General features: G+C 40.6%; 1 protein-coding gene and 1 non-coding gene across 3 annotated transcripts; both read left to right on the top strand.

Annotated features, from left to right (window-relative positions):
* The first annotated feature begins 14,267 nt into the window (after positions 1-14,267).
* Positions 14,268-14,374, top strand: LOC141414290 (U6 spliceosomal RNA). Its single transcript, XR_012439351.1, has one exon. It is a non-coding gene; the product is annotated as a U6 spliceosomal RNA (small nuclear RNA).
* A 10,873-nt stretch (positions 14,375-25,247) lies between these two features.
* On the top strand, positions 25,248-51,199 carry Cops3 (COP9 signalosome subunit 3). Of its 2 annotated transcripts, XM_020182622.2 has the most exons (12): positions 25,248-25,409; positions 28,988-29,117; positions 31,620-31,732; positions 31,819-31,868; positions 32,686-32,778; positions 34,064-34,243; positions 37,932-38,072; positions 39,512-39,685; positions 43,941-44,027; positions 48,617-48,730; positions 50,491-50,571; positions 50,891-51,199. In XM_020182622.2, the coding sequence occupies exons 1-12, from the start codon at positions 25,355-25,357 to the stop codon at positions 50,942-50,944; spliced, it is 1,272 nt and encodes a 423-aa protein (XP_020038211.1). In that variant the 5' UTR covers positions 25,248-25,354; the 3' UTR covers positions 50,945-51,199. The 2 variants fall into 2 exon arrangements, with proteins under 2 accessions (XP_020038211.1, XP_020038212.1); XM_020182623.2 differs by lacking the exons at positions 25,248-25,409; positions 28,988-29,117; positions 31,620-31,732 and having other exon boundaries at positions 31,841-31,868; positions 32,618-32,778.
* Positions 51,200-54,212: the final 3,013 nt, after the last annotated feature.

The following is a 54,212-nucleotide window of genomic DNA, read 5'->3' as shown; positions in this document are numbered from 1 at the left end:
GCTCAAATGGTAGTGTCTGCCTAGTGGCAGTGAAGCCCTGAGTTCAAACCCCAATCCCACCAAAAATAAAATAAAATAAACACCTAGAAAAAAAAAAAAACACCTAGAAAAAATGCTGTACCAAACATCAGTAGAATACTGTTCTTCTCAAGCACAGGTAGAACATTCTCCAGGATGGACCATGTGCTAGTCATAAAGCAAGCCTCAACAGATTTAAGAGATCTGTTCTCCAATCACAATTAATAAATCAGAAATCAATGATAGAAGGAAATTTGAGAAGCTCAGTTATACACTACTGAATAATGATGGCTCAAAAAGCAATCAAGGGCTCAAGTAGTAGAGCACTTGCCTATTATGTGCAAGGCCCTGGTTCTATCTCTAGTACTGGAGGGGAAAAAGCAAGAGAAAATTAGATATGGTTGAAAGAAATATAAATGAAAAACATATCACCCACAATTTACAAGATGCAGCCAAACCATAGCTTAAAGGGAAATTTTTAGCTATAAATGCTAACATTAAATAAAGACTTCAAATCAATAACCTAATCTTTCACCTTAAGAATCTAGAAACAGGGGAGGAGAAGGTGGGAGGTGGCCCAAATAATGTATTCACAAATGTAAAAACAATAGAATAATTTTAAAAAAATAAATCTAGAAACAAAAGCAAACCGATACCAAAGCAAGCAGAAGGGAAGAATAATAAAGATTATAGTAGATATACAGGAACTATAGACTAGAAAACAATGAAACCAAAAGTTAGCTCTTCAAAAAGATCAACAAAACTGATAAACCTTTAGTTAGATATATGAAGAAAAAAGACAGGCTCAAACTACTTAATCAACAATGAAAGGGATCATAACTATCCACCCTTCAGAAACAAGAAAGATTAGGAGAGAAAATTATAAATAATTATACACCCAAAATTGTATACCTTAGATGAAATGCAGATATTACTGGAAAGGCACTAGCTACCAAAACGCAAGACCCAAAAAGAAAGAAAATAACATCTAAATATACATGTAATTAGTAGGGAAAGTGAATCAATACTTTAAAAAACTTTCCTAAAAGAAATGTCCAAGTCAGGCACCGGTGGCTCACACCTATAATCCTAGCTACTTGGGAGGAAGAGATAGGAGGATCTCAGTTAGAAGACAGCCCTGAGCAAACAGTTCATGAAACCCTATCTCAAAAAATACCCAGCACAAAAACAGGGCTGGCAGAGTGGCTCAAGTGGTGGAGTACCTGCCTAGCAAGTGTGAAGCTCTGAGTTCCAACCCCAGTACCACCAAAAAAAAAAAAAAAAAAAAAAAAAGAATTGTCCAACACCAAATGGCTTCACTAGTGAATTCTAACCAAATATTTAATGAAGAAATAATACCAGTGCTTCACAAGATTTCCCCCTCCTCCCCAAAAAATCAAAGAGAATATTTCTTAATTTATTCTGAGGCCAATTTACTCTGATACTAAACCAAACACATCATAAGAAGAAGACATCAAGACAGATGCCAGTGGCTCACACCTATAATCCTAGCTACTTGGGAGACTGAGATCAGAAAAATCACAGTTCAAGGTCATTCTGGACAAATAGTTTCTATAACTACTATAGTTACCTATAATTTTAGCAGGTAATTATATTGCCAAGTCCTTTGTTTGTCTGTTTATTTTTCTTCCTCTCTCATTCTCATTTTCCCCTTTCCCATTTACAATATTAATTAGATGTTTTCTCATTAACCCCTCATTCTGCTTTCTCATTAACCACTTATATTAACCTTAGCCACTACTCCTTCCTACCTTATAATACCATACATCTTGTATTATTCATAAGCATTATCCCTCTTTTCTCCTTCCCATTACTGCCCTTATATTAACTAAGGTCTTCCTAGATCATGAAGAATCATCTTTGCTCTTATATTCCTCTAAAGAGACTGAGCAGTAGCAGTAATGGGTCTTCATTAGGGATTGCTGTGGTGTGGTATACCAACTGTGATAGCTTCTGCAACAAAGCTTCCTCTCCCAAAGTGGAGTAGGGAAGCTGCACCTAGAGTCTTGAGCACTGTGGTCATATGTTTGACTACTAAGCCACAACCCCCCAATCTAGTGACAAGAAAATACATCACAAACCAGTCAGTACCCAGTCTTACCTAAACATTGCAAAACACCAAACTGAAAGAACACAGGAAATTGAAGCCTCCAACCAAATACTTGGCCTCAGATGTATAAATCCCAACATAAAAACACAAGTAACATGAAAAAACAAGGCAACATGTCACCTTCAAAAGCCAACAACTCTACGACAAAAGACTTGAACGACAGTGAAGAGAATGAGATTTCAAACAATGAACTAAAAAAAATAAAAACAATAATATGAATGATCAATGAGGGCTAGGGATGTAGTTCAGTGGTTTAATGTTTGCCTAACATGCATGACGCCATGGTTCAATCTTCAGTACCACAAGAAGAAAAAAAAATTTAAAGAGGAAATATGTAAGAACCTGAATGAATTAAAAGAGTATCCAAACAAATGACTGAATGTAATAAGGAGGATAATGTAGTATATGAAAGAAGAATTCAATAAAGATATTGAAATCATGAAAACAATCAAATTGAAATGAAAAAAAATCAAATGGAAATTAAAAGCTCAATAACCCAGATAAAAATTGACAGAACAAGATGAAAATTGAGTATCAGGGATTGAAGATAAAGTAGAGGGATTAGGTAAGTAAGTCAAAGACACTGAAAAAATACTATGAAAGTATGAATGATACACCATCAAAAGACCAAACTATCTATCATGGGTATGGAAGGAGAAGAAGTACAAACTAAAGGCATAGATAACTTATTCAACAAAATAATTGAGAAAACTTACCCAGTTTTGAGAAACAGAGGGTCACCTAGGTACCCTCTGAACACCAAATAGGCAAGATCTGAAAAGAAACACCCCCTATACACATTGTAATTAAAACATTAAATGTACATAACAAAGAAAGAATATTGAAAGCTGCAGGAAAAAAATGAAAAGTTACATATAAAGGCAAATCCATCATAATAATTGTAGATTTCTCAATAGAAATTCTACAAGCAAGGAGGTTATGGAATGACATATTCCAAATTCTGAAAGAAAATAAATCAACCTAGATTTATGTATCCAGCAAAGCTATCCTCCATAATTGAAAGAGAAATAAAAATCTCCCAGAATAAAAAAAAACTAGAGGAATTTATGAACATTAAACCAGCACAGCAGAAAATGCTTAAAGGAATCCTACACAGAGATGAGGAAGATAAATACAACCAAGAAAACATTGGAAAGAATACACCCTGCTAGAAGAGTAGATTAGCATATGAGGAATCCGAAAAAAGTGAACAACAAAATGAGGAAGTACCATATACCTTTCAATATGAACATTGAATATTAATGGTCTCAATTCTCCAATCAAAAGACATAGAATGGCAAGTTGGGTTAAAAAGCAAGACCTATTGAGGCAAACCAAAGGGAACAAAAAGCAAGACCTGACCACCTGTTGCCCACAAGAAAAGTATCTCACAGATAAAGACAAACATTGGCTTAAGGTGAAAGGGTAGAAAAGAATCTTCCAAATATATGGTCCCCCAAAGCAGGCAGGAGTAGCTACACTCATGTCTCATTAAGCAGACTTTGGAACAAAATTAGTATGAAAAGACAAAGAAGATCACTTCATATTAATAAAAGGAACAATCCATCAAGTGGAAATAGTAATTGTTAACATAAATGCACCAAATATTGATTGGTGCACCCAACTTCATTACACAAATACTACTGGACTTAAAAGCACAGATAGACCCCAATACAATAATAGTGGGAGATGTCAATATCCCTTTCTCACCAATAGATAGGTTATTTAGACAAATATACACAAAAAGTCAACAAAGAAATGTCAGGATTAAACAATAGTATAGATCAAATGGACTTTACAGACATGTATAGATTATTTCATTCAGTAGCTGCACAATAAACATTCTTCTCAGCAGCCAAGGAAATTTCTCCAAAATAGATCATATTCTAGGACATAAAGCAAGTCTTAACAAATTTAAGAAAATTGAAGTAATCTCCAGTATTCTATCAGACCACAATGGTCTCAACAGCAAAAGAAAGTACAGAAACTATTCAAACACATGGAGACTGAACATGTTGAATGACTAGTGGGTCACTGAAGAAATGGGGGGTGGTGTTAAAAAGTACTAGAACCTAATGAAAATGAAACCTTTGAGACACAGAAAAGGCAGCAGTGTTGAGAGGAAAGCTTATAGCTATAGTCACCTATATCAATAAAACAGATATCAAATAAATAACTTAATGATGTATCTTCAGCTCTTAAGAAAACAAGAACAAGTCAAATCCAAAACAAGTAGGTGGAAAGAAATAATAAAGATTTGGGTGGAAAATAATGAATTGGAGATCAAAACAATATAAAGAATCAATGAAATAAAAAGTTGGATTTTTAAAAAGATAAATAAGATTGGTAAATTCCTTAGCCAGACTAACCAAAAGAAGGAAGGAGAAGACCCAACTCAATAAAATTAGAGATGAAAAAGAGGATAGTACAACAGCTACCAATAAAATCCAGAAGAGCCTCAGAGAATACTTCAAAAGTTTATATTCTAAGCTGGGTGCCGGTGGCTCATACCTGTAATCTTAGCTACTCAGGAGGCAGAGATCAGGAAGGTCATGATTTGAAGTCAGCCTGGGCAAATAGTTCAGCAGACCCTATCTTGCAAAAACCCATCACAAAAGAGGGCTGGTGGAGTTGCTCAAGGTATAAGCCCTGAGTTCAAACCCCAGTAATGCAAAAAACATATATTCTAATAAATTTGAAAATCTAGAAGAGATGGATAAATTTTTAGATGCATTTGACTTACCAAAATTGAACCAAGAGGATATAAACTACTTGAGCAGATCTGTAACAAGGAATTAGATTGAAGACATAATAAAGAGTCTCCCAACAGGAAAAGCCCAGGACAAAATGGATTCTCTGCTAAATTTTATCAGATCTTTAAAGAAGAACTAACATCAATGCTCCCCAAACTATTCCATAAAATAAGGAAAGGAACATTACCAAACTCATTCTATGAAGCCAGTTTACCCTGATACCAAAATTCAATAAGAACACAACAAAAAAGAAAACTATAGGCCAGTTTCCTTGATGAACATAGATGCAAATTTTTTAAATAAAATACTTGCAAACCTAATTCAGCAACACACTAAAAAGATAATGATCATACACCATTATTGAGTTGGTTTCATTACAGGGATGCATGGACAGTTCAACATACACAAATCAACAAATATAATATAGTATAGAAACAGAATCAAGGACAAAAAACACATGATCATCTCAATAGATGCAGAAAAAGCATTTGACAAAGTTCAACATCCTCTCATGATAAGAGCTCTGAAGAAGCTAAGAAGAGAAGAAACATACTTCAACATAATAAAGGCTATATATGACAAACCTACAATGAACACCATACTAAATGGGGAAAAACTGAAACTATTTCCTCTAAAGTCAAGAATGAGACAAAATACAGTACTGGAATTCCTAGCCAGAGCAATAAGGTAAGAGAAAGAAATAAAAAGGATTCAGATAGGGAAGGAAGAAGTCAAGTTTTCCCTAGTTGAAGATGGTACGATCTTACATTTAAAAAGCTCTAAAGATTTCACACACACAAAAAAAAAACAAAAACAAAAACAAAAGAACTCCATCTGATAATCTGGCAAAGGAGCAGGATGTAGAATTAACATAAAAAAAACAGTAGCTTTTCTACATGTCAACAAGGAACAGGCTAAGAAAGAAAACAATTCCATTCACAGTAGCCTTAAAAAACAATCAAGCAAACACACCTGGGGCTAGCAGAGTAGCTTAAGTTGGAGAGTGCCTGCCTAGCAAGTATGAGGCCCTGAGTTCAAACCCCAGTACCTACAAAAAAATTTAAAAAAAGAGAGAGAGCTAGATCTTAATGTAAGACCTGAAACTTTGAAACTACTACAGAGAAACATTTGAAGATAGGTATAGGCAATTATTTTCTAAATAGGATTCCAGAGCTGGTGGAATGGCTTACGTGTTAAAAGTGCCTGTCTAGCAAGCATGAGCCCTGAGTTCAAACTCCCATGCCACCAAAAATAAATAAATAATTAAAAATCACCCACACAATAACAGCAAGAATTGACAAACATAATTGCATCAAACTAAAAAGTTTCTTAGGGCACATCAACAACAAAAGCTTCTTCACATCAAAAAGTTTGTCAGCTATTCATCAGATAGAGAATATACAGAAGAATACACAAAGAGATCAAAATATTAAACATCAAAAGAGCAAATAATCCAATTAATAAATGAGCAAATGAATTAGACAGCTTTCAGAAGAAGCACAAGTGACTAGTAAACACGTAAAGGAAATACTAATCAAAACTACACTGAGGTTCTGTCTCACCCTAGTCATGAAAGGAATAGGAGGTCTCAGCGGGCCCCAACCCCCTTGTTGGAGAAACCAGTACCAAACACCCCGTGTAGATAAGATAAGCAATGCGGCAGGGCACGGTCAGGGCATATAGAATGTGAGGAATGTGAGCAGGAGGTACGTGCAAGATGTGAGGTACATGCAAGATGTGCTCTGCCTGCTTGCCCAATGTTGATAACGAAAATATGCACGCCACCGCAGTCTATATAAGATTTCCCCTAAAGAGGCTCAGGGTCGTGTTTTCCTAACCGGTCCTGCGTGTCCGTGTGGGAGCTCGACCCTGGCTAGCCAGCCCAATAAACTCTGCTTGTTGATTGCATTCACGCCTGGCTCTCTGTCTCTCGGGGGAATAGGATTCCGGGTCCTAACATTTGGAGGTCCCACCGAGATTTCATTTTCTCGAGAGACAGAACCTGCCTGCGAGAAAGCAGGGGTGATTCCAAGTCCTAGGCGTTGGGAGGGGATCCCAGACCCTCATTTGGAGGAACTTGAGTGTTCCATTTGGGCCGCGGCGGGGATTCGGCCAATCCCCAGGGAGATTCATTCTGGGAATCTCGCAAGGAGGACCACAGGGTCCTATTGGGAGAGGCTTTCCTCTCATTTGGGCTCGAGCATTTTAGGAACCCTGGCGCCAGGTGAAGAACTAATTGAGCTAGTCGACCGACCACCCGTCAAGTGGACGCCTTTGGGCCTGATATCCCAGTTGGACGGTGAGGAGGTTGAATGGGGTGCGCACCAGTGTGAGAGAAGGACCGGTCCGAGCGAGTGCTGGAGAGTGTTGTGTGTGTGTGGAATTATTGTTGCCTTTACCCTTTTTGTTCTATCTCTCTTGGTGTTTGAGTCTCCTTCCACAATGGGACAGGGACAAACAACCCCAAAGTCTCTGATCCTTTCGCACTTTTCAGAAGTTAAAGAAAGGGCCTTAAATGCGGGTCTGGTCATCAAGAAAGGTAAGTTCGACACCTTTTGTTCTGCAGAGTGGCCCACCTTTGGAGTCGGGTGGCCCATTCAAGGTTCCCTCTCCCTAGACCTGATCACTAAGGTTAAAGCAGTCATTTTTCAGCCAGACAATCGAGGCCATCCAGACCAAGTCCCTTACATTTTGGTTTGGGAGGATCTGGTGAGGAACCCTCCCCCTTGGTTAACAGTTTTTCTGACCCACCCCTCTAGTTCGGCCCCTGGGGCTAAAACTCCAGTCACGCCCGCCTTGGTCATAAAGGAGGAGGAAAAACTTCCTCTTCCCACCTTGACCGGTCCTCAAATTAGGGCATCTCCTTCACCATCTCCGGTCTTACCAGAGAGTTCCCCCCTTTACCCATCCCTCGCAGGGGCAGAGGAAGATCGGCTGCCTCCATACGTGACTCCCCCTGGCCAAGCCAGTGCCCCGGAGGAGGAAATTTCCTCATCCTCCTCAACAGGACTGGCAGCAGGAGGAGGAATGGGTCGAAGACTTTGCCCCCGAGGGATCCGGGAAAGGGAGGGGGAAGACAGGCCCCCCTCATCAACACAGGGGGAGGGCAACAGTTTCAGTACTGGCCCTTCTCCTCCAGTGATCTATATAACTGGAGGACGCAGAACCCGCCCTTTTCTGAAGACCCCAAGTGTCTCATAGATCTCTTGGAGTCCATCATGCATACACACCGTCCCACTTGGGATGACTGTCATCAGCTGCTCAATACTCTTTTTACGATGGAGGAACGAGAGCGCATCCTCAACGAAGCGAGGAAGAACGTCTTGGGGGATAATGGGAGACCCACAACTCTCCAACCGGCCATAGACGAGGCTTTTCCCCTACGCCGCCCTGATTGGGATTTCGGGACCACAGAAGGTAGGGAGCGTCTTCGGATCTACCGCCAGACTCTTATGGCTGGTCTCCGAGCGGCCGCTAGAAGGCCCACCAATTTTGCAAAAGTGAAAGCAGTCGTTCAAAGGGAAAACGAAAGCCCGGCCGGTTTCTTAGAGCGCCTCTATGAGGCATACCGTCAGTACACCCCTATTGACCCTGAGGCGGACCTCCACCGGTCTGCTGTGGTACTCTCATTCATTAATCAGGCAGCTCCAGACATTAGGAAAAAACTCAATAAACGGAAAAACTTAGGGGAGATGACTATAAGGAAAATGCTACAGGTAGCGGAAAAGGTCTTTACCCCTAGGGAAACTCCAAAAGAAAGGGAGGAAAGACAGAGAAAGGAAGACAGGGAGGCCCAGGAGAAATTGAGAAAGGAGGACCGGGAGTTCCAGGCTAAGGAAAACCGAAAGCAACAGAGAGAAATGGCTCGTATTTTCCTAGCAGGTGTCCGGGACCAACCCAGGGGAGGGGGCCACGCCAGGACCCCGGATAAGGAACACTGTTTTTACTGTAAGGAAACGGGGCATTGGAAGAGAGAATGTCCTAAGTTAAAGGGAAGAAGAGGGTTTGGAAGGAGACCGGGGGAAAACAGGGAAAGGGAACGAGCAGTAGAGCAGGCCAGAGTCCTCCTAGCCGGAGAAGAGGACTAAAGGAGATGGGGCTCGGACCCCCTCCCCGAGTCCTGGGTAACAATACATGTGGAGGGGAAGCCGATGGGGTTCATGGTGGATACCGGCGCCCAATATTCAGTTTTAAACAAGGCACATGGACCTTTGAACAAGGCACGAACAAGTGTTGTTCAGGGGGCCACCGGTACGCAGTTATGTACATGGACTACCAAAAGAAAGGTGAACTTAGGAAAACAGCAGGTCACACACTCCTTCTTGGTCGTCCCTGAGAGCCCCGCTCCCCTGCTCGGACGGGACCTACTCACCAAAATAGGGGCCCATATCCATTTTGAACCAGATGGAATAATTGTGACTGATCGAGAAGGGAGCCCGATTCATGTCTTGTCCCTATCATTGGCTGACGAGCATCGTCTGTTTGAGAGTCAACAGGAACCAGGAGGGGACATGACTCATTGGGTAAAAAGATTTCGCACGGCCTGGGCAGAGACTGCGGGAACCGGCCTCGCCAAACACCTCCCGCCCGTAGTTATACAATTGAAGGCTTCTGCTCTCCCCATTCGGGTGAAACAGTATCCTATGCCTGAGGAGGCCCGAAGAGGCATAGCCCCTCATATCCACAGGCTAATAAAGGAAGGAGTACTGCGGCCTTGTCAGTCTGCCTGGAATACTCCTCTGCTCCCCGTCCGAAAGCCGGGAAGCGGGGACTATAGGCCTGTGCAAGACCTATGAAAGGTAAACTAGCAGACGGAGGACATTCATCCCACCGTTCCGAATCCCTATACCTTGCTCAGCCACCTACCCCCCTCGCAAGTGTGGTATACAACCCTTGATTTGAAAGATGCTTTCTTCAGCATTCCATTGTCGGAAATTAGTCAGCCGCTATTTGCTTTCGAATGGCAGGAAGATGGGGGCCAATCCGGACAGCTCACTTGGACCAGACTGCCGCAAGGATTTAAAAACTCTCCCACCCTGTTTAATGAGGCCCTGAGCCAGGACCTGGAACCTTTTCGCCGGAGCCACCCACAAGTCACTCTATTACAGTATGTTGATGACTTACTGTTAGCGGCAGAAACCCGAGAGGAGTGCATCAAGGCTACTGAACACCTGCTAACGGAATTAGGTGAGCTGGGGTATCGGGCAAGTGCCAAGAAAACTCACATCTGTAAAAGGTCAGTGACATATTTGGGTTATCGGATTGCAGATGGGGCAAGATGGCTGACTGATGCCATGAAACGGACTATTCTGGCTATCCCATCCCCGACATCCACTAGGGGGGTAAGAGAATTCCTGGGCTCCGCAGGGTTCTGTAGACTCTGGATTCCAGGATTTGCGGAAATAGCCAGACCCCTATATGAGGCCACCAAAGAAGCTCCAGATTGGAGTTGGGGAGAGAGAGAACAACAGGCCTTTGATCAGCTAAAAGATGCTCTTTTGCAGGCCCCTGCCTTAGCCTTGCCAGATCCTACAAGACCATTCACTCTGTTTGTAGATGAGAAAAAGGGGGTAGCCAAAGGAGTCTTGACCCAACAGCTAGGTCCCTGGAAGAGACCAGTGGCATATTTTTCCAAGAAATTAGACGCAGTAGCGGCAGGATGGCCCCCCTGCCTCCGCATCATAGCGGCCATTGCCGTGCTGGTAAGAGAGAGCCTATTTCTACACTAACCATTGCTACCCTACTTAGCCTAGGGGTGGCTGGGGCAGGGACCGGCATAGCCTCCCTGGCTACTCAACATAAAGGGATGTCTTCGCTGCACGCAGCCATAGACGAAGATATAGAGAGAATAAAAACCTCCATTAGCCACCTAGAAAAATCCCTCACTTCTCTGTCTGAGGTAGTACTTCAAAACCGACGAGGTCTGGACTTGTTGTTCCTCCAAAAAGGGGGACTATGCGTTGCTCTAGGGGAAGAATGTTGTTTTTACGCTGACCATACCGGAGTTGTTCGTGACTCCATGTCTAAACTCCGAAAGAGCCTAGAACAAAGAAAACGAGAAAAAGAGGCAGGGGAAAGCTGGTTCGAGTCTTGGTTTAACCAGTCCCCATGGTTGGCTACCCTTTTATCTGCACTGGCAGGGCCAATAATAATCATCCTATTACTTGTTACCATAGGACCCTGGATTCTAAACCGACTTAGGACTTTTGTCAAAAGTCGAATTAAGACTATCCAACTTCTGGTCCTCCGCCAACAATATCAGGCTCTTCATCCCCTTGAGAATGATTCCTCAATTTAGGCCGTAAGAAAAGGGGGGAATGAAAGGAATAGGAGGTCTCAGCGGGCCCCAACCCCCTTGTTGGAGAAACCAGTACCAAACACCCCGTGTAGATAAGATAAGCAATGCGGCAGGGCGCGGTCAGGGCATATAGAATGTGAGGAATGTGAGCAGGAGGTACGTGCAAGATGTGAGGTACGTGCAAGATGTGAGGTACGCGCAAGATGTGCTCTGCCTGCTTGCCCAATGTTGATAACGAAAATATGCACGCCACCGCAGTCTATATAAGATTTCCCCTAAAGAGGCTCAGGGTCGTGTTTTCCTAACCGGTCCTGCGTGTCCGTGTGGGAGCTCGACCCTGGCTAGCCAGCCCAATAAACTCTGCTTTGTTGATTGCATTCACGCCTGGCTCTCTGTCTCTTGGGGGAATAGGATTCCGGGTCCTAACAGTCAGAGTGATTATCACCAAGACAGCCTTGGCAAGGATGTAGGGGAAAAGGAACCCTTGACACTGTTTGTGGGAACGCAAACTAGTGCAGCCTGTATGGAAATCAGTATGGTTCATCAAAAAGCTAAAAGTAGACTTACTTTATAACCCTGCTATACAACTCTTGGGCATATATCTGAAGGAGTGTAAATCAACATATGAGAGAGACCTCTGCACACCCATGTTTATCACAGCACTATTCACAACAGCCAAGCTGCAGAATCAGCCAAGGTGCCCAACAACCGACGAATGGATAAAGAGAATGTGGTATATATACACAATGGAGTATTATTCAGCCATAAAGAGCAAAATTATGTCATTTGCAGGAAAATGGATAGAACTGGAGATCATCATATTGAGTGGATAAGCCCAGCTCAAAAATCCAAATATCTATCTGATGCTTTCACTTTTAAACAGAATATAGGTCTAAAATGATAATAATAATAGGACACGAGTGTAAAAAGGGAACCATTGGGATATAGATTAGCAGGAGTGGGGAACGAGAAAGGACAGGGTACTTGGGGTAAAGAGGTTTGAAATATATTTCACACACACACACACACACACACACACACACACATACATATGTTGATGAAGATAGCATAATGAAATCCACCAAATACTGTTTGTAAACAGAAAGGAAAGAAAGAGGGGTTTAAGGGAACATAATAGAGGGGATAAACTTGTTCAAAGTATGTGGTACACATCTATGAAATTTTCACAATGAAACTCCTTTTACTATTAATGATTCTTAATTTAAAAAATTAAAAAAGAAAAAAATAAGAATGAAACTTAATTTCTTGAATCTGATAAATGGCATTTACAAAAAAGCCACAGCTAACCTCATAATTAATAGTGAAAGATTGAATGCTTTACTTCTAAGATCAGGAATATGGCAAGGTTGTCTATTCTCACCATTTCTGTTCAGCATTGTGCTGGTGAGGGTAAACAGGTAAGAAAAAAGAAGAACAGCTGCAGGCCTGGCTCAAGCAGTAGAGCACCTGCCTAGCAATCTTCAGGCCCTGAGTTCAAACCTCTGTACCACAAATAAAGAAAAGAAAGAAAGAAAAAGGCTATGTGGAGAAAATAGAAGGAAGTGAAAATATCTCTATTCACAAATGAAATGCTCTTTTATACAGAAAATCCCAGCCAGGAGTGGTGGCACAATCCTGCAATCCCAATTTCTTATAGAAATTTACAACCTTATCCTAAAAGTCATACATAAACTCAAGGAACTCAGAATAGCCAAAACAATGCTGTAAAAGAACAAAGCTGGGGTCCGAGGGCATGGTTCAAGTGGTAGAGTGTCTGCCTAGCAAGTGCAAGGCCCTGAGTTCGAACCCCAGATTCTGGATTGAGAATCCAGAAAAAAACCCTCATGTTTATGAGCAATTGATTTTTGACAAGTCTGCCAATGGGGAAAGGATACTTTCAACACCTGGAGCTGGGACAACTGGATATCCACATGTAAAATAAGGAACCGGATGCCTAGCTTACCCCATATACAAATATTAACTCAAAATAGATCAAAGAATTAAGTGTAAGAGCCCAAATCACAAAACTGCTAGAAGAAAACATAGAAGCCAATCTTTGTGGCCTTGGATTAGGTAATCGTTTCTTAGATAAACACCAAAATTAAAAGAGAGAAAGAGATACACATGCACACATACATATATTTGGCCTCACCAAAATTAAAAACTTTGCATGTCAAAGGACACTATCAAGAAAGTGAAAAGAGAGCTGGGGATATAGCTCAATGGTAAAGCACTTGCCCAGGATTTGTAAGGGCTTGGGTTTAAAAAATTGAAAAGAACCCATAGAAAGGTAGAAACCAGGCATGGTAGTACATGCTTATAATACCAGCTACTTGGGAGGCAGAGATCAGGAAGTTTATATCTCAGGCCAGGCCGGGCAAACTGAGATCCTACTTGAAAAATAAGTAAAGCAAAAAGGACAGGGGACATGATTCAAGTGGAAGAACTATGAGTCCCTGAGTTCAAATCCCAGTACTTCCAGAAAAAGAGAGAGAGAGAGAAAAGGAAAGAAGGAAAGAGAGAAAGAAGGGAGGGAGAGAGGGAGGGAGGAAGGAAGGAAGAAAGGAAGCAAGGAGGGAAGGAAGGAAGAAAGAAAACCAGTAAGGACATAGAAGCCTTGAAACTTGAATAACCCTGTCAATCAAGTTGACCTAATTGACATTCATATAACGTTGTACACAACAGCAGCAGAGTACACATTCTCTTCCTGTGCACTTAAAAAGACATGGAGTATTTTAAAAGACAAGCTATATTCTGTGCCATAAAACAAACCTCAACACATTTGAAAGGATTTGGTGCATATAAAGTATGTTCTATGATTGCAATGGAATTAAATTTGAAATTACTAATAGAAACGTATCTGAAAATTTTCCAAATATTTATAAACTAAAAACATTGTCTAAATAACCCATAGATCAAAGAAGAAATCACAAGAAAATTAGACGGTACTGGCTGGACACTAGTGGGTCACACTTGTAATCCTAACTACTTGGGAAGCAGTTGAGGATGGAGGTTCCAGGCAAGCTTGGCAAGAAAGTTCATGAGACACTATCTCAAAAATACTCAAGTGCTCGCTTTGGCAGCACACATACTAAAACTGGAACGATACAGAGAAGATTAGCATGGTCCCTGTGCAAGAATGACATGCAAATTTGTGAAGCATTCCATAAAAAAAGAAAACATTCAACACACAATAGGGCTGGGAGAGTGGCTCAAACAGTAGAATGTTTGCCTAGCAAGCATGAGGCCCTGAGTTCAAACTCCAGTACCACACACACACACACACACAAAGAGAGTACTTTTGACTTGAAGGAAAATGGAAATACTCACTGGGCACAGAGACACATAATCTGAGCATTTGGGAGCCTGAGGCAGGAGGATCATGAGTTCAAAGCTAGCCTGAGCTACAGCACTCCTATAGCACTCCTACAGCACTCCTGTCTCCAAAAAAGTGGAACTATCATATATCAAAATTTGTGTGGTATCATTAAAATAGTGGCAGTTGTTTTTTATTTATATTTTTGGCAGTACTGGGGCCTGAACTCAGGGCCTTGTGTTTGCTAAGCAGGCATTGTATCTCTGGAGCTCCACCTCCAGCCTGTGGCAATTCTTTAAGCAGGCATTTCACCAAGAAAGATACTCAGTTAGCTGTTAGGCACATGACTTGTGTTGTGCATCACTAACCACCAGGGAAATGTAAACTCCTGGGAAGACTAAAATTTAGAAGACTGACCTTGGCAAACGTTATGGCTTGGGCATGACATGTCCTCCAGAAGGCTCACGTGTTGAAGACTTGGTTCTCAGGATTGATTGGATCACGAGGGCTCTGACCTAATCAATGGATCCATCCACTGATGGACTCATAACTTGATGACACTATTGGGAGGTGATGAAAATTAGGAGGTGAGGCATGATTGAGGAAATAGGTCACTGGGGGCAAGAGTTTGAAGTGTCTTTCCTGGCCACCATGAGGTGAGCAGCCTCTCCCACCCCATGCTCCCACCATAAAGATGTTCTCCTTTCCTCAGGCCCAAAACAATGGAGGCAGTTAACTTTGGACTGAAACCTCTGAAGCCATGAACCAAAATAAATCTTTTCTCCCTTAAATTGTTAATCTCAGGCATTGTGTCACGGTGATAAAAGGCTAGATAACACAGCAAATGTTAACAAAGAGGTGAAGGAATTGGAACACTTATACATTGCTAGTGGGGATTAAAAATTAATTGTGCAAGCACTTTAGAAAACATTTTGACAATTTTTTATTTCATTCTTGACCGTGTGGAAACTATATGCTTTAAACTTTAAAACACTACTAAAAGAAACCAAAGAAAATCTCAATTATGTCCCAGTGAGTCCACAAAAAGATGCTCAAAATTATGAGTCATCAGAAAAACGCAAACTCAAACCACAAGAAGATATCACTTCACATCCACTAGGGTGACATTGGCCACCACAAATGTTTGCAAAGATGGGAAAAAGTCAGGAGCCGGTGGCTCACGCCTATAATCCTAGCTACTCAGGGGGCAGAGATCAGGAGGATCAAAAGTTCGAAGTCAGCCCAGGCAAATAGCTCATGAGACCCTGTCTCAAAAAAACCCTTCACAAAAAAGAGCTGGTGGAGTGCTCAAGGTGTAGGCCACCTTGATCAAGCCCCAGTACTGAAAAAAGAAAAAAACCAAAAAGGTGGGGAAAAACTGCAACTTTCACATCATGCTGGTAGAGGTGAGAAATCAATTGCACAAACACTTTAGAAAGCATTTTGGCAGTTCCTTTAAAAATTAAGAATCAGGCTATCCCACTCCTGACTATTTGTGGATCTAGCAAAGGGAAAAATGCCCAGAATTTAGGACTGGCTATTTTGTACCTGACTGTGTACCCAAAAGGAAAGAAAGCTTATGTTCATATACAGACTTGTAATAAATGTTCACATAGAAACTCTATTTGTAATAACCCAAAATTGGAAACAACCCAAATGCCCATCACCACGTGACTAGATAAATAAGTTGTGGACTGGAGGCGTGGCTCAAGCAGTAGAATGCCAACTGAGAAGTCTTGGGTTCAAACCCCAGTCCCATCAAAAAAAAAAAAAAAGAAAGTTTTGGTATAGCCATACAGCAGAATACTAATTAGCAACAAAAAAGGAAAAATGAATGATAGATGCAGAACTTGGTTGGATAAGACTTACTGTAATAATAATGAATGAAATAAGTCAGACAAAAAAAAAAGAGTACATACAGTATGCTATAGTTTGAATGTTAAATGTCCCCCAAAAGGCCCATGAGTTAAAGGTGCCTAGTGACAGATTTTTAGGTCACTGAGGGTATGCCCTAGAAGGGGATTTTGAGACCCTTGTCTTTTTCTCATTTCCTCTTGTTTCCTGGCCATGATGTGAGCAGTTTTGCTCTACCATAGGCTCCCACCCTATGTGCTGCCTCACCATAGGCCAAAAGAATGGAAGCAATCAATTCTCCTCCAAAACTGTGAGCCAAAATAAACCTTTTCTCTTTATAAATTGATTATCTCAGGTATTTTTTTACAGGAATGGAAAGCTTAATAACATACAATATGATTCTATTTAGATAAATTTCTAGAGAGTGCAATCTAATCTATAGTGTCAAAAAGCAGATCAGTGGTTGCCAGAGTATTGGGGGATGTAGGGGAGGAGAGGGATTTACAAAAGGACACAAGGAGACTTCTGGGGGTAATGACTATATCACCATCTTGATTGAGGAGGTGATTTGCAGGTGTGTGCCTAAGTCAAAATGTATCTGGTTTTTATAAAAAAATTATCAAATTTCAATCAAAAATTTAAATGTGTGCAGTTTATATCTATCAGTTATACCTAAATTTACAAAACAAAAGGGTTACCCAAGAAAGGGAAGGAAATAAAACCTAAGAGAAATGAAGGCAATGTTCAGATTGATTCATTGCCAATTCCAGCTTTTCCTGAACCTGCAATCAGGCCACTCTTGAACTTGCCAGGGACATGGGTTGATACATTCCCTTTTTTTTTTTTTACATTTCCTTTTTGAATTAAACCAGTTTAAACTGTGCTTTCTGATAGTTGCAATGTAGAATCCTTGGTAAGAGAATCCTGAGCTCTGAGTGGTTAGGAAGGAGCTGAGATGGAAGTTGTGTAGGTTGTGAGGAATACAAGGCTTCAAATACTTTTAGGAATTTCGAAGGCAGGAAAGGATAGTTGGTCCCCCAAAATAGGTATGAAGGCTTTTTAAAAATCAGCATACATTAATAATATGAGGGGATTTCATTGTGTTAATTCCATACACACATACAGTGTACTTTGAACAAGTTTACCCCCTCCATTATATTTCCATTCTCTCCCCCCTTTTTCAAATAGAGTTTGATGGGTTTCATTATGCTGTTTTTGTATGAATATATGAAGTGTACCTCCATCTCTTCACCCCTCGGTATCCTTTCCTTAGTAGGAAGGTTTTTTTTTTTGACTGGCTTCCAGCTCTGTACAGTACACAGCTTATTTGGGTTAGCTTGTGTTGACGACATACAAAGGTCATGGACACATAACTGCTTCACAGGATTACAGTGACATTGCCATGTGCTGTCATGAAAGAAAGCTTGGATGGAGGTTCTGACTTTGTGGGCTGAGGACCTATCTCTGCCACCAAAATGCTGAATGGACTCGGGTAAGTCCCAGCCTCTCTCTGGCCTTCATTTGACTCAGATGTGATAAGAAGGGGTTGACAAAACAGTCTCAGACATATTGTCACTTGATTGTGTCCTTCCCATGAGAAAAAGTATTCATGTGGGTGTGGGTAGAAACTTGAAACTTCTGAACTGATGGAAGAAAGACCATGTGTCTGGGCATATGAGGTACTTTGAAGCCAGTAATTGAGATCATTATATGAAAGGAAATGAAGAATTGTGGGGAATAAGATTACAGGGGTGTGTGTTTTTCCTCTGGGCTCTTTTCTCACTCTTTCACCCTACACAGTCTGCAGGCCCTACCTGCTATGGAGGATCACTACTGCTCCACTCACTGAAGTTATTTTTTTTTAATTTTTAATTTAAAAAAATTCATTTACTCATATGTGCATTGTTTGGGCCATTTCTCCCCCCCACTCCCCCCCATCCCTGCTTCCAGGCAGAATCTGTTCTGTCCTTATCTCTAATTTTGTTGAAGAAAGAGTATAAACAATTGAAGTTAAATACTTAAATACTTTGACCACCCTCAATTTTTACTCACCCAGTGTATGGAGTAACTAAAGGTGCAGGCTCTGGAGTCAGACAGTCACAGGTTTGAATCCTAGTGAGGTAGATTAGAATAAGGGTATTTGGGTATAGGTGAAATGCAGACAGCCACACCAGGGTGGAGGGTATAGTGCATTAAGTCCTTTTTTGCCACACCGGTCCCCAATAAAGCCCTTTACAAATTACCTTATGTTGCTTACTTGTGGTCTTTATCATGGATACAGCAGGCTAAGCTGGTAGCACTGCTACAGTGTTAATTTCTCTGGACACTGGTGGCTCTGGACTCAGCCACTCAGGAGGCAGAGATTAAGAGAATTGTGGTTTGTAAATCAGCCCCAGGTAAATAGTTTGAGAGATCCCATCTCGAAAAAACCCATCACAAAAAAGGGCTGGTGGAGTGGCTCAAGTGGTAAGAGTGCCTGCCTAGCAAGCATGAGACCCTGAGATAAAACTGTAGTGCAGCCAAAAAAAAAAAAAACGTTAATTTTCTGATAGATCTTTGTCATAAGCACCCCTTAAGGTTTTCCCCTCGTAAATGAACGAAGCTGTTGTGTATGAGCAGTTTGACTACTTGATTGACAACTGTCAGACCCTTCCCCGCACAGAGGAATGGGACCCAGAGACTGAGGCCTGATGGGAACTGCTACTGCTGTCTACATGACTCCCAAGTCCAGGGGAGCTATAAATGATATTGCTGCCACTCCTGAAGGTCCATGGGTGGCAGCCACTGCAACTTCAGTCTGGTCATTTTCACAGACACTATGGAGCTGTTATCAAATGATAACCGCAGCTGCTTAAGAGAGACTCCGATTGTGTATGTCTTGAGGAGATTCTGTTACAGTCATGGGAACCATGCAGCTATCATGATCACCTCTTCAAACAAGGCTTTTGCTTTGGGAGACCTTGCTTCAGTCATAGCCACTCCAGGCACCCACCCACCAATGGCTCCATGAGATACCACTTCAGCATGACAGCTTCAGATGACCCTGTCTATGGCCAATCTGGATGCACTTGCACATCTTGCAGCTGTCCTCACTCAGGTCAGGGAGGAACCCCTCCCATGCCATGACAGCTTAGTGCACGAAGCAGAAAGTTTGTGGCTAGCAGAAGGGAGGCTGTGAGCAGCCCTCCTCTTGCCCACCTCGGGTCAGTCCAGGAGACCTTCCTCTTATGCATTACTCACTCCCCCCCCCAACTCCAATAAAGCTATATCTGAATGGCCTTATTGCCTATTTGTCCTTATCATGTGTAGAACAGGCTGAGCTAGTAACAAAAGAACAGGCAACTCTGGGGACTGTCAGCCCCAGGCACACCCAGAGGCAGCTAGAAGGTGGCAGAAGAGTTCCAGAGAGCAGTCTAGAGGAGAGACTGCAGAGAGTTGAGAAAGCGAAGGACTGCAGAAGTGCTGAGAGACCATGGAAGGCAAAGAACCGTGAAGAGCTGAGATTGTGGAAGGGCTGTAAGCTCTGGCCACTGGAAGAGTTCCAGAAAGATGCCTGGAGTTACTAGCTACAGGCCCTGGGGAGCAGCCCAGAGCTGTAATGCTAACAGCTGAGGGAACCAGCACTCAAAGCTTGGAGCTTCAACAATAGCTGCTGTGTGCTGGGCCACTGGCATCCAAAGCCCAGAGTGATAACACTTAAGAACAGAGAGTCCCAGCAGGCACTGGTGGCTCACGCCGGTAATCCTAGCTACTCAGCAGCCAGAGATCAGGAGGATTGTGGTTTGAAGCCAACCCAGGCAAATGGTACATGTAGACCCTATCTTGAAAAACCCCATGACAAAAAAAAAAGGGCTGGTGGAGTGGCTCAAGGTGTAGGCCCTGAGTTCAAACCCCAGTACCACAAAAAAAAAAAAAAAAAAAAAACAGCAACAAAACACAGAGAATCCTGAAACCCTAAGTTCAGAGCAGCTGATACTAAGGAAATTGCACTTTGTTTATGCATGGTTTCCATTCAATCAGAGACAAGAACCTTCAACGTATTGGCCACTACTTCTCCAGCTGTATCTTTGGCCAAATTCTTGAATCTTACTGGCAATTTCCTTTTCTGAACAATGGGAGATAAACATTGCATCAGAGAAAGATCGTCTGGGGAATGTTGTCGGAAGAGCTCCCAAATCTCACTGCTCCCAATGGGCCTGCATTCGGGTGGTCATGCTCTTGGGTATTAGCCAGATCTAGTGACTCAAATCTAATGGATAGACTGGCAAAGTGACAAGATGTCAGTTTCAAGATCAGATTACAAAAAGACTGCTACTTCAGTACTGTTTCCCTTCCCTCCTCCTCTCTTCTTCTCTTCCTTCCTCTTCTCTTTCTCCCCCTCCTCTCTCTCTTCTACCCTTCTCCCACTAATGAAATCTATTTACCATGCTCTAAGCTACCTTATGGAGAGAGAGGCCCTGGCCAACAGCCAGTGAATAACTGAGGTCTTCAGCTCAATAACCTGTGGTAGCTTCATCCTTCCAACAACCATGTGACTGTGCTTGGAAACAGATGATCTCTCAGTCAAGACTTCTGAAGAGACCACAGCCTTGGACAACATCTTGACTGCAGTTTTGTGTAGACTTGAGGCACAGACAACCAGCTAAGCCATGAAAGAATTCACGATGTGCAGAAACTATGGGATAGCATTTGTGAAATAAGAAATGCTAAGCCTCTAAGTTTGAGGGTAGTGTGCACATAACTACATTTCCAGTGTGAACTGAGGAGAAGGGGCACAGCCCACCCTAGTCAAAGATCCAGGTTGATGGAACCTCCATCTCAATACCTCCTCCCACAATTGCTTGGCAGGGGAGGAATTGCACCCTGACTGTTAAAAGTCCTGCCCCAAAGTGAAGCATGACACTTCAACTTGTATCTCACTGGCTAAGTAAAGTACTGTAGTCATGCCTAACTTTAAAGGGTATGAAAAGAAAATAAATGGAATAGTTGTGAACTGTTTGGATGACTCCCACAATAACACCTGCCTGGAAAGATCATCATGGCGACAATGCCTTTGAAGTGCTGTATCAGGACACCTATAGCCATGAGTTAGAGGAAACAATGCAGTCTAAAACTATGCAAGCTAAAATGATAGAGTTCATCAGCTCATACTTTTTGGCTAAAAGGTCTAAAAGCATGGTTGCTTTCGTTAATACTGGATCCAGTGACTCAATGATGTCATAGGCCTGGTTTCTTTCAGTCTCTCTTTTCTGTATTTTGAGATACCATTGGCTGTCTGTATCCCTAGTATGTCTCTGTATCTCCTGTATTCTACATTTGCACCATGGATCAAAAATATTCTCAAAAAAATTTGTACTGAGCATATATACTTTTCCCCTCATCATTATTCCCTGAACAATACAGCATAACAACTGTTTACATATCATTTACATTGTATCGGGTATTATAAGTAATCCAGGGATGATTTAAAGTATAAAAGAGGATGTGAGTAGATTATAGGCAGATATGACTCCATTTTATGTAAGGAACTTGAGCATCTGCAGATTTTTGGTATCCCAGGAAGATCCTGAAATCAATCCCCCATATATTCAGAGAGATAGACAAGTGTCAATTTTATTAGCTTCATCCTAAACTTGTCCCCCCTCAGAACGACAAAATGGTTACCAGAACCCCCTGGCTATCCTGAGTTTCCCTCTGATTGGATCAGTCTAAGTCACATGGTCACCATGGCTTGATGATGATGGGGGAAAGTGAGGGTGGTTTCACCTACTTCATATGCTTAGAGCTCCAAGTTTGGTTCCCTGGTTGCACACACATAGATTTCCAAATAGAAACAGAGTGTGGAAAGTGTTTACAACAAACCTTCCACCTCTCCCCCCACTGCTCTTGCCTCCCACCCCAGCATTATATACTATTGTTTTCTCTCAAGTTGCCACTTGGTGAAGACATTTCAATGATAAATTTGTAAATATTACCAGATCTGAAAATGCTTTGTCTTTTAAAAGCTGAACAAATTTGAGAGACTGTTACTACTGCTATAGAAAGCAGTTCTCACAGAGGAACACCAGGATATTCCTCTCACACCATATTCTAGCCACACTGGTGTTTTCTTCCTTCCTGATACATACCAATCTTGTTGGGGTCTTAAGATTTTGGTCCACCATGCATGATCTTCTGTTTTGAACGCCCTTGCCCCAGATCTCTCCTAACCAGTTACTTCTCATCCTTCAGGTCTCAGAGAAGCATTTCCTGACCTTTCTATGCCCCACTATCATGTTTCTTTTTTCACAGTACATATTACTGTCTAAAATTATTTTATTTTCTTCTAATTATCTTACTCCCCCAATCAGAACTTTGTCAGCAAGGACTTTGTCTTCTTCACAGATACATCCCCAGCATCTGGTACAGAGCTTCCACATATTTGACACAAATAAAGTGTTCAAAGAATAAAAGAACAAATGATTAAATGTATCATCTCCACCCACTGCTGTGCCAGTGTTGTGAGGAGTGTCTCAAGTAATTGTCAGATTTTACAAATAACTGGCTTAAAAATTCAAGAGGAAAAGGGTGGAATTGCTTTTGGCTGTTTTGAAGCCAGTGTAATTTGTATGCTAACTCAATCCAGAGGCTCTTCAGTGTGCATCAGAATTTCTGTAAGGGCTTGTTAAACTCAGTTTGGGCACACTCAGTTTCCTATGTAAGAAGTCTAACATGGGGTCTAAGAACTTGCATTTCTAAGAAGTGCCCAGTTGCTGCTGCTGCTGCTAGGGGAAGGGGTAGAGGGTGGGAAGGGGGAGTGGCGCCACTCTAAGGCAACTGCTACCATCTAAATCAACATTTCCTAGTATGATCAAGTATGATTAATATTAATATCTAGGGCTATTTTGAATTATTGTAATGCTTTACTTCTGTGCAACAATTTTGTCTTTCACTAAAATCCACATATATCCATAGAAATTTGTCCTCTAAATTAAAATATCTGTCTTGTGTGCTGCAAGAGATTAAAGACAGGACCATAGAGCATTCAGGAACCTTTCCAGCTAGAGAACAAATGTTAAAGCATTCATCTACAGCTGTCTGAAATCCACCAATTTATTTCCAATCTGCTGTAAATAGTATAATTCTTACTAATGGATTTCATGTCAATTACTGTAGCTTTTTATCTTCCCCCCAACCCTTGAGGTGCTGGGGATGGAAACCAGGGCTTCACGCATGTTCAGCAAGTCTTATGCTACTGGCTTCACCCCCAAGTCCCTCTAATAGTGTCTTAACTGGTTCTCTTGGAAGTTATCCACATGAAGTTGGGCCAATCTTTTTAAAATGCAAATCCAACCCTGCTACAAGAATGCTTAAAACCCTCCAGTGGCTTCCTAATCTTCAGAAAAAAGTTCAGTATCTCTAACATTGCTCATTTGAAGTGACTCCATCCACCTCACAGCCTTCTCCTCCTCCTTAACTCCTCCTGTATCTTCAGAGCTGTTTGTGCCATCTCCTCAAAAAAGATTTCCTGTTGTTCCAAGGCCAGGTCAGTTTATGCTGTAGCATGATTTTATAGAACCATGTCCCGTTCCTTCAGAGTACTAACCCCTTTTCTTCTAGGGCCCTTTTCTGCAAGAGAGAAGGTCCAAGATTATTTTACTCACCAGTGCTTTTCTAGTTCCTTAAGGCAGTATGTTGTAGGTGCTCAATTAAATGTGTTTTGAGTAAAGTGTTTTAAATGCACTTTTATTTTCTCATTCTCTACTATGCAAATTCTATGTTGGGTCCTGTGAGGAAATAAGATTAGTAAGAAAAATGTTTAATTTTAAAGAACTCTACGCCACCAAGTGTGGTGGCATGGTACACTCCTGTAGTCCCAGATGTAGTCCCTTGCATGCTGGCAGGGTTGCTATGCTATGCTTGTTACTCAAAGTAACATTTGTTTTTCCTTCTCTCTCTCTCATCTTTCCCTCCCTCTCCCTCTTCCTGTCCCCCTGTTGGGGAGCCCAAGGTTAACACTATTCTTCAATTAAACCAGGCAGTTTTCTCCCTCTTAACTCTCTTAACTACCGAAGCGAAAACCTCTCAATGAAGACATACAGCTTCAGCCATGTGGCACTAGTCTACGAGGAGATTAAGAGTCAAAGTTTTGGAATATGCGTTTTATCCTGTACTTTAAACAGCCCCTGAACTCTTCCTTTAGAAAGTGGACATTTTCTCTTAGGTCGACTCTCCTGTTCTCTTCTTCGCTTCACGAATAATAAGTCTTATTTCCTTTTCCTCAAAACCCTGCTCTCATTATTTGACATGAGTTGGCACTGAGGCCCGGGGACCGTCTTCCCAGCAACAAATAAACATCTTGAATGAACACGCAGTGCTTGCTCACTACATTGCTAGTCCACTGTCTTAAGTGTCTTGTGTGCTCAAGAGTACTTTGAAATTTTTGCAAATTGGGAAAACAAGGCAAAGGAAAGCCGGGTAACTTGCTTAAATCACACAGCTACTAATGAGAGAAAAGGACTTGATCCCACCCTATCTGGCTCTGGGGTCCAACTGCTACCTCACAGGAAAAAGCAACAAAGACGACATGACAATAAGCCGTACTTTAAGGATCAGGCCAAGCGAAAAAACGTACGGCCATTCCTAGCAAAACCTGTACCGGAAAATACGTGCTTAATTACGAATACAGTTCCTTCGTCTCTCTACCATTTCCATTTAACTTGGGGAGAGACTTCACAGGTGCACAAAATGAAGGGGGGGCGGGACAGAACTAGCTTCCGGCTACGGCAAGCGGCGGAAGTGTTTCTATGGAAACAGTGTGCGAGTATGTGTGTGTGTGTGTGTGGGGGGGTCTGCTTGATGAGATCTCGCGGTGTTTGAGGAGGCGGAAGTGACGTCGAGCTGCTCTTGCGGCCCTCTGGTGGATCGCCGTGGCCCCTCCTTCCAGAGCGGCGGCCTTTTCCCGCGCGAGCTGCCTCTGCCGCTTGGGCGGCCTGTGGGGAAACATGGCGTCTGCCCTGGAGCAGTTCGTTAACAGTGTCCGACAGCTCTCAGCTCAAGGTGAGGCCCTGGGTCGTGGAGCTGGGACTGGGTGTACCGCGGGGTTGGGCCCGCATCCCCAGGCGCCAGCGCGGACGGCTGGGACCGCCCTCTTAGAGCCTCCTCTCCATGATGGACTCAGGTTGCTGCGTTTAGACCAGAGCGGGATGGAGCACGGCTTTTTGTGAGCAGACCTCTCGCGCTGTCTGGTGCTGTTGTCCCCACCTGCTGGCCTCCCCTTCCTCTGGCCGCCCGGACCCTCCTCCCCCCGGCCCAGGCCCCAGCCACCAGCCCTTTGCTTGACAGTTTGGGGGCGTGACTTCCGCCGGGCGTCTTTCGTAGCATCCATTGGCTCCTTTGGCTTCCCCTGACCTTGGTGATTGGCGCAGCACCCTGTCCGTCCTGCTGCCGCCTGGCCACCCCCTGACTAGGCCTCGGGTTGCGAGCAGGAGTCAAGTCCTTTCTGGGCTCCTTGGCTCGGAGGCCCGTCTTGCCCGGCCCCTGGGCCGCGGTCCGGCTCACGTATGGAGCCTCGGCGCCTATGTTGGTCCTATGGAATGCCAAGGGAGTTCTCGCTTCTAGGACTCCATTTCTAGAGAATAGAATTGTTACCTTAACTGTTTTGCCCTTTAGTTTCCTTACTGTTTGGTTCATTCATCGCATCATCTTTTTATACAGAATCTTGGATTCGGAATTGTCAACACCCCTTTAACTGTGTTTCAGTTTCTTCATCTGCAGAATAAACATAAGTCCCTACTTCATAGAGTTGTACAGATTGAACGGAGTAAAAATACTTGGAACAGTGTCTGTCATATGGGATGCAATAAATAACGGCTTTAAGTTATTGTTACCAGCCACTAATTGTAAAATTCTAGGAGCTGGGTCACCTTGGATAAGACTTCAATCTCTTGAGTCTCTTTTACCTCCATTTGTGAACAAGTGTATGTGTGTGTGTTACTGTTGTAAGGTTTAAATGATCTAGTATGAAACTGTGCCTTACAAATAATAGTTCTCTCCCATTTTCCTTATTTTTGGTAGAAATTAAGTTCACAGGCGAGGTACAGACTTGCATTTTTCTTATGAATGAAGAAACCATTTGGTCATTTGTGCCACAAACAATTTAGTTTCTACTTCTTGAGGTAACGTGGTTAGAAGATTGAGATTGAAATCCTGGTTCAGTCACTTGTGTGAGCCATTTAATTTCTCTGAACCAATTTTCTCATTTAAAAAATGGAAAAGGCTGTTGGAACATCAAAAATTATCACTTTCCTGAAAGCTTTGAAACCTACCTGCTCTGTGTAAGACACTGCTTTAGGAACAGTCTGCTAGGCAGAGGTAAATATAACTTTCCCTGCTGTCGGCAGTGCCTCACACTCATTGTGTAGTCGGTGCTTATGCGTTTCTATTTTAGCTGCTTTTATTCAGAATTTTCTAATGTTGACTTTAATTGAAGGGACTGTTATTTCCCGCTTACTCTGACTAGAGAGAATTTCACTGGCCACATCGCTGGGTGAGTTCATTTCAAATGCACCATGACACATACTTTTGACTCTCCTTGGCTCTACACTAGTTAACTATCTTATGATTTCATAGTGACCCAGCTCTTATTTTAAGTGTCAACCTGGTATTAGTTATTTAATTGGGGGAAAACTAATGGATTGAAATGCTTATTTCTGGGTGTTTCAAGTTGTTGTAAGGATATTTAGAGTAGTAGGTTAAAAAGGGGCAAATTATTCAGCTGGAAGAAGCTCATACCTACAGGAAATTCTATAAAAAATGATAATGAGTTGGTATTTCCCAGTTCAACAAATGTTTATTTATTCTTTTTTGCAATGCATGTAATAATAACGAGATATTTCCTATGTTTTCAGGAAAATACATCAAAATTTAAAGTATCATAGTATTAAGCCTCAGAAATTATCAAAGTACCCAGCTACAGTCACTTTAAGCATTATTCTGTAACACTATTAAGTGTTCTTTTAATAAGGGGAAAAAAATCCCACCTAGCTACTGAAGAGAAATATTGAAGGTGGAAACTGGAGGTTAATGCCCATGGACATACTACAACTGCCACCAGAAAGAGTGTGTCCAGAGTGTCTGTCATTAGAATAACTGTCAAGGGCTGGTGAAGTTTCCCAAGTGATAGTATGCCTGCCTAGCAAGCACAAGGTCCTGAGTTTAAGTCCCAGTACTGGAAAAAAAAAAAAAAAACTGTCAAGATAGATAAGCCTTCTTTAAAGTACCAATTCAGGCCTAATTAGATTCTATGCCTTAGTTGTTAAAACATAGTATTGTGGGATGGGAAAAAGATCAGTGGATCAGTTAGGAGGTTAACTAATTCCATAAGCTGCTGGTTGATTGGCTGCTAAGTAGTAACTATTCTGGAACCATAGAAACAGGACAGTCCCTTTACCCATATTTACTTTGAATTGCCACCACAATCGAATGTGATGCAAAAAGGGCAGATACCCAACTTAGTCATAGGGAGAGGGGTGAAAGAGCCTACACTGATTGTTGAATGTAAAGTGTGGGTCAGTTAGTTGATGTGGGAGAGAGGAATAAAGCATGTGCTTGGCACCAGTGGCTTGTGTCTGTATCCTTGCTACTCAGGAGGCAGAGATGGGGGGGGGGTGTATCACAGTTCAAAGCCAGCCCTGGCGAATAGTTCGCAAGACTCTATCTTGAAAATACCTAACAAACACTCAAAAAAGAGCTGATGGAATAACTCAAGTGGTAGAGTGCCTGCCTAGCAAGCATGAGGTCCTGAGTTCAAACCCCAGTATTGCCCCCCACCCCAAATTGTGTAGAAACATAAAGATGAAAGAACATGAAATGTTAATTTTCTAAACTTGGTGTGACCAAAGAGTAGGTATGTGAGGGGAAGTAGTAGGAGGTAAGGCTGGAGAAGCAGCAGGGACCAGTTACTGAAGGGACTCTGTAAACCAAACTTAGACATTTGGATTTCATAAAGCCATTGGAGTAATTTGATTGAATTTGCATTTCAGAAGGCTCAGTATTAATATGAAGTACAAGTTGGAGGAGAGAAAGATGGAAGCAGAAATACCATTTAGAAGACTTATGATCTTCAGACAAGAAATGATGAGGATCCAAATTAAGGCAGGGAGGGAAGAGAAAAGGAATAGAGCTGAGGGACTTAGGGAATAAAATTATTTATTTTGGTGGTACTGGCGTTTGTACTCATTGCCTCATGTTTGCTAGTCAAGTGCTCTACCACTTGAGCCATTCCACCAGTCCTTCAGGGAATAAAGTTAAATCATATATGGTGACCTTTTAGGTACAGAGAGGGAAAAGGGAGGTGATACCAGTAATGTGTACATTTCTGGTTTGCGGGACTGGAAAAGGGACTGAAGGAAACAGAAACTTCTAGAGGCCAGAGGGAAATAGGAGGTCTGGTGTTATCTTCAACTAGTTCTGAGGCATAGGCTGGTGGTTTTGCTCCACTGGCCCTTTTGGGCCTCATCTGAGATGATTTGGGCCAAATCATCTTTAGGTACTTTCACTTTGAAACACAAAGTCTGATTATCGTTCCTTTAGTTTGGTTAGTACTATGACTGAATGCTACTGTTCCTATTTTGCAGGGCAAATGACCCAGCTCTGTGAACTGATCAACAAGAGCGGGGAACTCCTTGCAAAGAACTTATCCCACCTGGACACTGTGCTCGGGGCTCTGGATGTACAAGAACACTCCTTGGGCGTCCTTGCTGTTTTGTAAGGGATACCTTCTTTTATAGTTTTGTGCTTGTTTAAACTAAAGACTGCAGTTTCTGGGTTTTTTTTTTTTTTTGGTGTAGAAAGTAAGCCACATAAACAACATTAAGTCTTTTGCAAAATTAAAGTCATATCATAGTAGTTACATTTTATTCAATTCCAGCTAATTGTCAATTATATCTTATTAAATTTTATCATTTTTGACTCATTTATATTTATATACATTTTGAAATTTTATTTTAAAAAATGAATGGCCATCTCAATTATAGACACTCTAGTTTGCACTTAATTGGGATGCTTTTATTCATGTAATCCATAGCCTTCTCCACATTTCCTAACTAGAAAGAAAATAGGAAGAGTGATAGAACAGGACATAGTGGGATACATTGAATGAAAATATCAATGATTTTCTTTCTTTAAACAAATTTAAGCTGTTAAAGACCAAATTCAGTAGACCTTTATCAACTGGAGTTCCTTATAACTCTGTGTACCTGATAGAATTCTTTTTCTCTTAATGCCATAGTAGTATAGATTAGATATTGTTGTCATGAAATTTGAAATAATAGACGTAACCAAGAAGATACTGACCTAAAGTGAGCATCTGGCTCCATTCACACAGGGATTTCTGAGTCAAAGATAGGTGTCAGGAGCAGAGATTAGAGTAGAAGCCTTATGAGAACAGAAAGTCTGTAGCTGTGTTCTGCAATAGTGGCCAACAGGTATGTGCAGCTATTTAGATTAAAGTTAATTAAAATTAAAGGTAAAGATTCAGTTCTTCAGAGACACTTGTACAGTTCAGATATTCTGTAGACACTGTTAGACAGCAAAGATGCAGAACATTCCAGCATCTCAGAGAGTCCTTGGAGAGTGCTGATAAAGATTTCTACTGTCTGTGTTTTTTTAATGATATAAAAGAGCAGATAGCATGCATGTAGTGTACACACATAAACTCACGTACATACATATCAAGTGAGATAATGTACATGAAAATATTTTGGAGCTATACAGTGTCGTACTGTATATCAGTTATATCAGATATTGTTGGAAAGAACCTGAACTTACAGCTGATAACTGGGTTAAATCTAGTTCCTTCCAATTAAGAGGTATGTGCTCTGAGCTTAATGTTTTTATTTATGCAATGGAAATCACAGTGCCTCACTGACCTATTGTGAACCACAAATGAAATTGTTTCTGGCATATCTTTATCATTACACAGTATAATTATAGATGCAAGGTGACATTGTTATGTAAAATAATACTGTAGAGATAGAAGTAGTCAAAGTAAAGGATGTAGGGGGATCATTTTCCTTGAAATTAGTTTCAGTAGTTTTGTTTTTGTTTTTTTTTTTTTTGTGGTACTGGGGTTTGAACTCAGGGCCTCATACTTCACACTTGCCAGGAAGGCACTCTTACCACTTGAGCCACTCTGCCAGCCCCAATAATTCTTTCTTTGTTTTTCTTTTTTTAAAGAGGAGCTTGAATTTGCTTATAAGCAGTGCCATAGTGGTGGTAGCCTGTATGCTTTCTCCCCTGAAACCTGCAACTCCTCAGAGGGTTTGTCACGGCAGCTGATGGCACCATCTGCCCAGTTACTCAAATGGACCATCTGTGTCCTCCTTCTTCTCCCTACCCCTTTCCTTCTTACCTTTCCCATCAGCTAGTTCTGTCTTTTTACCATATAGACCATAACTTCACCTGACTTTTGGCTGGAGCTTTTTTTTTTTCCTTAGTGTGTGTGTACTGGGGTCTGAACTAAGGGCTTTACACTTGCTAGGCAGGTGCTCTTCCACTTGAGCGACTCCACCAGCCACTGGCTGCAGCATCTTTAACCTGAGCCACTGCCCCAGCTTCCTGCCAGTCCATAGCTCTCATTGTTTGCCCCTCTTCAGTACATTCTCCTCAAAGCAAGAAAAGCAACAACTGATTTTTAATTGAGTAAATGTCTGGACCACACTAGAGCTAGAAAGAAAATTTAAAAAATTTTTTTTGGTTAAAAGTTTATATTCACTTCATTTACAAGTATTAACAACCTGTATTTGGCCTCATTTAATGGAGTTTTTAATTTTGAAATTTGTTCTTTTTAAAGCGTTTTTTCTTAACCCTTATTTGTGTCTAGAAAGTGTAAAAGAATCAGGGCTAGAGAATCTTGGGACTCTGGTTTTAAATTTAAAAAATAGTATTCCTGGCTGGGCACTGGTGGCTCATGCCTATAATCCTAGCTGCGCAGGAGGCAGAGATCAGGAGGCTTGTGGTTCAAGGCCAGCCCAGGCAAATAGTTCAAGAGACCCTATCTCGAAAAAACCCTTCATAAAAAAAGGGTTGGTGGAGGGCTCAAGGTGTAAGTCCCTGAGTTCAAATCTCAGTACTGTAAAAAAATAAATAACTGTTCCTCATTTAATTTCATAGAGTGTTGGAGACAGGATAGACTTTAGGTGTAAGTTGCTTCTGCTCTTTACCTTATGAAATAATCAGGGTAATTAGGTTCTTTTCTCCTTGCTCTAGGTTTGTGAAGTTTTCTATGCCCAGTGTTCCTGACTTCGAAACGTTATTCTCACAGGTTCAGCTTTTCATCAGTACCTGTAATGGGGAGCACATTCGATATGCAACAGACACTTGTAAGCTAAATAATATTTTATCTTCTGAATGTATTTTGCCTTTGTAGTTATTTATATTTTCAATATTTTGTTATTGTTGTGTCTAGTTGCTGGGCTTTGTCATCAGCTAACAAATGCACTTGTGGAAAGAAAACAGGTAAGAAATGTTATTCAAGTATTCATAGTTCTGTTAAAATGTGGAACTAACTCACATAGTGAACTAGTTTATTAAGATTCCAGGTTAGTACTCAACATACCAATACTTAGGTATATGTGGTTCCTTGAGAGCACTCCAAGCCTTTGCTGTAAGGGCCACTTGTACCTATGTCAGGAGAATGGTGCACAGGCCCAGCAGATGTGGTATCTCAACTGATTGTAACAAACTACCTGTCTCGTGCCCTTTATGCTATTTTTTTGTTTAATTTTCTTTTAATTTATTGTAAAAAGGATATAGGTATGTAGGTATTTTATAGTCTCATCTACTGACCAGAGATGGATTGCGCCTCACATGAAACTCTGTCTTGTTATTTATAGTCGGGTAGGAGAGTGTTTGTGACTTGTGGTTTTAGATTCAGTAGTAGCTTACTACTGGATAAGGGCCAGATTGCCCTATGGAAAACATGTCAGCACATTTATCTTTAATTATGTAAATGGTGTGGAAAAGTTTTGTTTGTTTAAATATAATCAGTTATTGAAAAAGCAATCTTGTTTTTGATTATTGATATTCATTGTGAAAAAAAAAGCTTTTGATTTAAAATACAGTGCCGAGTTCTCTAAATATTCCAAGAAACAGTATAAGAAAATGTTTCCAGATTGAATAGAGACAGACATTTCCTAACAGAGTATGGAAACCTCATATTGTTATTTAAAAGAACCTATCAATTAGTGTTATTTTTTATTTGTAAGTGACAACATAAGATCCAATGTGCTGCCATCTTTGAGAGCTTATCTGAAAGAGATGTCATTTCTGACAGCCCCTTCGAGGAATTGGCATCCTTAAGCAAGCCATAGACAAGATGCAGATGAATACAAACCAGTTGACCTCAATACATGCTGATCTCTGCCAGGTAAGCAGCCAAAGTCTGTAATTCACCCAGGTCAGAGCTATAAGGCTGTTCTTGGTCTTGCTTAACATTGGATTACATAAATGAAGATAATTTGATGGAGATTGTAGAAGTTGAAGTATGTAGGGTGGGGTTTAGCTAGTAAGATATAGTAATTTTATAACATTTTAAAAAATTCAAATCATTTTCTTTTAAAAAAAATTGTGGAACCTAAGAAATGTCTATCACCTGAGAATAAACATGGGTAACTTTTTTATACTTTAAAATATTGTTCATTTATTTATCTTAATTATGTATCTCAGAGTTCACAAGGCAAAAGTGAGGATATTAAATCTCACTTCTGTTTGTTAGCCACCATTTCTTCTCTCCAAAGAAAACCTGTGTTAGTTTACTGTGTTATTTTTCCAAAGATATTTTATGCACATACAAGTAAGTATGAATATATAGTTACTCATTTTTCTTTTATACAAATGCTAATAATCTATACAAATTCTTATGTACCTTGCTTTTTCCTGTTTAATCATCTTGGAGATGATTCCATAGCAGTGTGTTAAGGTGTGCCATAGTTCCTCTAGTCTGTATGTGGTGTTTTATGGTATATGGATTATTTTAAGCACACATTCTTTTTTTTTTTTTTAACCTTTAATATATTTTTGTGACTGAGTTATAATATATGCATTATTTTAATGTATATAGCTCAATGAGTTGTATATCTGCTCCATGTCACCATTAGCTAGATATAGGAATTTCCCATGTGCTTGTGTAGCCCTGGCTGACCTTGAACTAGAAATCTTCCTGACTCATCCTCCTGAGTGCTGGGATTGTAGGTGTGTACTATGCTCAGGTGTGCTTGATTTCTTTACTTGCACAATTTATTACACTTACCTAAAGAATTCAAATTGAAAAAAGGATTAATTAAAGAAAAAAAATCACCTTTTCATAGCATGTTGGACTATTTGTTTCACTAATTCAGTGAATTGAAAAAAGACCCACTGTTTCTCCATGTGTAAACAAATGCGTGGTTGATGCATTGAGTGATAGCTGTGAAGTTCTGTGTTTATTCTTAATCTGTGCCATACTCTACTTTATAGCTAGTTATCTTTTTTAAATTAAAAAACTCTTATTCTGAATGTTTAAGCAAATGGATTAATGCATTGACATTTAAATCATTTTACTCAATAAAAGAAAATAACATTGTCTTGAAATTTCTGGAATCTGTAAATTTCCACCTGCTAAATCCTACCACAGTAAAATTAAAATGACAATTTAATATAAATGTTTTTCACAGCTTTGTTTGCTGGCAAAATGCTTTAAACCTGCTCTTCCATATCTTGATGTGGACATGATGGATATTTGTAAAGAGAATGGAGCCTATGATGCAAAACACTTTTTATGTTACTATTATTATGGAGGGATGATCTATACTGGGCTGAAGAACTTTGAAAGAGCACTCTACTTTTATGAACAGGTAATCTTCTCTGTACCTGTCTCTAAGGTGGTTTTGAACTTGTTCTTCTTTGGGTTATAACTGGAATGATTTGGGCACGGGCCTCTTAAGATTCAGTAGGAAGTCCTCTTAAATCCTCTTGCTCTGATCATGTAAATGGGTAATGACTTGCTCAAGTTGAAGCACAGCGGTAGGGTAAAGAAGAGCATTAATGAGTGGTTCTAACCTAGGTTTGTCACTTATACCCTATCAAAACATCTCTTGACCTTTATGGTTTCTTTTGCCTATAGGAAAAAAAGCAGTACTGGGGCTTGAACTCAGGGCCTTGAGCCATTTCAGCCCTTTTTTGTGAATGGTTTTTTCAAGATAGGGTCTCGCAGAACTATTTGCCCAGGGTGGTTTTGAACCACAATCCTCCTGATCTCTGCCTCCTGAGTAGCTAGGATTACAGGCATGAGCCACCAGCACCCAGCCTGAAGTGTCGTCTTATTCTAGAATGATGTGTAGTGTTCTGTTAAGTTTTATTTATTTTAGCTTGCATAATGTTCTTATGGTTCAAAATTCAAAGTGGATTAAGAAATAAACAGTGAAAATCTCTCCCACTCTTGTCTGTGGCTGTATAATGGCCCCTGGTCTATGCAGTGAGACACATTACACAGTTTGGTAGAATATTCTTAAGGGCTTTTTTTACAGAGTGTGTGGAAAAGATATACAGCATTAAGTAATACCAGTATTCTAAGAAAAGTTCCTAAGTTCCTATTTAATTCATAGCATGTATTAGGAATATTATAAACCTTCAGAGAGCTCACAATTTATTTGGAATGCTGATTTGTAATATGCACATGACACATACACACAGCCAGGCCTCTGACCAGCGCCTCAATGATTGGTTGGTGAGACTTGCTGAGGGAATCTCATGAGGTGTGGTAGACAGAGACCTTGTCATTAAAGCATGTGTCTAGTCAAGTTAAATCTTCAGGGTGACTCCTTTTTTTTTTTTTTCCTGCAGTACTGGGGTTTGAACTCATGGGCTTGTACTTGCTAGGTAGGTGCGCCACTTGAGCTACAATCCCTACAATCCCAGCCCAAGGTTACTCCTCTTTAAGTTAAGGTGACAAGTTTAGAAAATGGTAAAAACATACTTCATAAACATTGGATGCATTATCATGTTGGGTCTCGTGTAATTATCTTGAGCAAACTTGAAATATCAAAATGGTGGCTGCATTGCAAAGGCAGGAAAGTTTGCAGTGCGCTTAGGAAATATTTCTATTTAAATAGCTGAAATGTTAAAAATAAGCATTTTTGATGTTTGTAGATATCTTTTTACCTGAAGATATACTTAGTGCTTAATTTTGACCTAATGACAAGCGTTGTCTAGTGTTAGTCTTCTTCATGCATGTTTTAGTGATATGCACGAACTATAGATGATATTCTTATAGATTGGTATTCTTACAGATGGTATTTCTTGACTCAAAGTGATACAGATTTTTTTTTATAACTTTAAGAAAAAGTCCAAAAGAAAATGTATTTATTGATAAAATTCAGACCATACAGTTCTGTGTAAAGCAAAAAGTGGAGGTAACTTCGATTTTGTCATACCACTCCACAGACTGATCTGGGTAGTTTACTTGTCCCCACTTAATGGACATCTAAGGGGCTTGCATCTAGAATATACAAGTGCCTCTCTTAATTTAACAATAAAAAAAAATCTAAAATTAAAAAATGGGAAATGGGTTTTATTGTTTGTTTTTTGGCAGCACTGGGACTTGAACTTAGGGCCTTATGATTACTAGGCAGGCACTGTACCACTTGAGCCACTCCTCCAGCCCTTTTTTATAATGGGTTATTTTGATATAGGGTCTCACAAACTGTTTGCCCAGGCTGACTTCAAACCACCATCCTCCTAATCTCTGCCTCCTGAGCTAGGATTACAGGTGTGAGCCACCAGTGCCTAGCTGGGTAATGGATTTGAATAGATATTTCTTCAAAAAAAGATATACAAATAGCCAGTAAGCCCATGAAAAGATACTTTTCATCATTAGTCATTAAGGAAATGCAAATCCAGATCGCAGTGTGATACTAATTCCCACCCAGTAGGAAGACTAAGATCTGAAAATAATAACAAGTGTTGGCAAAGATGTATAAAATTTAGAATCTTCATTATTGCTGATAGGATTGCACAGTCACTTTTGAAGGGAATTTGTTTTTAAAATAAATAAATAAATCAGGCCAGGCACCAGTAGCTTAGACTGGGCACCAGTGGCTCACACCTGTAATCCTAGCTACTTTTGAGAGGCTGAGATCAGGAGCATCATGGTTTGAGGCCAGCCCAGATAAGTAGTTTGTGAGACCCCCATCTCTAAAATAACAGAGCAAAATGGACTGGAGGTCCAGTAGAGCATCTGCTTTGGAAGTATGAAGCCCTGAGTTCAAACCCCACTCCCACCAAAAAAAAAAAAAAAAAAAAAAAAATTCAGGGGTTGGGGTGACTCCATGGTGGAGTGCTGGCCCTATCTGTTCAAGGCCCTGTGTTGAATTCCCAGTACACACAAAAATATCAAACTGTTAACCAGGGAACCCAGCAATTTCACTCCTAAGAATATACCCAAGAGAAATGAAGATATATGTCCACACAAAAGCATGTAATATTCATAGGAACAAGGTTCATTATAGCCAAAAGGTAGAAACAACCCAAACTGTTCAAATGAGGAGAAGATAAATTAGGCTGTGTCCACATAGTGAATCTTAACCATGTAAAGGAATGAGATACACATGCTATAATCTGAATGAACCTTAAAATTTGAGAACTTGTTAAGGTAATGAAATCAGTTAACAGAGCACAACCTTTCGTGTGGTGCCGTTTATACAAGTGTCCAGAATAGGCAAATCCATACAGAAAGTAGAGTAATGGTTGCCTGGATCATATGGAGGAGAGAATGGGAAATGACTGCTAATGAGTGGGGGGTTTCTTTTGAGGGGATGAAAATGTTCTGAAATTAGATAATGTAATAGTTTTGAATATTGTGAATATACTAGAAACCACTGAATTGTAAAGGGGTAAATTTTATACTATGAACTATATTTCAACAAAATTTAGGTAAGCCAGGCATGATGGTACACATGTATAATCTCAGCACTCAGGAGGCAGAGAAAGAAGGTTCTGGAGTTCAAGGTCAGGCTGGGCTACATATCAAGGCCCTGTTTAAAAAAAAAAAAAAGTTATAAAAAATAATAATAAGCCAATCATGGTGGCTTACCCATAGATTGGGATGATAGCAGTTTGAGGCCAGGCAGGCCTTACCTCATTCAATAAGGCAGGCATGGTGCTTCATGCCTGTGATCCCAGCTACACCAGAGACCTTAGTTAGGAAGATCACTGTCTGAGGCTGGACCTGGGGAAAAGCTTCAGACCTTACCTGAAAAATAACAAAAAGCAAAAAAGGACTGAGGGGCTTAGCTGAAATGGAAAAGTATCTTGACTTCAAAACTTCAGGTTGGCTAAAAAAAAAAAATTAATATGGCTTTTTTTTTTTTTGAATAGCACTGGGGTTTGAATTCAGGGCCTCAAGATTACTGGGCTCTTACTGCTTGAGCCATTCTGCCTGCCAGCCTGGTCTTGTTTTTTTAATTAAAGTAATATAATGTGATCATTTCTGTTTCCTGCTATGATGTGCTGTTTTTTCACACTACACATTCTTCTCTTGCTTAGGCTATAACTACTCCTGCCATGGCGGTCAGTCATATCATGTTGGAATCATATAAAAAATATATTCTAGTGTCTTTGATATTACTTGGCAAAGTACAACAGCTACCGAAATATACATCTCAAATTGTGGGTAGATTTATTAAGGTGAGTTTTTAAAATAAAACTGATTTTCTTACATGACATGGTAATCAGTACATAAGTTGTAACATATACGTCTGTAGTTTTATTTTATAGTGATACAGCTTTCCCAGCAGCTTCAGATTAGCAGACCTTTATTAACTGTCTGATGGAGCCTGGTAGCGTGGTTCAGTCAGAATCATAACTCCATTCCAGTTCATACACATTCTGCTTGCCTGCTTGGCAGGAAATGTTTCTCAAAAACCTGTTTCTGAACCTTTACTCTGGGTCCTTACACTAAAGGTATTTAAGCTTCTACAAAGGTTGTTTTTGTTGTTATATTTTGTCATTACATTTTAGTCAAAATACTTGAAAAGGCCGTATTGATTTGATTAAACTCAACCTATCCAAAGGTTGGGGCATTATACTAGAGCTCCTGTATAAATGCCACCAGCTATATGAATACCACAAGCTCTACTTCACCGCATTTTTGTTCCCGTTCTCTCTGACAACCCAGTTATGGGACAATGTTTAAAAAATAAACTTTAAAAAAAAATACATGGTTATGGCTTTTTTTTTTTTTTAAATTGAGCAGTTGCAAAGGATTATGATGTTATAATCATTTTGCTACTAATTTCACCCTTATCCTTGTATAAAACTCAAAATTTTAGAGAAGTCAATCTTGAAAGTCTTCCTGGTGAGATTTTCACATTGGCTTGTTGAATATGGCCAGTCCTTTCCGTGAGAGCCCTGTTGTGGCTCTCAGGGCTCTGGCTGCTTCTTCCCAGGCGATGGGGGGAGATAGGTAAAGGTGCTCCCACTGAAGAGTGATGGACAGGGTAGATTTAGGACATTATCCTGAGAGCATTGTGAAGAGCTCCCATGGGCCCTCCAGTGGCCCCTGCCCAGGCCTGTTTTAGAAATAATGCCTTCATAGAGTTTCTTTATGGCTCAAGAGCACCAGTTACAAGAATTGGTAACTTACTTATGATGGTATCATAAATGGTGAAAAGAATCAGACCAGAGTCAGAGGTGGTAGTGCTCCTCTGGAACTGCCAACATTTTCTTGGAGCTCTGCCCCAATTCCTTAATAGAAGTAGATTGCCCCGTTGCACCTGGTGACGTGTGTGAGGGAGGGAGAGTTGGGAAGGAGGGAAATTTTGCCTTCTTTGTTCTTGGTATAACTCATCAATAGGAAAACAAAAGACCACTAGTAGAGAATATTAAGTGGTTTTTCAACCTGTTTTGTAGTTACTTGTTCTTTGATACAAAGTTTTATTAATAATTACTCCATAGTAAATTTCTATCCTTGGTCTTAAAATTGAGGCCTTTGGATAAATTCTAACTTGATAGGAACAACATGAAATAATGTACTTGCTCATAATATAGTGTAGTTGTTTTTTGTTATAAAAGTTTTAGTCCTCTAAAGCATTGATCTGATTTTTTCCTCATCTTCAAACCTTTAGCCTCTTAGCAATGCATACCATGAGTTAGCACAAGTTTATTCAACCAACAATCCCTCAGAACTCCGGAACCTGGTGAACAAGCACAGCGAAACTTTCACCCGCGATAACAACATGGGACTGGTTAAACAGTGTCTGTCCTCTCTCTATAAGAAGAACATTCAGAGGCTAACAAAGGTGAGGCAAGCACTGCTCTCAGGTGACTTCACCTGACTGCCCAGGGCCTGGTTTCTTTCTCTTTCCCTTTTTAGCACAGAGGAAGCAGATCCAGGGACAAAGTATGGCAGGATTTCTATACTAAGAGAGAACTCTGTTGCAACTGGGTGCTTAGAAGGAGTTTGATTGCTACCTTTTGGTCTTTTCAGGGCTAGAGCAGGGTATTTGATATTTGAGAAGAGGAGCAGGTGAAGAGGAAGCAAGGTGGGTGATACAGCTACATTGGGAGGCAGAGAAAGTAGCCCTGAAAGGATCACCAGTTCCATATGGGTAGGCAGGGGTGCTAGTGATGACCAGCCTTGCTTCTCAGACTTTGCTGACCTCTGCTTGACTTTCTTATTTAAAGATGTATTATTCTTCACATTATCATTTAGGCCAGGGTTCCATGAGCCACATGCGCTTGAATTCTAGGATGTAAGGAAATTTCATATATATACTGGGTAGCCCAGACTAGCCTTGAGCTTGAGATCCTCTAGCCTCACCCTCCTGAGTGCTAGGATTATAGATGTGCACTACCATGCCTGGGTATAATTTTAATTTTCAAGATGAAAATAATGCGATGGTGTTTAGTTACAGAAAATACGCACCAGCTGGTTATGTGGCTCATTGGTAGAATGCCTGCCTAGCAAATGTAAAGCTCTAAGTTCAAACTTGAGTACCACCAAAAAAAAAAAAAAATCACATTGTAGATTGGCAGTATGGCTCAAACAGAGCAGATGCCCTGATTCAAACCCCAGTACTGCCAAAAAAAAAAAAGAAAGAAAATATGCACTTAGCCTAGTGCTAGCTGGGACTTGTAGTCCCAGCTACTAGGAAGGCTGAGGTGGGAGGATCACTTGAGGCCAGCCTGGGCAACATAGTGAGACCCCCACCTCAAAAAAAGAAGAGGAGAATATGATTAATTGTTGAGTGTTTAAGCAATGTAGAGAAGCATAAAGAGAAAAAAATCTGTGTATTAAAAAGGCATATGCTGCGAGTAATTGGAATCCTGCTAACAGCAGCTTAAACAGGTAGCATATTGCTTTTGCACTGGCAGAAGTCTGGTCAGAGACCTAGCAGTTGACAGATGGTGAGATCATGGTGATCCCACTTCTATGCATCTTTCTACCCATGTCCAGAGTGGTAATGGTAGGGGAGAAGAAAGAGCAAGAATAGGGGCTGCTTGTGGCCGGACTATATCCAGCAGTAGGAGGGGGATGATGAATCTGGCAATGCACTGACCAAGGGAAGATGCCTTCCTCTGAGAAACTAGAGAAGAATGTGGAATTGGGCAGAAGTGGGACCTCCACTGGAATTACTGGATAGGAGGAGGAATTCCCTCCAAATACTCTATAGAAAGTAACTTACAGCTTTTGGACTCACGAGGAAATCAGCAGAGAATTTGTAAAAAGTTAGTGTGTAAGAGGGAAATGAAGAATGTGAAAGAGAAAGCAACTTAAAGATCAAAGGCAGAAAATGTGGCTCAAGTGGTAGAGTGCCTGCCTCAAAAGTACAAAGCTCTGAGTTCAAACTCCAGTACTGTCTAAAAAAAGAAAAAAAAAAGATCAAAAACAGAAAACCTGTCAGCCAGAGAAAAACCAGCTTAACTATGTATATACATTGCTGAGAGAATCGTCAGTAGCACTCTTGTAAAACAGTTAATCATAGGTCATCACTTTGAAATATGAAATAGCTTATACTTTGAGAAGTCAGCATAGTAAAATGCAGTTTTCTGTTCTAGATAGAAGAATCCAGAACAAGAGTTTGACCAAATAAAGAAGGGTCTCAAGGTGGTCATGTCAGGAGTGGGGTAGTAGTTCATGAATTCATCGTGTCCTGGGTTCTTTGTGTGCCTATTGATGGTGGATTGTGGCACACTGGGTTCATGAGCACTGCTGAGGGGATGTAGGGGAAGGCCATCATAAAGCATGGTAGGTAGGGTCAGTGTTATTAAAAGATGTGTCTAATCCAAAGGGTGTACCTTTGATGGTGACTGCTATATGTCAGGTCCTAGTGCCAGAATATAAGAAGTGGAAAAGAGCATAGCATTTTCTAGCCAAGTGAAACCTCCTTACTAGAAAATGAGAAAGTCTGAAGCTTTTTAAGAAGTCTCAGCAAGTAGACTGCATTACTGTCAGTTCTGGGAACTCTGTCCCATGGCATTCCAGGCTGAAAGCAGTTAGGAACAAGAAATCATTGGGGGTTTCTGTATCCACATTTTTATGGACATTTTTCTAAATTCCACTGTGTCTCTGTGTCATCTTTGTATGTTTTTATAGACACTCAGTTGTGTGTAATTGGGGTCATGCTCTATGTGCTATTCTCTACCCTGCTTTTTTTTGTTCAATGTGTCATGAAACTCTTTCCATGGCAACATGAACCTAATCATAGATACCTTGCATAGTAGTCCCTTGTGTGGATGGATCAGGATTTATTTAACCAGTCCTCTGTTGGAAGACATTCAAGTGGAAGTTTCTGTTTATTCTGAAACAGGGAAAATGATAGTTTTATGAAGCATTTAAAAATGTTCACTTTTGAGGATTCCTTTGCATTAAACTACTTAGGTATTTCTTAAAATTAGTAGTAATTTCAATTTTTTGAGTGCTGTTCTCCAAACTAAAGTGCACGTTTTTTGTTTGTTTGTTTTTGTAGTACTGGGGCGGTTACTCAGAACCTTGGACATGCTAGGCAGGTACTCTACCACTGAGCTATATATCTCCCGTCCCCAAACTAAAGTATATGTGGATTTTTTTTTTTTTAAATCACTGGCTTATCAAGAATTTCAGGCTGAGGGTGTAGCTTGGTGGCAGAGTGCTTACCTTGTATGTGTGAGGCCCTGGGACTGATCCCCAGTACTGAGAAAAAAAATAATAAAGTTTCAGAATCAGGGTTTTAACATGCCCAGCTCTGAAATGCCATTGTAAATTTTGCCAGCTGCCATTTAAAAAAAAAACACTTTTAATTTGTTCCTGAAAGGGAGCATTTTTGTCAGATCCAAGCAGGATAGTGATAAACACTGGTCTCCTTCATGCTTATTAACAAGTGTTTAACTCCTCTGTTTGTTTAAAAAAATTTAACTTTGAATTTTGCAGAATGAATGTTGATTTTTTTCAATTTTATTTAATAGGTAATACACTTATAATACAAAATTGAAAGGATATAAAGATCTCTGTTCTGTTTCTATACCCCAGCCACCTTTATTCTTTCCTCAGAAGCAATTCAGTATTACCAATTAATTTCTAGGGTACCCTTCTAAAGGTAGTTCGTGTGGACATGAATTCATATACATATGCGCATATACTCGTGTAGTCCTCCCCTTTATTTACACAGATGTTAGCATGCCATGTACACTGTTAAGCAACTTTTTTCCCCCTATTTAATGAAGTACATAACTTGGATTTCTTTTTAGTTCCTAAAAGGTGTCCTCATTTTTTTTTTTTTAAATGTATAAGTAGTCTATTCATATGGCTATGCTATACTTTACTTACTCTTCACCTCTGTGTGAACAGTGGGGTGGTTTTCTGTCTTTTGTTGTAGTAAACACTGCTCTCTCACATAGAGGACAGTATGTGTAGGATATATTTCTAAGAGTGAAATTACCAAGTCAGAGGATCTGTGCATTGGTAACCTAAAGGGTGCTGCTGGCTCATCTTCCCTAGAGCTGCACCTGTTTATATTCCTGCCAGCTTGTGCAGCGGTGGAGGGTCCTGAGTCCTTACATTTATCAGTGCATTGTGCCATGGGTATCAGACTTTTGGAGCTTCAGTAAACTGATAGGGTGAAAAATGGAATCTTAGGGTAGTTTTACTTATATAAGTGAGACAGAATTTTTTTTTTTTTTACATGTTGGAGAGTGCTTTGATTTCTTTTTCTGTGTTTCCCCAGTCTTTGCTCTTTACGACTTTTCACTTTGACCTTTTTCTTTTAACTTGTAAAAGGGCCATGTGTGTATGGGAAATTAACCCTTTGTCATTATTCCTGTAGGGATTGGTGACTAAAACTACTGAGTTCATCAACTTCAAGTCATTGTCACAAACAAAAATTTATTTTGGGCCACTGGAGGTGTGGTTCAAGTGGTAGAGCTCCTGCTTTGCAAGTGCAAAGTCCTGAGTTCAGACCCCAGTCCCACCAAAAAAAAAATTACTTTGTACAGCAATGGAAAAAACTCTGTACACATTTAATAAAGTGTCTTTCTTCTGTTGTTTCTACCCATGATTAATTTACTTCTGATTTTCAGACCTTTTTAACACTATCGTTACAAGATATGGCAAGTCGTGTGCAGTTATCTGGACCTCAGGAGGCAGAAAAATATGTTCTACACATGGTAGGTGTGTTTTCATTTTAAAATTTTGATTAGCAGACTTTGATCCGTATAAAAGTAACAGGGCCAGGTTCTGGTGGTTCTCACCTATAATCCTAGCTACTTCGGACACTTGAGATCAAGAGGATTGTGGTTTGAGACCAGCCTGGGCATATAGTTAGTGAGACCCCATCTCCAAAATAACCAGAGCAAAATGGGCTGGAGGCATGACTCAAGTGGTAGAACACCTGCTTTGAAAGCATGAAGCCCTGAGTTCAAACCCCTAGTCTCACCAAAAAAAAGTAATGGGGCCAGGTATGGTAGCATACAATTACAATCCGAACTACTTGGGAGGTAGAGGTAGAAGGATGGCAGAAGGCTGGTGTTTAGAGAGTGGCCTGTGCAAAACCCTATTTAAAAACACACTAAATCAAAAACAAAAAGGGCTGGAGATGTGGCTCAAGTGGTAAAGCATTTGCCTAGCAAGCATGAGGCTCTGAATTCAAACCCCAGTACTGCCCCCCCAACCAAAAAAACAAAAACAAACAAAAAACAGTAATGAGCATTCATTACAGAAAAGATAAAAGAAGAAAAATGGGAGTATCTAAAGTCATCTCTTAATGACACTTTGGTCTGTTTCTCTATAGTTTGTAGGATTTCCCAGCCATGGTTGTGTTAGTCAGCTTTGCATCACTATAAGGAAATCTTTCAGACAACTAATGTTAAAAGAGAAAAGTTTTCTATTGGTTTATGTTGGAGGTTCACATCTAGTATCAGGTGCTCCATTGGTTTGGCCATTGCTGAGGGTCTACATCATGATAGGAGTACATGTAGAAGTAAACACACCTCAAACCAGGGCAGACAGAAAAGGACCAGGGTCCTACAATCCTCTTTAAGGTACACAGCCAGGTACCTCCTACTAGGCCTTACCTCCTAAAGGTTGCACCACCTCCCAATAATGTCACCCTCTAGACTAAGCCTTCAGTCATAATGGATCCTTGGTGGACACTCAAATAATTAAATGATAGTCATCCATACATTAGTGATATACACCATGGTTGTATCTTTTTGTGCTCCTTATTATATTTACATATTTTCATGACTAGAATATTAATTTTTTTACTAACATAAATTGTTAAAGGGGTTTCATTGTGATGATTATATATATACATATATTGTAGTTTGATCAAATTTACCCTATCTATATTACTGTTTCTTAGCTCCCTTTTCTTGTCTCCCCTCTTTTTAATAGTTTTTAGTGTGTTTCATTATATTTCCTACATATATATAATGTTTTTTGATCCTGTTCACTCCATCATCCTCTCTTTTCCCACTCCTTACTCCTAGCTCTTCCCCAAATAGTCCCCCTTTTTCAATCTTATGACTAGAGTTTTTTAAACCTCATTTAAAATACCTATGAAATATTTCAGATATACAAAGAGGCATAAAGTAGTGCTACTGGTCTTCTGGATATATGATGGGATCACAAGTTTGCCCCAGTATGTACTTCAAGGCACCCTGTTGCATCAAGAAAGTCTTGCCAAAAAAACCTTGGCTCAACTAAACTGTGCTTCTGATGTTGACTTAACTTTCTGACTCAAGTCCCTTACCAGTATTAGTCTATGACTGCACTTGGCATGGCACTGACATATATGTGGTAGGACAAACCCTTACGTACTCAGCACCCAGCAGAGAAGCTTACAAAGTAAAATATTACCAGCATACTGGCACCTGTCTTTATTACATTCCAAGTCTTCATCCCTGCATCTCTCTCTGCTTTCAGCCACACCCTGGTTGGGATAATGGCTACTTGGTAACCCACCAAGTTGTACTGCAATCTCCCTAAATGTCCAGTGGTATAAATACCTGGCTCTGATCTGGTTTTGGTCCAAACACAAAACTGTGTCCTCAGCCAAGGCAGGGAAACCTTCACATTGGCTCCTCTAATCTGAGGGTTAGCAGTAATAAAATGATTTTCTCCTGTGCTAATGGAACCTTTGTTCTAATAATTTGATTTACAAATGTTCTCAGGGTTTTTTTCCCCTTCAAACATGTACATAACAGCTGGGCGCCAGTGGCTCATGCCTGTAATCCTAGCTACTCAGGAGGCAGAGATCAGGAGGATTGCAGTTTGAAGCCAGCCAGGACAAATAGTTCAGGAGACCCTATCTTGAAAATATCCATCACAAAAAAGGACTGGTGGAGTGCCTCAAGGTGTGGGCCCTGAGTTCAAACTCCAGTACTCCATAGCAAACAAACCAACATATACATACCCCAAACAAAACCAAACCTTTCTGACTTGGCCACCATGGAGTGTGTGCTCAAAGCCCTAGGCCAGCCCCCAGGTTCCATAGGATGAGAGAGACATAGACTTTTTCCCTGAGGACCTCACTCTTGGGTGCTGAGAAAGAAGAAGTACATGAGTGGCTGTGGTACCAGCCCAGGTGCCCAGGCTAGTGAAATGCTTTGAGGACACACAAGGACTGGGTTTGAGGACTCTTTGACCAATCTTGACACCCTAACTGGCTCTAGAGCAGTTCTTCATCAGTGCCATTTTGTCTGTCAGAAGAGTTTGACTGTCTGAAAGTCTTTCTTTCTTTCTTTTTTTTTTTTTTGCCAGTGCTGTGGGTGGAACCCAGAACCTTGTGCGTGTTAGACAAACACTGTACTCCCAGCCACACCCCAAATATATTTCATTTCGGTTTGGAAATGTGTTTGGTTGTCACAGCTCAGGATAGTACTGAAGCCTAGTAAGCAGAGACCAGAGATGCTGTTAAACATCCTACACTGCACACAAAAGCCCCACACAACAGAGTTCCCTGCCCAAGTGTTAGTATTTGAGAAACCCTGCCCTGGAGTGACAAGTCTGTGAGGGCAGAATTTTTTTTTAAGCCAATATTTTATTGGAGTGTAACAAACATAGAGTATATGTTAGTAGGTACTCAGCTACACACATTTTTATAAAGTAAAGGCATCTATGTCCCCAACATATAAATGAAAGAACAGAATATGACCAGCACCCAAAAATACTGCATGTACCTTCGTAGATCCCTATTGTTCTGAAATGTAAATCCTGTTTAGTTGTGTTTGTTTTGAGCTTTGTTAAAAGGAAACATAGTAAATGCTTTTGTGGGGTCTGACTTTTTGTGCTCAGCACTGTGAGACTCATACATTCTGTTATATATACTGTAGTTCATCCATTTTTGGGCTACAGTATTCCGTTATGTGAATTCAAATTGGTGGATATTTGGGCTGTTTCCTATTCTGGTTATCATGAATTGTGAACCAAGGTCCAAATATCATTTGGATGTATTCCATCCACTCTTTAAATAGGCAGCTGTCTGGGATCACATACAGCACTCCACATTCTTTTCTTTCTTTTTTTTTTCCTCCTCCATACTGGGATTTGAATTCAGGGCCTTGCACTTGCCAGGCAGGCACTCTAGCACTTGAGCCACACCTCCAGCCTGAGAACTCTACATTCTAATTAATATGTGTTGGGCTGGTTACTATAAATAGGAATGAGCCAGTTGAGAGCAGCTCAGTTCTACCACTAACAGTTGAACTAGTCATTATCCCACTAACAACAATCTTTAGGAATAAAAATACCTGTTTAGGATTTCTTTTTGCTCCTCACTTTTTAATTTCATGGTCAGGATCAGTCAAATAAATTTCCAGTCACTGATGCAAATAAAGAAGATAGACCTTGAATCTACCTTGGTTTTGTTGTTGTTGTTTTGTGGTACTGAGGTTTGAACTTAGGGCCTCATGCTTCTAGGCAGGCCCTCTACCACTTGAGGCACTCTACCAGTCCTTAAATCTACCTTGGATTCATTCTTTTTTTCTTTTTTGGTGGAACTGGGGCTTGAACTGGGGCTTGAACTTAGGGCCTCAAGATTGCTAGGTAGGCTCTTTACCATTGAATCTACCTTGGAATCAGCAGTGGTAGAAAAGTTTTCCTGAAGAGTCAGAAAATAATTTCTAATGTGTGAAACAAAAACATGTTTTAAAATGACAACAGCAATATAAAATTGCAATGAAATGTGTATTTAAAGATATAAGGGCAGAAGCCAGGTGTAATGGCTCATTCTTCTAATCCCAACACTTAGAATGCTGAGGCAGGAAGATTTTGAGTTGAAGGCCCACCTGAGCTACATAGTGAGACATTGTTAAAGAAAGGAAAAAAAGGTTAATTATGTGGATTTTACTTCAACTAAAATAATCATTTTGTGTATGTGTGTCATTTTTGCACCCATTGGCATCCATAATGGTGCCTAGCATATAGTAAATGTTCAATAGATACTTATTGAATAAATGGATGATACTGAAAATATATACAGCTGAGTGCAGTGGTACATGCCTATAATCTCAGGTCTTCAGAGGCTGAGGCAGGAGGATCTGAAGTTTGAGGTTAGCATGGTAGCAAGACCCCATCTCAAAAAAAAAAAAAAGTTGCTTAGAATAAACTTACCATGTGTTTTCTTTTAAAAATTAAAATACACATACAAGTTTATTTATGAATTGCTTTCTGTGCTTCCCTCGTTGTATCGCATGACTATATTCACATAGTATTCAGGTCTAAACGTCTTTCTTAATTTCTTTATTTTTTATAGATAGAAGATGGTGAAATTTTTGCAAGTATTAATCAGAAGGATGGTATGGTCAGTTTCCATGATAATCCTGAAAAATATAATAATCCAGCTATGCTTCATAACATTGATCAGGAGGTAAATGTATTGCCAGGTTTGGGTGTTTTTTATTGATGGTTTAGTTACAGTATTGAAATACTGCTCCTATGTTCCAGCATATTAAGTTTAAGTACAGGTAGTTTCCAGCCTATGAACATTTACTTCTAAGAAAGTTAATTTCAAAATGGGTTGCTTGGAACTCTTTCAGTAGTAAGTTAGATTTCCCAGCTAATTTACCAACTCCTACATTTAACTCCAGAGACATTTGAAAGATCTGGTACAATTTTATCTATACCAAATTGCCACAAAGTGGAGCCTTGTTTCTGTGGCAGGCCAGATAGGGAGGTCAGGAAGCATCTCCTCCTGAGTCAGGGGCAGGGTTGGTTCCGACTGGAGGAAGAGGAGGATACCCGCAGCATGGGCCACCTCTTTCTGCTCAGAGTGCTGTTCTGAGTTCTGGGAGTGAGGTGGGGTCATATGGGCAGTCTGACCCTATTCTGAGAAGGGATGATTGAACTAATGTTACACTAAGAAACTAAAAGTAACATATAGTAACATAGGTTACCTCCACAGATTCCTTTCTTACAATTTTAAAATTATTATTAAAAATATTATCAGGATATATTCATTGTACAGGGGAAATTCATTGTGACAATTCAATAGGCTTATATTGTACATTGGTTAGATTGCTCCCTCCATCTCTCCCTCTTGACTCCTTCCCCATCCCACTTCAAGCAATTGCAGAGTTTCATTGTTCTATTTCATACTGGTATATGAAGTCCATCAACCATGTTCCTTCACCTTAATGTCCTTCTTTCACTCTCCCCCAAGTACCACCCCCCACACACAGTACCAATTTTATGGTCCCATCTTTCGTTATTAATTTCTAAGTCAGTGTTCAAAGGGGCTTCTCAGTATGTCCCTTCTGTGAGTATACTTTACTTTGATCTATTCATCCCCTTCTATTACCCTCCCTTACCCTTTCCCTCTCACCCCCCTCCCTTTCTTGACAGCTTTCACTACATAGTGTTATGTCTTCTACCTTCATAGATGTTATGTTTTATGATATTGTTGATGCTCTTTCTCTTTCCCTTTCCCTCCTTCCCTAAGTTCCATAAAGTAGTTCCACTATTACAAACATGTTCAGCATATGAGTTTGTATATGATCATGCTTATTTTTGTGTACATGTTTATCTTTTGGATCTATCTTCCACATATGAGAGAAAACATGCGGCTTTTGTCTTTCTGAACCTGGCTTAATGTCCTCCAGTTGCATCCACCTACCTTCAAATCACATGGTTTCATTCTTCCTATGGCTGAACAAAACGCCATCTCATATTTTCTTAATCTACTCATCAGTTGTAGGGCATCTGGGTTGTTTTCCATAGCTTGGCTATTGTGGATAGTGCTGCAATAAACATCAGTCTCTGTTGTATCATGAACAATTTTAAAATTGAAAAGTACAACCTAGGAACTGGGAGCTTTTTTGGTAACTCACGGATGGCAAAATGTCACCTGAAATGATGTGTAGTCTTCACACTTAGTATGAAGTCTTTAGTTTCACCTCAAAAGATGTTAATATGTTTGACTACAGGTGCAGCCTCAACTCCACTGGGTTAGGTAGTATATAGTACTTATGTGTGTTAACTCTCTGGATTCAAAATGTTCTGACTCCAAAATTCATTAGCCCAGGGGTTTCAGATCAGGGATTGTGAACCACTGGTCCCATACTAACAGTTGAGGTCACAGAAGACGTGGTTGACCCAAGCTCACCTGCTAATCAGGGGTCTGTCTTGCAGATGCTAAAGTGCATAGAGTTGGATGAGCGGCTGAAAGCCATGGACCAGGAGATCACAGTGAACCCTCAGTTTGTGCAAAAGGTGAATGGGGTTCCCCTCATTAAAGAAATGGTAGAATGGCAAAGGAGGGGTGTTGCTTCCTTCCTTTCTCAGGCGTGGGAACTTGGTTTTAGATTATTAACCAGTTTGTGCATTGTTCTTGAAAACTGTCAACAGTAAGTTCACAGAGACACTTGCTGGAAACATTTGCAACAATGGCCTACGGTTTAGGATGTCCTGAGTTGCTTCATTTCCCAGGGTGGCTCTTGTGAGGAGGAGGAGTAGCCGGTGCGCTTATTTGGGTCTGTGAAACCCCTTGACAGAAACAACCATAATCCTTCCTCCCGCTCTTCTTTCACAGAGTATGGGCTCACAAGAGGATGATTCAGGAAACAAGCCTTCCAGCTACTCCTGAAACCAGTGACTGTGCTGAGTTCCACAGAAAAGCTGTCACCTTAGCTGTGGCAAGTGTGAGGAGGGTAGCAGGGAACAACCAAGTCTGTGCTACCTGGACATTCAGAAATTCAGTTTTGTTTCCACATCTTCAGTCCTATGTGCTTTCAAAAAACCATTCTCTGCAAAGAATGGAAAAAAAAATTCAAACTAGAGTCTGTTGTGGATTTATTTATCCTCAGATTATTATTGCATTAAATTTACCTTTTTGTTTTAATTCCTTGAACGTTGATATGTCTTCTGTATCACTTTTTCCCCCTTTGTAAAGGGACATTGATTGTGAGCAGAAATAGTTGGATTTTAGTGATTTTCAGAAGATTTGACTCTAAAAGTTGATATCAGCATAAAAAAAGGAAAAAAAAAGCGAGACTATAGGTTTTTTTGTGTTTGTTTTTGTGGGTACTGGGGCTTGAACTCAGAGCCACCTTGAGCCACTCCACCAGCCCTTTTTTGTGAAGGGGTTTTTTGAGATGATAGGGTCTCAAAAACAATTTGCCCAAGCCGGCTTCGAACTGTGATTCTCTTGACTCTGCCTCCTGAGTAGCTAGGATTACAGGTATGAGCCATCGGCACCTGGCTAAGCTAATTTTTAGAGTTAGAATTAATATACATTTTAGTGACAGTATCAATTGTGGATTATGCGATGATGTTTTTAAGCACTTTCTGACCTTTGATGTGTACTACACTCTTTTGTCATCTACATCCTTGGCTTTCTCCTCCCCCCTCTACTTAGAGTTTTTATGAAACAAATAGGTTTTCCCCTTTTCTTCCTTCTTAAAGCATCTTCAGTTAAGCTGAGTAGTTGTATTTGGATTCTGTTCAGGGCTCCTCCTCCAGTGGGCCAGGGCCACTCCTACCCCTATGATGTGGAGTCTTTGCAAAATGTGATTAGATTATAATGCATTACATATGTTTTAAAAAACATTTCTCAAGGCTAAGAGTGGCTTAAGAGTACCTGCCTAGTGAGTGAGTTCAAACCCCAGTACACACACACAAAAAAACCAGTTCCGCATGGACTGATTCAGCTCAGTGTTAGAGTGCTTTCCTAGCATGCATAGGTCCTGTGTTCCATCCCCCCACTGCAGAAAAACGTTTTTTCTTTAAAACAATTTCCTGGGCTGGTGGAGTGGCTCAAGTGGTAGAGCATTTGCCTAGCAAGCATGAGGCCCTGAGTTCAAGCCTTGGTACTGCTCCCCACCCTGCAAGCAAACAAAAAATTTTCCTTATTAGCATGATTCACTTTTTTCAAAAGTGTCAAGTGTGGTAAATCATGTTTTCATTTAGTTTTGGTTTGGGGATGGAACCTAGGGTCTCCTGCAAGCGCCGTACCACTGAGCTACAGCCCACGTTTTCACTATTTTAGAAAAGAAACGCTTAAACCTCCAAAGTATGTGCAGTGCACCAGTAGAGACCACGCTTTGGCTTTGTGGTTGTATTGTCTTCTGTAACTGCTCTGCATTGCTGCAGGAAAGCAGTCATACACAGGCCTGCAGTGAGTGTCCAATAAAGCCATTTGTACAAAAGTAGGCAACCAGCTGAATGTGACCCTCACCTAAACTCAGACTTCTCTTGAATTAGTACTACTTGCAGGTTGCATCACTTCTCTGAGGCTTACATATATCTGTACTTAAGAAACAGGAAATATATAAAGGGAATTTATCTTTTGTCTATGTAGTGAATTAAGGACCAGGTTTTGTTTTTTAAAAATGGAAATTGGTCAAGTTACTGGTGTTTGAACTTGGCCTCGCTCTTGCTAGGGAGGTATTCAACCACTTGAGCCATGCTTCCTGCCCTTTTTGCTTTAGCTTATTTTGAGATAGAGTCTTGCATTTATGCCCAGACCAGCCTCAGACTGTGATTCTTCCATCAGGGATTACAGGCATATGCCACTACACCTGGCTGAAACTGAATAACTTCTGGTTTATATCTGAAATTAAAATGACCTACCTAAAATGTGTTTGAAAATTCCTCGCTGTAGTTGCCAGTGATGACTATGTGAAAAATAAGTCTCTTGAGGGCTTCAGGTGATGCGGGCACTATTAAAATTTGCCCAAGGTTGATTCACCAGAATTCCACATTTGAACTCAGAAGGGATATGCTGCTTAAGGCCTTTCCTCCTACTTGCAAGCCATTAATCCTCACCTCCCCCAAGCCAGTATCTGAGGGGCAGTGCTGGTTATTACTGCCTCAGCTTTACACCCCTTCTATATTCTGCTTTGTGATTCTGGGCCAGACCTGCAAAGTTGCAGGGAGGAGGCTAGAGAGCCAGGGACTAGAGAGGCACAGGCCCCTCTCTGCCTGCTTCTGTTGAGCAGTACGGTTCACAAGGATGGTTCCAGTGGCACAGACAGTTCCAGTTCACGTTTTCCCCTGTGCTTCTAAGATTAACCTTAACACACCCCTGCCCAGGAGGCAGGCTCTAGGTCTCTCCACATAGAAGGCAGGAACTCAGTTCCACTGTGCCCTCAGACTCCAAACTCTATAAATCCAGTCTCTTCCCCTTGTTCCTCAGGCCCCAAGATGTGGTGCCTGCTTTCCCCAGTACAACTCTTCTTTTCCTTCTCCAATACATGGTGATTCTGTGATATTTTTCTCTTAAACTGGTAAGTGATTTCTCTCCTGACAGCAGTTATGTTGCAAACCTTCCTTGGTCAAAGAACTATGTGGCTCATTTGTTTTTAAGAAGAGAGCATTTTAAAACTTGACACCTAACTGCCTTTGAGAGGTGTGCTGTCCAGGCTCTTCCCATATTGGTTTCTGAAGGTTACCAGGTTCACTGGCTGCACAGTTAAGCAACCCTTAGCTGTTCCTTTGAGTTAATTCTTGGCAGCAAATTATTTTGTGAAAATGTTGACTTATGAAACCATGTGGCACTTTGATGGTGCCAGAAGATGGTGAGCTCACACTTGGGGAAGGGCTGTTGCTGAGACACAAGGATGCAACCTTGGGTTGGTGTTTATTAGTGGACCTACCAGTTCTCTGAGGACTTTTTCACGTTCGTCTTTTCATAGTAATCTCATATCTTAAAACTCTGGATCCAGTACTTGAATTTCATTTGTGTTTCACTTTGGATTGCTATCAGTGAATCAAAGGTTTTTTGTTGTTGTGAACCAAAGTTTTAAACTTTGTTTCAAAGTTAAAGTGACAGTGTTTAACCTTTAACATAGACTCTCAAGTGAGTATATTTGGTCTAACAGATCTCCAGTTTGGAAAATACTGACTTAAAGGAT

Source organism: Castor canadensis, chromosome 11 (assembly GCF_047511655.1).
Source record: "Castor canadensis chromosome 11, mCasCan1.hap1v2, whole genome shotgun sequence".
NCBI lineage: Eukaryota > Metazoa > Chordata > Mammalia > Rodentia > Castoridae > Castor > Castor canadensis.
This window is presented reverse-complemented; position numbering and strand designations above follow the sequence as displayed.

What these genes read in the sequence shown, in the direction of transcription:
- Cops3 (XM_020182622.2), top strand. Translation starts at nt 25,355, where the DNA reads ATGGCGTCTGCCCTGGAGCAGTTCGTTAACAGTGTCCGACAGCTCTCA. An exon ending in CACTTGTGGAAAGAAAACAG is followed by an intron (nt 31,869 to 32,685) that starts GTAAGAAATGTT and finishes CATTTCTGACAG; the next exon opens with CCCCTTCGAGGAATTGGCAT. An exon ending in AAAAATATGTTCTACACATG is followed by an intron (nt 44,028 to 48,616) that starts GTAGGTGTGTTT and finishes TATTTTTTATAG; the next exon opens with ATAGAAGATGGTGAAATTTT.